General features: G+C 54.2%; 4 non-coding genes across 4 annotated transcripts; all 4 read right to left on the reverse strand.

Moving 5' to 3' along the window:
* Positions 1-7,441: 7,441 nt before the first annotated feature.
* TRNAQ-CUG (transfer RNA glutamine (anticodon CUG)) lies at positions 7,442-7,513 on the reverse strand. Its single transcript has one exon. It is a non-coding gene; the product is annotated as a tRNA-Gln (tRNA).
* A 1,621-nt stretch (positions 7,514-9,134) lies between these two features.
* On the reverse strand, positions 9,135-9,216 carry TRNAS-AGA (transfer RNA serine (anticodon AGA)). Its single transcript has one exon. It is a non-coding gene; the product is annotated as a tRNA-Ser (tRNA).
* A 16,218-nt stretch (positions 9,217-25,434) lies between these two features.
* On the reverse strand, positions 25,435-25,506 carry TRNAQ-CUG (transfer RNA glutamine (anticodon CUG)). The gene has a single exon. It is a non-coding gene; the product is annotated as a tRNA-Gln (tRNA).
* A 1,621-nt stretch (positions 25,507-27,127) lies between these two features.
* Positions 27,128-27,209, reverse strand: TRNAS-AGA (transfer RNA serine (anticodon AGA)). Its single transcript has one exon. It is a non-coding gene; the product is annotated as a tRNA-Ser (tRNA).
* Between the last annotated feature and the right edge of the window lie 24,450 nt (positions 27,210-51,659).

A 51,659-nucleotide genomic window follows, 5' to 3' on the forward strand; every position in this document is an offset into this window, starting at 1 on the left:
CCTGGCTGGTAGGGTGGGGACCAGGCCTCAAGCCCCTGCTCAGGTGAAAGCGCACCTGTTTGGTGGATACATGGTTGGAGTGGGTCATCTCGAAAGCTCCTTTCCAACACAAGCTCATTGATGAAAGCTGAGGGGAAGGACCCTTGCCCTTCCCTTGGCACTGCAGAGGCCACACCTGGATTGGCGTGCCCATTTTGGTTTGATGCAAGCTGAAGTTTCCTGGCCAACACCTCACACATACACACAAACACACAGCCCCACAAAAAGAGGAGAGCAGTGTCACACCGAAATGAGCTAGGAGTAGTGTAATGAAAAAACCAGTCACCTCCCTGTTCTTCATTTGTCTGGAAAGGGTTTCCAGGATGAGTTGCTCCTTCCCCTTTCCAGGGATCGAGGTGAGGCTGGCCAGCCTGCAGTTCCCCAGGTCCTCCTTTGCGCCCTTCTGGAAGATAGGAGTGACATTGCCTTCTTCCAAGCCTCTCAGGAACCTCTCCCAGTTGCCATCCCCTTTCAAAGACAACCCAGAGTGGCCTCTTCCAGAAGTCCTCCTTGTCTGAGTGCTTCACGAGCTGTCAGCAGGAAGGCGGCATGGGTATCTGCAAGGGAGCTCCCTGCTACCTGAGTACCTGCCTGGCCACAAGCCAGAACATGGCCTGGATGTTGACTGGGAGGTCGCGCCGGGCTCTGCAGGCTGTCTGCAGAAACACGGCTTGTACTAGGTGCTTGTGTTCCTGATAAGCAGCAGCATGCAAATGTTGGGCTATGTGCTTGTGAGTTCCCTTCTACCTCATTGCCTGCTGGGCCAGCAGCAGGCGTGTGGTTTGCATTTTGATTTTAAGGTCACTTCTCTGTCTGCAGCTGATGGGCCAGAGCAGGCTCATGGCAGCACTAGGTGCTTGTGAGGTCACTTGTGCCTGAATACCGGGTAGGAAAGAAGGAGGCACATGGCTTGGATGCTGATTGCAAGGTCACTGGTACCTGAGTAGCAGAGGGGCCAGCGAGAGGAAAATTCCAGGCAAGTGAAGAACCACAGTGTCCCAACAGCTACAGGAGGTTGTGTAAGGATGGAGCGAGACTCTCCGGAGACGTGCACTGCAAAAGGGCAAGTTCAACACTAACAAGTTGCAACAAGGGAAATGCCAGCTGTCTTTGTGGGAAAAGAAGTGAGGGGGGGCACGGTGCAGCCCCGGAAGAGCTGCCCAGGAGACAGTGGCCTCTCTGACAGTGGCAGTGTTCAGAAGTCAATGGGGCAAGACCCAGAGCTTCCTGAGGTATGCGGGAAGTTTGGTCTGCTCAGAGCAGGAGGTCGGCCCAGAGGACCTCCAGAGCTCCTTTCCAACCATCACTATCCTGAGGCGTACTGAGTCATACGAGCCCTTGAGCAGCCACCAAAAGGCAGTGCCTTGGAACACAGCAAATGCAGGAGCTTGCATAGAAGCACCTGTTGTTGCAGGAATGGTCCTAAAGTGTGTGGAGATGCCCTTGAGGACAGTGGCACTTTGGGCCTATGAGCTCTGGAATCCCTGGCACGCCCGAGATCAGGGCACCGTGTCCACTGAAGTCCACAGTACAATGACTCATGTTTGCCTGGAGCTCAGGGTTTTTCCCAACTCTTCCACATCACGATGACTCCCAGGTGCTCTGGGAGACGGATCCAATGTCCCTTTGTAGTTTGAAATGCATGGAATGGGCCTCCCCATCCCTGACCCAGGAAAAAGAGCCGTGAGCTCTTCTGGCTCCCTGCCCTGTGCCGCTCCTCCAAAGCAGGCCATCCAGGCCTCTGCCTCTGGGATGACCTTGCCGAGCAAAACAGGTCATTTTGGGTGTGGGTCTCGTCCAGGGAAGGACGCCGGCATCTCTTTGATCGCCCTCCTCTGCCTTGATTTGCTTCTTTCCAACAGGTTCTCCACTTCCCAAGCTGAGCCCAGACCCCTGGTTGGAAGGAGCGTGAGGGCCTGGTTAAGTGGTCAAGGGACATGGCTATGGAGATCCCATGGAGAGGTCACTTGAGGGAGACCTGCCTGACCCTCTGGTCTGCTCTTCATCGTTATGAATCTGCCTTTGTTCCCTGGGCTCACGGGCAGAACAAACAGGCTGTGGCAGAGCCTGATGAGCATAAGCAAGGTCCTCGTGGCCCTCACTCCTGCCTGCAGGGGGCTTCCCTCCAGCCCACAATGGTCCTTCCTTGCCGTTGAGCTTTGCCACATCCCTGGAGAGGTGCGTCTCTTCTCCTGCATGGGATTGCGCAGTCTTGACCTTCTGCCTGAACTTACCCACAGTCTCCTGTGTGTCTACAATGACCCGTGGGGACAAACGTCTCCTAGGCTTAGCTTGAGTGCCTGCACTAAAAGCACTTGAGAGCTGACGTCATAGCTGAATTTGACCGCGATTGCTGGCCATGCTCACCGTGAAGAGGGCAATGTGACAAAGGCAATCCGTATGACACAAACACAGTTGAAATATTCCTCCACATAAGCCTGAGAGATCTGAGTTAATCGACCGTCTGAATCTGGCACACAGACGAATCGTTTCGATGTTACGAAGCATCACGCTTGCCAGGCCCTGATGCTGATAGGGGCCTTCAGCCACCCGGACATCTGCTGGCAAAGCAGCACAGCGAACTGCAAGGAGTCCAGGAAACTACTGGAGTGTGTTCAGGACAACTTCCTAGTACAGGTGATGGAGAGCCCAACCAGAGGAGAGGCACTTCTGGACCTGTTGTTCACTAGTGCGGAAGAACTTATCGGAGGGGTCAAGGTTGGAGGTAGCCTGGGCTGCAGCGATCATGCCCTGGTGGAATTCTCAGTCTTGAGGGGTACAGGATGGGTAAAGAGTAGAGTCAGGACCCTAAACCTCAGAAAGGCAAACTTCCGGCTCTTTAGGGCGCTCATGTGTGGGAACCCTTGGGAAACTGTCCTCTGACATAAAGGAGTGAACGAGAGGTGGGAGATATTGAAAGACATTTTTCCTAGGGCACAAGAGCTCTCAATCCCAACGTGCCAGAAGTTGGTGAGGGGAGTCAGGAGGCCAGCTTGTCTAAGTCAAGACCTCTTAGCCAAACTAAAGCACAAAACCAAAATGCATAGGCGGTGGAGGCAGGGATACACATCCTGGCGAGATTATGGGGAAATGGGCTGGGAGTGGAAGGAGGGGATCAGGAAAGCCAAGGCACAGCTGGAGCTGAACTTGGCTAGGGACGTGAAAAATAACAAGAAGGGTTTCTTCAGGTACCTATGGCAACAAAGGAAGATGAAAGAAACTGTACCCCCCCCCGGTGAGAGAAAAGGTAGACCTGACTACAACCGACGTGGAGAAGGCTGCGGTACTCAACAACTTTTTGCCTCGGTCTTCAACGCGCAAGTGTTCTAGCCACGCCACCCAATTCACAGAATCCAAAGGCAGGGACTGGGAGAATGAAGTACCACCCACCACAGGAGACGATCAGGTTCGAGACCATCTAAAGAACCTGAACGTGCACAAGTCCACGGGACCTAGCAGATGATGCTGCTAAACTACTCTCCATCAAATTTTCAACTGGTGAAATTCCTGGTGACTGGAAAAGGGAAAACACAACCCCCATTTTTAAAAAGGGAGAAAGAGACGACCCGTGGAACTGCAGGCCGGTCAGTCTCACCTCTGTGCCCAAGCAAGATCATGGAGCAGATCCTCCTGGAAACTGTGCTAAGGCACACGGAAAAGAGAGAGGTGATTGGTGGCAGCCAACATGGCTTCACTAAGGGCAAATCATGCCTGACAAACTTAGTGGCCTTCTACGACGGGGTTACAACACTGGTGGATAAGGGAGGAGCGGCTGACGTCATCTACTTGAGCAAAGCATTTGGCACTGTTCCACATAATATCCTTGTCTCTAAAATGGAGAGACATGGATTTGACAGGTGGACCACTCGGTGGGTGAGGAACTGGCTGGATGGTTGCACTCAAAGATCTGTTGTCAACGGCTCGATGTCCGGGTGGAGGCCGGTGACGAGTGGTGTCTCTCAGGGGTCCGTAGTGGGACCAGTGTTATTTAACATTTTTGTCGGGGACATGGACGGTGGGATTGAGTGCACCCTCAGCAAGTTTGTGGATGACACCAAGCTGAGTGGTGTGGTTGATACTCTAGAGGGAAGGGATGCCATCCAGAGGGACCTTGACAGGCTAGAGAGGTGGGGCCGTGTGAACCTCCTGAAGTTCAACAAGGCCAAGTGCAAGGTCCTGCAGCTGGGTCAGGGCAATCCCAAGCATGGATACAAGCTAGGCCATGAGTGGATTGAGAGCAGCCCTGCGGAGAAGGACTTGGGTGTATTGGTGGATGAAAAGCTGGACATGAGCTGGCAATGCGCGCTCGCAGCCCAGAAAGCCAATGGTATCCTGGGCTGCATCAAAAGCAGCGTGGCTAGCAGGTCGAGGGAGGTGATTCTGCCCCTCTATTCCGATCTCCTGAGGCCCCACCTGGAGTACTGTGTTCAGCTCTAGGGCCCCCAGCAGAAGACAGACACGGACCTGCTGGAGCGGGTCCAGGGGAGGGCCACAACGATGATAGGGGCCTGGAGCACCTCCCCTATGAGGGCAGCCTGAGAGAGTTGGGGTAGTTTAGCCTAGAGAAGAGCAGGCTCCCAAGAGAGCTTCAGGAAACCTGGGGAGGGACACTTTATCAGAGAGTGTGTTGATAGGTCGGGGAGTAATGGCTTTAAACAGAAAGAGGGTAGATTTATCTAAGCTATGAGGAAGAAATTCTTTCCCATGAGGGTGGTGAGACACTGGAACAGGTCGTCCAGAGAAGTTGTGGATGCCCCCTCCCTGGAAGTGCTCAAGGCCAGGTTGGATGGGCCTTTGAGCAACCTGATCTAGTGGAATGTATCCCTGACCACGGCACGGGGGTTGGAACTAGATGATCTTTAAGGTCCCCTCCAACCCAAAACCATTCTATGACTCATTCTACGATTCTAGGTGGAATGAAGTGGGAGCAAAACATGTCAGATGAAAGAGGCAAGGGCTTAATCACCAGCGGGGACTCGGCAAGCGGCAACTGCTAGGTCTTTAGATGCATCATGAGCAAGGAATGCTTGTGGCCCCCGTGGGGCTCTGGGACACAGCATAAAAGCCTGCGCTGCTCCAGGCTCCGCATCCTCCTCTCTCCTCTCTTGCCTCCCTTTCCTCGAGGAACCAGGTAAGCCCGAGTCCGCTCCATCTCTCTCTTTGGGCTGAACTGCTGTCATGGTGGCTACTCAGGTTGATGCTTGGGCTGCCTCAGCTTGGCCCTGCAATAGGACTGTTGAAGGGCTGTCACCTCTCTCCCTTTTCATGGGGCTGGCTGGGGAGAGCAGGGAAGAGGGGGTTTCTTTCAAGCAGAAGGGGATCAATGGGGCTGAGCTGCAGGGAGGTCTGCCCACCAGAATTTCTGCCTTCGGCAGATGGTCTGTAACCAAATGGCCGCGTGCATCCAGTGCCTCCTTCAATGCAGCAATGTTTGTTCTGGGGCTGGGGTATGATCAGTCTTTCCACAGGTGCTTTGAAGCCACTCTGCTGGGCCCTATCCCAAAAGTGGGTCAGCCTTCCTGTGCTGTGCAACTCGGACAGCACGATGCTGTGGGAGCTGCAGGCACAGTGTGTGTTTTTACGAGGTGATTTCTGAGACACCTGTTCAACCCAGTTAATTACTGCTGGGATCATTTCATCCATCTTCTCCCGTGCTAATGCACCGGGAAATGCAGGAGGATGTCTTGGTGTAATAAGGATCCAGTTAGGCACATCTTTGCTCCTAGCCATTCAAAACTAGCCTTAAGGTGAGCTGTCACGCCTGTTGTGCGTGTTAGCAAGATCAGCTGCAGGCCCTTTCTGGACGTGGAGCAAGAAATGGAGATGGAGGGCAGCAAAGTGTATCTGCAGAGAGAGCTGAGGGAATGGTAGGCAGGCTGATGTTGGGGTCTGTTTTACCTCTCTGCTCTGTGTTTCAGCTTTGCCTCCCTCACCGAGAGATGTCTTGCTTCAGACCCTGTCCCCCAGGCCCCTGCGGCGCCTCTGGCCCAACCCCACTTGCAAGCAGCTGCAGTGAGCCCTGTGTCGCCCGCTGCGCTGATTCGACAGTGGCCATCCAGGCTTCCCCGGTGGTGGTGACCCTGCCGGGCCCCATCCTCACCTCCTTCCCTCAGAGCACAGCCGTGGGATCCTCTCTCTCAGCTGCTGTTGGGAGCTCCCTCAGCGCCGGCGGGGTTCCCATCTCTTCTGGGGGCTCCCTTGGTCTGGGGGGGTCAGGGCTCTGTCTGCCTCCCCCACGATGCAGTCTGAACTGCTGAAGCCAGCGGATCACGCCCATTGGAGCAGGAAGGAAGACGGGGACTCTGCAGCAGCAGGAGCATATCTATGACTCGCCCATGGGCTGGGTGTCCTCATCCCACGTGGCAGGAGGGACCTGGGCCCGCTGCTCCTCGCTGCACGGCAGGCCTCGCCGTGCCTCCTCTGGCTCTGCTTCGCTCTGAGCTCCTCGAGAAAGGGCTCGTTCTCTTCTGCTTTGCTGAACCTCCTGCTGATGGGGGGAGGGTGCGGGAGTTAGGGACTGCTCTTGGTGGGCTGGGATTGCCACCGAGTAGGGCAGAAAAGGCAAGTGCTTTGTGTGGAGCTTGTTCTTGGGAAATGGGCCATTCTCTGTGCCTCCCTGAACCCTGCAGATGTGTTTCTTGGTCTCTGTCCTGTGCCACTGTATTTCGTCCTTCTCATTAAAGACTTTGTGCAGCATAGCTGGAGACTCGTGGTGGTTTCTTCTCCTCCTCCCTCAGTTAGCCACCTGCTCTGCAAGGAAGAGGGAGATCCAGCCCTGTCCTATGGCATCAATCATACCCCCAAGCATGGGGCACTGCCAGTTGTGCGTGGAGCGCCCTGAACTGATACCAGAGGATCAAAACTAAAGAAGCAGGCAAAAGAGAGACAGAAAAGCCTCAGAGAAACAGAGAGCGCAAGAAGCAATGGACGGGGTGGAAATCCATGCAATGCCACACACAGTATCCCTGTTTTAGTGTGAGGGTTGTCAAACATGGAAAACGTTTGCCCAGGGAGTGTTGTAGAGTCTCCATCTGTGGAGATGCCCAACATCCAACCAGACAAGGCCCCAAACAGCCTCCTCTACTTGACCCTGCTTTGAGCCGGGCTTGGACTGCATGATCTCCACCTCAGCTGTTGTGTGATTTGGTGAGCCACTGCTGGACCCCCTCATCCACGAGCAGCCATTGAGACCAAGGGAGCAGAGAGGGCACAGGGGCCATTGCTCAGGAAGACTGCAGAGGTTTGTTGGGCACAGGGCAGGAGAAGGGGCCCTGATGTCAGTCCCAGGGCTGGCAGCACAGGAAAGGAAGGAAAGATGGGAGCGCATCAAACAATTGACCCAACAGCAAGGCTGTTAAGGTGTAAGCATGCTGAGGAAAGCCCCCAGAGAGCCAAAAGGTTGAGGTCCCACTGAGATTTGAACTCAGATCGCTGGATTCAGAGTCCAGAGTGCTCACCATTACACCATGGGACCTCCATGAAGTTTCCAGCAGAACCTCATCAACGTTGCACCTCACAGAGTACATTCATGGCCCAGCGATCAGTGGCTCGATGCTTGCACTTGCGGCCTCTGCTGCTGCCTCCCTTCACCCCCGTGTTGGACAGCCTGAGTAAGTTATTGCCTCTCCTGTTGCTCACCTTGTAGCTCATACTAAGCAGCCATTAACAACCAGATATCCTTATTCTTGGTTGCAGTCACAGCCGAGCTGCTGACCTTGCCGAAGGAGGGGACCAAGAGAGAGGGCAGGGGATGATATTCAACAGAGGGAAGAGCTGGCAGGAGGGCCCAAAGCAGCTTGTTATGGGTTGCACATGCTGGACTGCCTTCCTCTGCTGGGACAGTCCTGGCTGACTTCAAACCCTGGTCCTTTCTTCCAGGACACGCTGTCCCCTTCTGCCCCAAAGTGGCCTCTCCCTCAGTGAGAGTGCCCTTTTCTCTCCTGAGGCTGCTCCAGACTCAGGTACATTTCACTGTGAGGCTGAGGGAACTTTCCCTCATGCCCTGGGACCACCACACTGCCTGCCCAAGAAGGGTACATGCACACAGCGGGGAAAGCAAAGCCTGGGAGAACTTCCAGGGCTTCACTTGGATACCCACAGGGGAAAGGCACAGGGTAGATGGGCAAAAACCACCCCGCTCTCATCCCCAGTGACATTTGCAGGAAGACATAGCACTATCAGGCCCTCTTGCAGCCCCCTGGGAGACCTGGGCATTGCAGGGCTCTGGAGGGGCGCAGCATCACCGAGCCCTCCCTTCCCACCATGTAGTGACCAGGCCAGATGCTGTGCCCGGGATCCAAGCACAGGCCTGGCTCCAAACGCCTCTCCAGGGTAAAGCCAGGCAGGGCCTTGTCTTAAAACCAGGGGTCTGGTAAAGCTGGTGATGAAGACCCCGGACAAGCTGTCTCAGTCATCAGTTTTGGTTGCCTCATCTTGTCAGCATGATCTGAACAGACTAGGATGGAAAAAGGCCCCACGTCGTTTAGTCCATCTCACTGCTCCACCCTGAAGTAGCACCAGCCTTGTCCTCCGCCACACCTGCAGAGTCCTGGACATCCTTGCTTGTGGCATTGAAGTTGGGAATTGAGCTGCCTGATGGGAAGGGAGAGATACCTTTGGCCCCAGGACACCCACTGCCTTGTGGATGGACGTCTGTGCTGTGCTCTGCCTGCTATGCATGAGGTGTCCTCCCTTCATCTTTAGCAATGAGGGCCATGTTGTGCAAGCTCTCTTTGGAGATGAGCTGCTGTAGCTTCAGGTGTAGGGAGGAGAGCTGGTGGGGCTGTGCTGCTTGGGATGTCAGGTGAGATCAGGCTCTTAACTTCTGCTCAACAACCAACAACAGTGGACCTCTTTTCATGGCTCATTCTCAGCACTGGTCCATTCTCTTCCCCCAACTTGCCTACCTTGTCAATGGGAGCAGGATTTCCCATCCATCCATCCAAGAATTTCAAGGGGTGGGACGGGGACGGGCGAGGCCAAGTGCTGTAGGCAAGTGGGTTTTACTGTCTCCCTGGGCACCAGGTACAGTGTGGAGCAGAGTCTCATGGCTGCAGCGGGGTTAACTGCAGGCAGCCCAAAAGGGGACTGCGCCCCGTAGTTGGCAGGATTCGAACCTGCGCGGGGAAACCCCAATGGATTTCTAGTCCATCGCCTTCACCACTCGGCCACAACTACCTGCTCCAACCCTCTCTGCCCTGCTGATTACATGCCCTCTGCAATGACAGCTGCAAGTTTCAAGGCAATGTTCCACTGGAAACCTTGCAGTTGGAACCTCCACTGAGCATGACAAGTACCAGGCTTCCAAAGGTCTTGAGGGGCGTAACCCCAGGCTATAGCTGCAGCTCCCAGCGCCTTGCCCTCAGCCAGGTATCTGGGATATCCTGCCACAGGGGATGCTTTCACTCCCCAGCTGGTCGTGACTGCTTCCAGGGAAGAAGGGAAGGCAGCTGCGTGGAGACAACCAGGGATGGTGGTAGTTGTGAGGTCTGTTGTGGGGTAGTTGTGGGGTATGGTTCTGTTGAGCAGAACTTAAGAGCCTGATCTCACCTGGTATTTGCTTCTCAAATTTATCTGAGGGGAGCTCCAAGCCTGTTGTGAGTGCTAGGGTGGGAACACTCCTGCAGGGGAGATGGTGACCTCTCGGCAGGATGTCCAGCCTCTTGGGGACGTCGGGTGGTGTCAACCCTTGAAAAAAGACCATGACTGCCATGCAGGTTGTTGTTGTGCAAGGGGAATGGCTTGTAAGATTGAGAGAGATTCATGGAAATGGAAAGGTGGAGCCTGGGTGTTGGCAAGTGTGGAGTGGAAAGGGAGAGGAAATGGGAGGTGACTTGGAGTGAGATAGGAGAGACGTAGTTTTGGTTGGAGTATTCTTGTCTGAATCTTTTTGCCAGCACTTGCACGAGATGTGCAATGCCTGAGCAGGGACCAGAAAGCGAAACAATCTGCAAAAGTGATCATTTCCATCACTAGATGAAAGTAGCTCTGATTCCGTTTTACCTCTGTAGCAGGAATATTTGGAAAATGGTGTTAATGCGCCAGTGTGGAGGTGGTGCATCTGGCAGTGTCTGTCTGCCTGCACTGCAAGTGAGGAAGGTGCTCACAGTTGAGGGGGTGAGCATGAGGAGCAGGTTGAGGAAGCGTGCGTGCTAGGGGCTGGAAGGAGGAGGCCGGCCGGTTTGTGAAATGAAGGAGCAAGAACGAGGCCAGGCTCTACACTGGAAGTGGAAGAGGCAATACACAGCCGGGTGCATTGGTGGAATAGCGGTGAGCATAGCTGCCTTCCAAGCAGCTGATCCCGGGTTTCATTTCTGGCCAATGCAGAGAAGCTTTTCTTTAGCTTGGCTCCAGGGTGCCTTGTATCTCCTGCAGGCAGCTTCTCCTGCCCAAAAACCTCCCAGCTTCCCGCAGCAACTTCAGTTCCCCTGGGGGGTTCAACCTACCCTGTCGCCTCCCTGCAGCACTGGGAACAACTGAGACCGGTGCTTTCTGCCAGCTTGTGTTTCCAGGCTGGGATCTGCACTGCAGTGCTGGTACAGGGGCCAGGAGAGAGGCAGTTTTGGCCTGGCACAGAGCTGGTCTTGCTGCTGCTGCGGCTGGTTGCACCTGGCAAGAAAAGCACGCTGCTAAGGCAGGGAACAGATGAAGACTGAGAATGCCTAGGTGGTGGTCAGGGGACAGACTGTGCTTCATGAGGCCAGCTATGCAATTTTGGAGTGTGGTGGGAGGAGGCCTGTTCTTTATGGAATGGCTCAAAGGCCTGTCTGTCTGATCTGAAGTCACCCTGGAGATGCTACACCTACCCCGTCCAGGCTGCAGCATTGCAGAGGCACCCTGAAGTTTACTGGAACTGGATGTAATGATGTTGCTGGTAACTAAGAACTGAGACACCCTCATTTCTCTTGCAGCTTATGGCCTGTGGGCCAAGGGAAACGCAAGGAGCCTCTCTCACCTAGACTCTCTACCTGAAGTGGGTGAAGCTTCTCAAGGCTCTCCTTCCAGGGCTGCTTAAATCAAAAAAAAGCAATGTTCTTTGCTGTGCTGACAGTTCAAAAACCATTCTGGGCGGTGGGGTTGTATGGAAGGTTTGGGTTGGCAGAGTATTTACAGACTCCCACTCTGTCAATAGCAGTGCTATAAGTTGGTGGAGTTACAAAGCGGGGGATTGTGTTTGTGCATGGACTCTTCCCCACTGAAAGGCCCACCCTAACCCCATCTTGCAGTCACACTGCCTACGTCCAGACCTGAAAACCAGCACTTTCCTCCTTTCCGCTGCATACCCATCCCCTGGACTTTATTCCCACAACACTAATGAAAGAGAGAAGTGCCATTGAGTGTTTTTCATATGAAATTTCTGAAGAAAATTTGAGAGGACTGAGAAGTTAATTCAAAAGGTTTGTATTAACATTCACGTCCAAATAACTGGCTGAACAACCTCCCTGGGAAACTGGTTCCCATCTTTGACCACCCTCGCGGTGAAACAGGGTTACTGTGTGTGACATTACTTGTATTGCCACCTGTGTCCATTGCTTCTTGAGCTCTCACTAAGCACTAGAGACAAGAGGATGGCTCTCTCTCCTTTCATCCACCTGTCCGCCCTCCAGCACTCTCAGCCTTCCCTTCCCCAATCTAACCAACCCCAGCTCTCCCAGCCTGTCCTTGTAAGACAGAGGAGCCAAGACCATAATCACCTCAGTGTCCCTTTGGCAGGGCTGACAGAGCCCCTAGCTGTGCAGAAATGGGAAGCAGCCACACGATGACACCCGTGGAGTCCCTGTAAGGACACTTGGCATGCAGATGTCCAGGTCTCCTGCAGAGGAAGGACACCTTGCAGAAGGCTTTCCACTTGCTGCGGGGAACAGATCAGACCAAGGGAGAAAGCAGAAGCAACAGCATTCACTCAGGGGGAGACGTGCGCCTGCCCCAAAGCTCATGCACCTGGAGCAGCAATGACTGCTGAGAGCTTTTGGTGGTGCAGCATTGAGGAGAGAAACGCATCATCTGGGAGACTAAACAGCAACACTGGATATTCCTTTGCGCTTGGCTGCATGCTTGCATGTGGGAGGCCTCGGTTTACTGCTGAGCAGCTCAGGTGCTTATTTCCTCCAAAACACCTGTGAGTAGCAAGGTGCATCACCAAAAGGAAAGGAGGCATAAACCTGACTTCCAAATGCCAGGACTCTGGCTGAGATTCAGGCTCAGAAAGGCAACTTGTCCCTGCCTTTTATGGAACGTGCCCTCGACAACTCAGCTGAGCACGCATTTCCATTTTTTGGCTGCCACCTCATTAATCCTGAGCACAGACTACACATTTTGCATCATTCTCAAAAGATGCCACGTTACCAAGTCTCCTGGTGTGTTCCTTTACACCCTGTACAACCCACCTCTCCCCATCCCACCCCTGCACAGCAGTACAGCAAACAGCTGTAGCCATGTTTGCCTGCAAATGGTGAAAGGGCTCCAACCTCCTCTCCTGCAGCATGACAACAGGCACCCTGGGGGGCTTCAAACCCATGGAAGAGTGTTGTCATCTCAGCCCAGTTCATAAGCGTTCTTCAGTCTTCTGCCAGGAAGTACTCAAGGCAGGCCCTGAAAAGTCAGTGAAAAGTCACTGCTTCCTGAGCATTCATGCAAGGCCTTCTGGGTACAGTGGCAGAAGAAATGAGGTCAGCTCTCAAGTGCTTTCAGTGGTAGGGCTCAAGGCTGACCATGAGAGACATTACGGGGATGTCATGATGTCCTGGTTTCGGTTGGGATAGAGCTAATTTTCTTCCTAGTAGCTGGTACAGTGCTGTGTTTTGGATTTAGAATGAGGATAATGTTGATAACACACTGATGTTTTAGTTGTTGCTGAGCAGTGCTTACACTAGTCAAGGACTTTCAGCTTCTCATACTGCCCTGCCAGCGAGGAGGCTGGAGGTGCACAAGTAGCTGGGAAGGGACACAGCCAGGACAGCTGACCCAAACTGGCCAAAGGGATATTCCATACCATATGACGTAATGCTGAACAAAAAACTGGGGAGGTTGGCCGGGGGGGTGTGGCCGCTGCTCGGGAACGGGCTGGGCATCAGTCAGTGGGTGGTGAGCAACTGCATTGTGCATCATTTGTTTTTTATATTCTTTTATCACTATAACACTTTCCCCTTCCTTTTCTATCCTATTAAAATATCTTTATCTCAACCCAGGAATTTTACCTTTTTTCCGATTCTCTCCCCCATCCCACTTTTGGAGGAGTGAGTGAATGGCTGTGCGGTGTTTAGCTGCCTGCCAGCTTAGACCACGACAGATGACCAGCTGTAATGCTCCATTTCTCTGAGGCTTTTCAGTATTTCTCTTGCCTGCTTGCTTATTTTTGGTGCTCTGGTATCAGTTCAGGGAGCTTCACTGATAACTGGCAGTGCCCAACGCTAGGGGACACAATCAGTGCCAAGGGAGAGAGCAGGACCACCCTTCTCCATTTCAAGTAGCAAGCGGTAGGCTCAGAAGAAAGGCCAGTGCTCTTCTTGCAGAGCAGGTGGCTAACTGAGGGAGGAGGAGAAGAAACCACCACGAGTCTCCAGCTATGCTGCACAAAGTCTTTAATGAGAAGGACGAAATACAGTGGCACAGGACAGAGACCAAGAAACACATCTGCAGGATTCGGGGAGGCACAGAGAATGGCCCATTTCCCAAGAACAAGCTCCACACAAAGCACTTGCCTTTTCCCATTCTGCCCTACTCGGTGGCAATCCCAGACCACCAAGAGCAGTCCCTAACTCCCGCACCCTCCCCCCATCAGCAGGAGGTTCAGCAAAGCAGAAGAGAATGAGCCCTTTCTCGAGGAGCTCAGAGCGAAGCAGAGCCAGAGGAGGCACGGCGAGGCCTGCCGTGCAGCGAGGAGCAGCGGGCCCAGGTCCCTCCTGCCACGTGGGATGAGGACACCCAGCCCATGGGCGAGTCATAGATATGCTCCTGCTGCTGCAGGGTCCCCGTCTTCCTTCCTGCTCCAATGGGCGTGATCCTCTGGCTTCAGCAGTTCAGACTGCATCGTGGGGGAGGCAGACAGAGCCCTGACCCCCCCAGACCAAGGGAGCCCCCAGAAGAGATGGGAACCCCGCCGGCGCTGAGGGAGCTCCCAACAGCAGCTGAGAGAGAGGATCCCACGGCTGTGCTCTGAGGGAAGGAGGTGAGGATGGGGCCCGGCAGGGTCACCACCACCGGGGAAGCCTGGATGGCCACTGTCGAGTCAGCGCAGCGGGCGACACAGGGCTCACTGCAGCTGCTTGCAAGTGGGGTTGGGCCAGAGGCGCCGCAGGGGTCTGGGAGACAGGGTCTGAAGCAAGACATCTCTCGGTGAGGGAGGCAAAGCTGAAACACAGAGCAGAGAGGTAAAACAGACCCCAACATCAGCCTGCCTACCATTCCCTCAGCTCTCTCTGCAGATACACTTTGCTGCCCTCCATCTCCATTTCTTGCTCCACGTCCAGAAAGGGCCTGCAGCTGATCTTGCTAACACGCACAACAGGCATGACAGCTCACCTTAAGGCTAGTTTTGAATGACTAGGAGCAAAGATGTGCCTAACTGGATCCTTATTACACCAAGACATCCTCCTGCATTTCCCGGTGCATTAGCACGGCTGAAGATGGATGAAATGATCCCCGCAGTAATTAACTGGGTTGAACAGGTGTCTCAGAAATCACCTCGTAAAAACACACACTGTGCCTGCAGCTCCCACAGCATCGTGCTGTCCGAGTTGCACAGCACAGGAAGGCTGACCCACTTTTGGGATAGGGCCCAGCAGAGTGGCTTCAAAGCACCTGTGGAAAGACTGATCATACCCCAGCCCCAGAACAAACATTGCTGCATTGAAGGAGGCACTGGATGCACGCGGCCATTTGGTTACAGACCATCTGCCGAAGGCAGAAATTCTGGTGGGCAGACCTCCCTGCAGCTCAGCCCCATTGATCCCCTTCTGCTTGAAAGAAACCCCCTCTTCCCTGCTCTCCCCAGCCAGCCCCATGAAAAGGGAGAGAGGTGACAGCCCTTCAACAGTCCTATTGCAGGGCCAAGCTGAGGCAGCCCAAGCATCAACCTGAGTAGCCACCATGACAGCAGTTCAGCCCAAAGAAAGAGATGGAGCGGACTCGGGCTTACCTGGTTCCTCGAGGAAAGGGAGGCGAGAGAGGAGAGAGGAGGATGCGGAGCCTGGAGCAGCGCAGGCTTTTATGCTGTGTCCCAGAGCCCCACGGGGGCCACAAGCATTCCTTGCTCATGATGCATCTAAAGACCTAGCAGTTGCCGCTTGCCGAGTCCCCGCTGGTGATTAAGCCCTTGCCTCTTTCATCTGACATGTTTTGCTCCCACTTCATTCCACCTAGAATCGTAGAATGAGTCATAGAATGGTTTTGGGTTGGAGGGGACCTTAAAGATCATCTAGTTCCAACTCCCGTGCCGTGGTCAGGGATACATTCCACTAGATCAGGTTGCTCAAAGGCCCATCCAACCTGGCCTTGAGCACTTCCAGGGAGGGGGCATCCACAACTTCTCTGGACGACCTGTTCCAGTGTCTCACCACCCTCATGGGAAAGAATTTCTTCCTCATAGCTTAGATAAATCTACCCTCTTTCTGTTTAAAGCCATTACTCCCCGACCTATCAACACACTCTCTGATAAAGTGTCCCTCCCCAGGTTTCCCGAAGCTCTCTTGGGAGCCTGCTCTTCTCTAGGCTAAACTACCCCAACTCTCTCAGGCTGCCCTCATAGGGGAGGTGCTCCAGGCCCCTATCATCGTTGTGGCCCTCCCCTGGACCCGCTCCAGCAGGTCCGTGTCTGTCTTCTGCTGGGGGCCCTAGAGCTGAACACAGTACTCCAGGTGGGGCCTCAGGAGATCGGAATAGAGGGGCAGAATCACCTCCCTCGACCTGCTAGCCACGCTGCTTTTGATGCAGCCCAGGATACCATTGGCTTTCTGGGCTGCGAGCGCGCATTGCCAGCTCATGTCCAGCTTTTCATCCACCAATACACCCAAGTCCTTCTCCGCAGGGCTGCTCTCAATCCACTCATGGCCTAGCTTGTATCCATGCTTGGGATTGCCCTGACCCAGCTGCAGGACCTTGCACTTGGCCTTGTTGAACTTCAGGAGGTTCACACGGCCCCACCTCTCTAGCCTGTCAAGGTCCCTCTGGATGGCATCCCTTCCCTCTAGAGTATCAACCACACCACTCAGCTTGGTGTCATCCACAAACTTGCTGAGGGTGCACTCAATCCCACCGTCCATGTCCCCGACAAAAATGTTAAATAACACTGGTCCCACTACGGACCCCTGAGAGACACCACTCGTCACCGGCCTCCACCCGGACATCGAGCCGTTGACAACAGCTCTTTGAGTGCAACCATCCAGCCAGTTCCTCACCCACCGAGTGGTCCACCTGTCAAATCCATGTCTCTCCATTTTAGAGACAAGGATATTATGTGGAACAGTGTCAAATGCTTTGCTCAAGTAGATGACGTCAGCCGCTCCTCCCTTATCCACCAGTGTTGTAACCCCGTCGTAGAAGGCCACTAAGTTTGTCAGGCATGATTTGCCCTTAGTGAAGCCATGTTGGCTGCCACCAATCACCTCTCTCTTTTCCATGTGCCTTAGCACAGTTTCCAGGAGGATCTGCTCCATGATCTTGCTTGGGCACAGAGGTGAGACTGACCGGCCTGCAGTTCCACGGGTCGTCTCTTTTTCCCTTTTTAAAAATGGGGGTTGTGTTTCCCCTTTTCCAGTCACCAGGAATTTCACCAGTTGAAAATTTGATGGAGAGTAGTTTAGCAGCATCATCTGCTAGGTCCCGTGGACTTGTGCACGTTCAGGTTCTTTAGATGGTCTCGAACCTGATCGTCTCCTGTGGTGGGTGGTACTTCATTCTCCCAGTCCCTGCCTTTGGATTCTGTGAATTGGGTGGCGTGGCTAGAACACTTGCGCGTTGAAGACCGAGGCAAAAAGTTGTTGAGTACCGCAGCCTTCTCCACGTCGGTTGTAGTCAGGTCTACCTTTTCTCTCACCGGGGGGGGGTACAGTTTCTTTCATCTTCCTTTGTTGCCATAGGTACCTGAAGAAACCCTTCTTGTTATTTTTCACGTCCCTAGCCAAGTTCAGCTCCAGCTGTGCCTTGGCTTTCCTGATCCCCTCCTTCCACTCCCAGCCCATTTCCCCATAATCTCGCCAGGATGTGTATCCCTGCCTCCACCGCCTATGCATTTTGGTTTTGTGCTTTAGTTTGGCTAAGAGGTCTTGACTTAGACAAGCTGGCCTCCTGACTCCCCTCACCAACTTCTGGCACGTTGGGATTGAGAGCTCTTGTGCCCTAGGAAAAATGTCTTTCAATATCTCCCACCTCTCGTTCACTCCTTTATGTCAGAGGACAGTTTCCCAAGGGTTCCCACACATGAGCGCCCTAAAGAGCCGGAAGTTTGCCTTTCTGAGGTTTAGGGTCCTGACTCTACTCTTTACCCATCCTGTACCCCTCAAGACTGAGAATTCCACCAGGGCATGATCGCTGCAGCCCAGGCTACCTCCAACCTTGACCCCTCCGATAAGTTCTTCCGCACTAGTGAACAACAGGTCCAGAAGTGCCTCTCCTCTGGTTGGGCTCTCCATCACCTGTACTAGGAAGTTGTCCTGAACACACTCCAGTAGTTTCCTGGACTCCTTGCAGTTCGCTGTGCTGCTTTGCCAGCAGATGTCCGGGTGGCTGAAGGCCCCTATCAGCATCAGGGCCTGGCAAGCGTGATGCTTCGTAACATCGAAACGATTCGTCTGTGTGCCAGATTCAGACGGTCGATTAACTCAGATCTCTCAGGCTTATGTGGAGGAATATTTCAACTGTGTTTGTGTCATACGGATTGCCTTTGTCACATTGCCCTCTTCACGGTGAGCATGGCCAGCAATCGCGGTCAAATTCAGCTATGACGTCAGCTCTCAAGTGCTTTTAGTGCAGGCACTCAAGCTAAGCCTAGGAGACGTTTGTCCCCACGGGTCATTGTAGACACACAGGAGACTGTGGGTAAGTTCAGGCAGAAGGTCAAGACTGCGCAATCCCATGCAGGAGAAGAGACGCACCTCTCCAGGGATGTGGCAAAGCTCAACGGCAAGGAAGGACCATTGTGGGCTGGAGGGAAGCCCCCTGCAGGCAGGAGTGAGGGCCACGAGGACCTTGCTTATGCTCATCAGGCTCTGCCACAGCCTGTTTGTTCTGCCCGCGAGCCCAGGGAACAAAGGCAGATTCATAACGATGAAGAGCAGACCAGAGGGTCAGGCAGGTCTCCCTCAAGTGACCTCTCCATGGGATCTCCATAGCCATGTCCCTTGACCACTTAACCAGGCCCTCACGCTCCTTCCAACCAGGGGTCTGGGCTCAGCTTGGGAAGTGGAGAACCTGTTGGAAAGAAGCAAATCAAGGCAGAGGAGGGCGATCAAAGAGATGCCGGCGTCCTTCCCTGGACGAGACCCACACCCAAAATGACCTGTTTTGCTCAGCCAGTTCATCCCAGAGGCAGAGGCCTGGATGGCCTGCTTTGGAGGAGCGGCACAGGGCAGGGAGCCCTGCTCACGTGAGCTTCTGCTCACGGCTCTTTTTCCTGGGTCAGGGATGGGGAGGCCCATTCCATGCATTTCAGACTACAAAGGGACATTGGATCCGTCTCCCAGAGCACCTGGGAGTCATCGTGATGTGGAAGAGTTGGGAAAAACCCTGAGCTCCAGGCAAACATGAGTCATTGTACTGTGGACTTCAGTGGACACGGTGCCCTGATCTCGGGCGTGCCAGGGATTCCAGAGCTCATAGGCCCAAAGTGCCACTGTCCTCAAGGGCATCTCCACACACTTTAGGACCATTCCTGCAACAACAGGTGCTTCTATGCAAGCTCCTGCATTTGCTGTGTTCCAAGGCACTGCCTTTTGGTGGCTGCTCAAGGGCTCGTATGACTCAGTACGCCTCAGGATAGTGATGGTTGGAAAGGAGCTCTGGAGGTCCTCTGGGCCGACCTCCTGCTCTGAGCAGACCAAACTTCCCGCATACCTCAGGAAGCTCTGGGTCTTGCCCCATTGACTTCTGAACACTGCCACTGTCAGAGAGGCCACTGTCTCCTGGGCAGCTCTTCCGGGGCTGCACCGTGCCCCCCCTCACTTCTTTTCCCACAAAGACAGCTGGCATTTCCCTTGTTGCAACTTGTTAGTGTTGAACTTGCCCTTTTGCAGTGCACGTCTCCGGAGAGTCTCGCTCCATCCTTACACAACCTCCTGTAGCTGTTGGGACACTGTGGTTCTTCACTTGCCTGGAATTTTCCTCTCGCTGGCCCCTCTGCTACTCAGGTACCAGTGACCTTGCAATCAGCATCCAAGCCATGTGCCTCCTTCTTTCCTACCCGGTATTCAGGCACAAGTGACCTCACAAGCACCTAGTGCTGCCATGAGCCTGCTCTGGCCCATCAGCTGCAGACAGAGAAGTGACCTTAAAATCAAAATGCAAACCACACGCCTGCTGCTGGCCCAGCAGGCAATGAGGTAGAAGGGAACTCACAAGCACATAGCCCAACATTTGCATGCTGCTGCTTATCAGGAACACAAGCACCTAGTACAAGCCGTGTTTCTGCAGACAGCCTGCAGAGCCCGGCGCGACCTCCCAGTCAACATCCAGGCCATGTTCTGGCTTGTGGCCAGGCAGGTACTCAGGTAGCAGGGAGCTCCCTTGCAGATACCCATGCCGCCTTCCTGCTGACAGCTCGTGAAGCACTCAGACAAGGAGGACTTCTGGAAGAGGCCACTCTGGGTTGTCTTTGAAAGGGGATGGCAACTGGGAGAGGTTCCTGAGAGGCTTGGAAGAAGGCAATGTCACTCCTATCTTCCAGAAGGGCGCAAAGGAGGACCTGGGGAACTGCAGGCTGGCCAGCCTCACCTCGATCCCTGGAAAGGGGAAGGAGCAACTCATCCTGGAAACCCTTTCCAGACAAATGAAGAACAGGGAGGTGACTGGTTTTTTCATTACACTACTCCTAGCTCATTTCGGTGTGACACTGCTCTCCTCTTTTTGTGGGGCTGTGTGTTTGTGTGTATGTGTGAGGTGTTGGCCAGGAAACTTCAGCTTGCATCAAACCAAAATGGGCACGCCAATCCAGGTGTGGCCTCTGCAGTGCCAAGGGAAGGGCAAGGGTCCTTCCCCTCAGCTTTCATCAATGAGCTTGTGTTGGAAAGGAGCTTTCGAGATGACCCACTCCAACCATGTATCCACCAAACAGGTGCGCTTTCACCTGAGCAGGGGCTTGAGGCCTGGTCCCCACCCTACCAGCCAGGGGCTCTCACAGCTGAGCCTCCCAGGCCCACAAGTGGGCCACCAGGAGATGACCGTGAGGGTGCCAGCACTGGTGAGAAGATCCCAGGGTCATGGGGGAAGGTCTGGAGATGGATGTGAGTAAATACCAGGATTAGGAGTGAAGGCTCCCCCCGGGATTTGCAGTGGAAGCTGTGCTGGGACACAGACAGATGGAGCCAGACTCTCTGGAGAGGTGCACTGCAAAAGGGCAAGAGGCAACAATCACAAGCTGCAACAAGGGAAATACCATCTGTCTTTGTGGGAAAAGAAGTGACAGGGGGCGCAGTGCAGCCCTGGAAGAGCTGCTCAAGAGATGGTGACCTCTCTGACGGTGGCAGTGTTCAGAAGTTGACGGGAGCCTTCTGAGGCAACTGGGAAGCTTGGTCTGCTCGGAGCAGGAGGTTGGCCCAGAGAACCTCCAGAAGTACCATCCAGCCCACATTATTCTGGGGTGCACTGAGTCTCACGGGCCCCCGAGCAGCCACCAAAAGGCAATGCCTTGGAAGGCAGCAGCGGCACGAGATTGCACAGAAGCACCAGTTGTTTCGGGAATGGTGCTAAGACCTGAGGAAATGCCCTTGAGGTCAGTGGCACTTTGGGCCTATGAGCTCTGGAATCCCTGGCACGCCTGAGAACAGGGCACCATGTCCGCTGAATTCCACAGCAGGGTGACTCATGTTTGCCTGGAGCTCAGGGTTTTTCCCAACTCTTCCACATCACGATGACTCCCAGGTGCTCTGGGAGACGGATCCAATGTCCCTTTGTAGTCTGAAATGCATGGAATGGGCCTCCCCATCCCTGACCCAGGAAAAAGGGACGTGAGCTTTTGGCTCCCTGCCCTGAGCTTCTCCTCAAAAGCAGGCCATCCAGGCCTCTGGCCTCTGGGATGCCCTCGCTGAGCAAAACAGGTCAATTTGGGTGTGGGTCTTTTTCAGGGAAGAACACAGGCATCTCTCTGATCACAAAACCAGGCCGTGGTAGAGCCTGATGAGCATAAGCAAGGTCCTTGTGGCCCTCACTCCTGCCTGCAGGGGGCTTCCCTCCAGCCCACAATGGACTTTCCTTGATGTTGAGCTTTGCCGCATCCCTGGAGAGGCGAGTCTCTTCTCCCGTATGGGACTGTGCAGTCTTGACCTTCTGCCTGAACTTACCCGCTGTCTCCTGTGTATCTAGAATGACCCGCTGGGACAAATGTCTCTCAGGGTTAGCCTGAGTGCCTGCACTGAAAGCACTTGAGAGCTGACTTGAGGTGCCCTTCGTGGTTGAATTTCACCATGATTTGTGGACAAGCTCACCATGAAGAGGGCAAAGTGACCAAGGCAATCCGTATAGAACCATAGAATCGTAGAATCATAGAACCGTTTTGGTTGGAAAAGACCTTTAAGATCATTGAGTCCAATCGTTAACCTAACACTGCCAAGTCCACCACTGAACCATGTCCCTAAGCACCACATCTACGTGACTTTTAAATACCTCTAGGGGTGGCGACTCCACCACTTCCCTGGGCAGCCTGTTCCAATGCCTGACCACCCTTTTGGTGAAGAAACTTTTCCTAATATCCAATCCAAACCTCCCCTGGCGCAACTTGAGGCCATTTCCTCTTGTCCTATCGCTTGTTACTTGGGAGAAGAGACCGACCCCCCCCCCTCGCTACAACCTCCCTTCAGGTAGTTGTAGAGAATGATAGGGTCTCCCCTCAGCCTCCTTTTCTCCAGGCTAGACAGTCCCAGTTCCCTCAGCCGCTCCTCATAAGACTGGTGCTCTAGACCCTTCACCAGCTTCGTTGCCCTTCTCTGGACACGCTCCAGCACCTCGACGTCCTTCTTGTAGTGAGGGGCCCAAAACTGAACACACTATTCGAGGTGCGGCCTCACCAGTGCCGAGTACAGGGGCACGATCACTTCCCTAGTCCTGCTGGCCACACTGTTTCTCATACAAGCCAGGATGCCATTGGCCTTCTTGGCCACCTGGGCGCACTGCTGGCTCATATTCAGCTGGCTGTCGACCAACACCCCCAGGTCCTTTTCCGCCAGGCAGCTTTCCAGACACTCTTCCCCAAGCCTGTAGCGTTGCATGGGGCTGTTATGACCCAAGTGCAGGACCCGGCACTTGGCCTTGTTGAACCTCATAGAATTGGCCTCGGCCCATCGATCCAGCCTGTCCAGGTCCCTCTGTAGAACCTTCCTACCCTCAAGCAGATCAACACTCCCACCCAGCTTGGCGTTGTCTGCAAGCTTACTGAGGCTGCACTCAATCCCCTTGTCCAGATCATTGATAAAGATATTAAAGAGAACTGGCCCCAATACTGGGCCCTGAGGAGCACCACTTGTGACCAGCTGCCAACTGGATTGAACTCCATTCACCACAGCTCTCTGGGCCCAGCCATCCAGCCAGCTTTTTACCCAGCAAAGTGTACGCCCGTCCAAGCCATGAGCAGCCATTTCCTCCAGGAGAATGCTGTGGGAAACGGCGTCAAAGGCTTTACTAAAGTCTAGGTAGACTACATCCACAGCCTTTTCCTCATCCTAATCCAGGAGTTACTTGGCTGGGAGACAGATGAATCTTTTCAGTGTTCGATGACATAAAATGGGAGTACAGCATTTCGGATGAAAGAGGCAAGGGCTTAATCACCAGCGAGGCCTCGGCAAGCGGCACTGCTAGGTCTTTTGATGCATCATGAGCAAGGAATGCTTGTGGCCCCGTGGGGCTCTGGGACACAGCATAAAAGCCTGCGCTGCTCCAGGCTCCGCATCCTCCTCTCTTGCCTCCCTTTCCTCGAGGAACGAGGTAAGCCCGAGTCCGCTCCATCTCTTTCTTTGGGCTGAACTGCTGTCATGGTGGCTACTCAGGTTGATGCTTGGGCTGCCTCAGCTTGGCCCTGCAATAGGACTGTTGAAGGGCTGTCACCTCTCTCCCTTTTCATGGGGCTGGCTGGGGAGAGCTGGGAAGAGGGGCTTTCTTTCAAGCAGAAGGGGATCAGTGGGGCTGAGCTGCAGGGAGGTCTGCCCACCAGAATTTCTGCCTTCGGCAGATGGTCTGTAACCAAATGGCCGCGTGCATCCAGTGCCTCCTTCAATGCAGCAATGTTTGTTCTGGGGCTGGGGTATGATCAGTCTTTCCACAGGTGCTTTGAAGCCACTCTGCTGGGCCCTATCCCAAAAGTGGGTCAGCCTTCCTGTGCTGTGCAACTCGGACAGCACGATGCTGTGGGAGCTGCAGGCACAGTGTGTGTTTTTACGAGGTGATTTCTGAGACACCTGTTCAACCCAGTTAATTACTGCTGGGATCATTTCATCCATCTTCTCCCGTGCTAATGCACCGGGAAATGCAGGAGGATGTCTTGGTGTAATAAGGATCCAGTTAGGCACATCTTTGCTCCTAGTCATTCAAATCTAGCCTTAAGGTGAGCTGTCACGCCTGTTGTGCATGTTAGCAAGATCAGCTGCAGGCCCTTTCTGGACGTGGAGCAAGAAATGGAGATGGAGGGCAGCAAAGTGTATCTGCAGAGAGAGCTGAGGGAATGGTAGGCAGGCTGATGTTGGGGTCTGTTTTACCTCTCTGCTCTGTGTTTCAGCTTTGCCTCCCTCACCGAGAGATGTCTTGCTTCAGACCCTGTCCCCCAGGCCCCTGCGGCGCCTCTGGCCCAACCCCACTTGCAAGCAGCTGCAGTGAGCCCTGTGTCGCCCGCTGCGCTGATTCGACAGTGGCCATCCAGGCTTCCCCGGTGGTGGTGACCCTGCCGGGCCCCATCCTCACCTCCTTCCCTCAGAGCACAGCCGTGGGATCCTCTCTCTCCGCTGCTGTTGGGAGCTCCCTCAGCGCCGGCGGGGTTCCCATCTCTTCTGGGGGCTCCCTTGGTCTGGGGGGGTCAGGGCTCTGTCTGCCTCCCCCACGATGCAGTCTGAACTGCTGAAGCCAGCGGATCACGCCCATTGGAGCAGGAAGGAAGACGGGGACTCTGCAGCAGCAGGAGCATATCTATGACTCGCCCATGGGCTGGGTGTCCTCATCCCACGTGGCAGGAGGGACCTGGGCCCGCTGCTCCTCGCTGCACGGCAGGCCTCGCCGTGCCTCCTCTGGCTCTGCTTCGCTCTGAGCTCCTCGAGAAAGGGCTTGTTCTCTTCTGCTTTGCTGAACCTCCTGCTGATGGGGGGAGGGTGCGGGAGTTAGGGACTGCTCTTGGTGGTCTGGGATTGCCACCGAGTAGGGCAGAAAAGGCAAGTGCTTTGTGTGGAGCTTGTTCTTGGGAAATGGGCCATTCTCTGTGCCTCCCTGAACCCTGCAGATGTGTTTCTTGGTCTCTGTCCTGTGCCACTGTATTTCGTCCTTCTCATTAAAGACTTTGTGCAGCATAGCTGGAGACTCGTGGTGGTTTCTTCTCCTCCTCCCTCAGTTAGCCACCTGCTCTGCAAGGAAGAGGGAGATCCAGCCCTGTCCTATGGCATCAATCATACCCCCAAGCATGGGGCACTGCCAGTTGTGCGTGGAGCGCCCTGAACTGATACCAGAGGATCAAAACTAAAGAAGCAGGCAAAAGAGAGACAGAAAAGCCTCAGAGAAACAGAGAGCGCAAGAAGCAATGGACGGGGTGGAAATCCATGCAATGCCACACACAGTATCCCTGTTTTAGTGTGAGGGTTGTCAAACATGGAAAACGTTTGCCCAGGGAGTGTTGTAGAGTCTCCATCTGTGGAGATGCCCAACATCCAACCAGACAAGGCCCCAAACAGCCTCCTCTACTTGACCCTGCTTTGAGCCGGGCTTGGACTGCATGATCTCCACCTCAGCTGTTGTGTGATTTGGTGAGCCACTGCTGGACCCCCTCATCCACGAGCAGCCATTGAGACCAAGGGAGCAGAGAGGGCACAGGGGCCATTGCTCAGGAAGACTGCAGAGGTTTGTTGGGCACAGGGCAGGAGAAGGGGCCCTGATGTCAGTCCCAGGGCTGGCAGCACAGGAAAGGAAGGAAAGATGGGAGCGCATCAAACAATTGACCCAACAGCAAGGCTGTTAAGGTGTAAGCATGCTGAGGAAAGCCCCCAGAGAGCCAAAAGGTTGAGGTCCCACTGAGATTTGAACTCAGATCGCTGGATTCAGAGTCCAGAGTGCTCACCATTACACCATGGGACCTCCATGAAGTTTCCAGCAGAACCTCATCAACGTTGCACCTCACAGAGTACATTCATGGCCCAGCGATCAGTGGCTCGATGCTTGCACTTGCGGCCTCTGCTGCTGCCTCCCTTCACCCCCGTGTTGGACAGCCTGAGTAAGTTATTGCCTCTCCTGTTGCTCACCTTGTAGCTCATACTAAGCAGCCATTAACAACCAGATATCCTTATTCTTGGTTGCAGTCGCAGCCGAGCTGCTGACCTTGCCGAAGGAGGGGACCAAGAGAGAGGGCAGGGGATGATATTCAACAGAGGGAAGAGCTGGCAGGAGGGCCCAAAGCAGCTTGTTATGGGTTGCACATGCTGGACTGCCTTCCTCTGCTGGGACAGTCCTGGCTGACTTCAAACCCTGGTCCTTTCTTCCAGGACACGCTGTCCCCTTCTGCCCCAAAGTGGCCTCTCCCTCAGTGAGAGTGCCCTTTTCTCTCCTGAGGCTGCTCCAGACTCAGGTACATTTCACTGTGAGGCTGAGGGAACTTTCCCTCATGCCCTGGGACCACCACACTGCCTGCCCAAGAAGGGTACATGCACACAGCGGGGAAAGCAAAGCCTGGGAGAACTTCCAGGGCTTCACTTGGATACCCACAGGGGAAAGGCACAGGGTAGATGGGCAAAAACCACCCCGCTCTCATCCCCAGTGACATTTGCAGGAAGACATAGCACTATCAGGCCCTCTTGCAGCCCCCTGGGAGACCTGGGCATTGCAGGGCTCTGGAGGGGCGCAGCATCACCGAGCCCTCCCTTCCCACCATGTAGTGACCAGGCCAGATGCTGTGCCCGGGATCCAAGCACAGGCCTGGCTCCAAACGCCTCTCCAGGGTAAAGCCAGGCAGGGCCTTGTCTTAAAACCAGGGGTCTGGTAAAGCTGGTGATGAAGACCCCGGACAAGCTGTCTCAGTCATCAGTTTTGGTTGCCTCATCTTGTCAGCATGATCTGAACAGACTAGGATGGAAAAAGGCCCCACGTCGTTTAGTCCATCTCACTGCTCCACCCTGAAGTAGCACCAGCCTTGTCCTCCGCCACACCTGCAGAGTCCTGGACATCCTTGCTTGTGGCATTGAAGTTGGGAATTGAGCTGCCTGATGGGAAGGGAGAGATACCTTTGGCCCCAGGACACCCACTGCCTTGTGGATGGACGTCTGTGCTGTGCTCTGCCTGCTATGCATGAGGTGTCCTCCCTTCATCTTTAGCAATGAGGGCCATGTTGTGCAAGCTCTCTTTGGAGATGAGCTGCTGTAGCTTCAGGTGTAGGGAGGAGAGCTGGTGGGGCTGTGCTGCTTGGGATGTCAGGTGAGATCAGGCTCTTAACTTCTGCTCAACAACCAACAACAGTGGACCTCTTTTCATGGCTCATTCTCAGCACTGGTCCATTCTCTTCCCCCAACTTGCCTACCTTGTCAATGGGAGCAGGATTTCCCATCCATCCATCCAAGAATTTCAAGGGGTGGGACGGGGACGGGCGAGGCCAAGTGCTGTAGGCAAGTGGGTTTTACTGTCTCCCTGGGCACCAGGTACAGTGTGGAGCAGAGTCCCACGGCTGCAGCGGGGTTAACTGCAGGCAGCCCAAAAGGGGACTGCGCCCCGTAGTTGGCAGGATTCGAACCTGCGCGGGGAAACCCCAATGGATTTCTAGTCCATCGCCTTCACCACTCGGCCACAACTACCTGCTCCAACCCTCTCTGCCCTGCTGATTACATGCCCTCTGCAATGACAGCTGCAAGTTTCAAGGCAATGTTCCACTGGAAACCTTGCAGTTGGAACCTCCACTGAGCATGACAAGTACCAGGCTTCCAAAGGTCTTGAGGGGCGTAACCCCAGGCTATAGCTGCAGCTCCCAGCGCCTTGCCCTCAGCCAGGTATCTGGGATATCCTGCCACAGGGGATGCTTTCACTCCCCAGCTGGTCGTGACTGCTTCCAGGGAAGAAGGGAAGGCAGCTGCGTGGAGACAACCAGGGATGGTGGTAGTTGTGAGGTCTGTTGTGGGGTAGTTGTGGGGTATGGTTCTGTTGAGCAGAACTTAAGAGCCTGATCTCACCTGGTATTTGCTTCTCAAATTTATCTGAGGGGAGCTCCAAGCCTGTTGTGAGTGCTAGGGTGGGAACACTCCTGCAGGGGAGATGGTGACCTCTCGGCAGGATGTCCAGCCTCTTGGGGACGTCGGGTGGTGTCAACCCTTGAAAAAAGACCATGACTGCCATGCAGGTTGTTGTTGTGCAAGGGGAATGGCTTGTAAGATTGAGAGAGATTCATGGAAATGGAAAGGTGGAGCCTGGGTGTTGGCAAGTGTGGAGTGGAAAGGGAGAGGAAATGGGAGGTGACTTGGAGTGAGATAGGAGAGACGTAGTTTTGGTTGGAGTATTCTTGTCTGAATCTTTTTGCCAGCACTTGCACGAGATGTGCAATGCCTGAGCAGGGACCAGAAAGCGAAACAATCTGCAAAAGTGATCATTTCCATCACTAGATGAAAGTAGCTCTGATTCCGTTTTACCTCTGTAGCAGGAATATTTGGAAAATGGTGTTAATGCGCCAGTGTGGAGGTGGTGCATCTGGCAGTGTCTGTCTGCCTGCACTGCAAGTGAGGAAGGTGCTCACAGTTGAGGGGGTGAGCATGAGGAGCAGGTTGAGGAAGCGTGCGTGCTAGGGGCTGGAAGGAGGAGGCCGGCCGGTTTGTGAAATGAAGGAGCAAGAACGAGGCCAGGCTCTACACTGGAAGTGGAAGAGGCAATACACAGCCGGGTGCATTGGTGGAATAGCGGTGAGCATAGCTGCCTTCCAAGCAGCTGATCCCGGGTTTCATTTCTGGCCAATGCAGAGAAGCTTTTCTTTAGCTTGGCTCCAGGGTGCCTTGTATCTCCTGCAGGCAGCTTCTCCTGCCCAAAAACCTCCCAGCTTCCCGCAGCAACTTCAGTTCCCCTGGGGGGTTCAACCTACCCTGTCGCCTCCCTGCAGCACTGGGAACAACTGAGACCGGTGCTTTCTGCCAGCTTGTGTTTCCAGGCTGGGATCTGCACTGCAGTGCTGGTACAGGGGCCAGGAGAGAGGCAGTTTTGGCCTGGCACAGAGCTGGTCTTGCTGCTGCTGCGGCTGGTTGCACCTGGCAAGAAAAGCACGCTGCTAAGGCAGGGAACAGATGAAGACTGAGAATGCCTAGGTGGTGGTCAGGGGACAGACTGTGCTTCATGAGGCCAGCTATGCAATTTTGGAGTGTGGTGGGAGGAGGCCTGTTCTTTATGGAATGGCTCAAAGGCCTGTCTGTCTGATCTGAAGTCACCCTGGAGATGCTACACCTACCCCGTCCAGGCTGCGGCATTGCAGAGGCACCCTGAAGTTTACTGGAACTGGATGTAATGATGTTGCTGGTAACTAAGAACTGAGACACCCTCATTTCTCTTGCAGCTTATGGCCTGTGGGCCAAGGGAAACGCAAGGAGCCTCTCTCACCTAGACTCTCTACCTGAAGTGGGTGAAGCTTCTCAAGGCTCTCCTTCCAGGGCTGCTTAAATCAAAAAAAAGCAATGTTCTTTGCTGTGCTGACAGTTCAAAAACCATTCTGGGCGGTGGGGTTGTATGGAAGGTTTGGGTTGGCAGAGTATTTACAGACTCCCACTCTGTCAATAGCAGTGCTATAAGTTGGTGGAGTTACAAAGCGGGGGATTGTGTTTGTGCATGGACTCTTCCCCACTGAAAGGCCCACCCTAACCCCATCTTGCAGTCACACTGCCTACGTCCAGACCTGAAAACCAGCACTTTCCTCCTTTCCGCTGCATACCCATCCCCTGGACTTTATTCCCACAACACTAATGAAAGAGAGAAGTGCCATTGAGTGTTTTTCATATGAAATTTCTGAAGAAAATTTGAGAGGACTGAGAAGTTAATTCAAAAGGTTTGTATTAACATTCACGTCCAAATAACTGGCTGAACAACCTCCCTGGGAAACTGGTTCCCATCTTTGACCACCCTCGCGGTGAAACAGGGTTACTGTGTGTGACATTACTTGTATTGCCACCTGTGTCCATTGCTTCTTGAGCTCTCACTAAGCACTAGAGACAAGAGGATGGCTCTCTCTCCTTTCATCCACCTGTCCGCCCTCCAGCACTCTCAGCCTTCCCTTCCCCAATCTAACCAACCCCAGCTCTCCCAGCCTGTCCTTGTAAGACAGAGGAGCCAAGACCATAATCACCTCAGTGTCCCTTTGGCAGGGCTGACAGAGCCCCTAGCTGTGCAGAAATGGGAAGCAGCCACACGATGACACCCGTGGAGTCCCTGTAAGGACACTTGGCATGCAGATGTCCAGGTCTCCTGCAGAGGAAGGACACCTTGCAGAAGGCTTTCCACTTGCTGCGGGGAACAGATCAGACCAAGGGAGAAAGCAGAAGCAACAGCATTCACTCAGGGGGAGACGTGCGCCTGCCCCAAAGCTCATGCACCTGGAGCAGCAATGACTGCTGAGAGCTTTTGGTGGTGCAGCATTGAGGAGAGAAACGCATCATCTGGGAGACTAAACAGCAACACTGGATATTCCTTTGCGCTTGGCTGCATGCTTGCATGTGGGAGGCCTCGGTTTACTGCTGAGCAGCTCAGGTGCTTATTTCCTCCAAAACACCTGTGAGTAGCAAGGTGCATCACCAAAAGGAAAGGAGGCATAAACCTGACTTCCAAATGCCAGGACTCTGGCTGAGATTCAGGCTCAGAAAGGCAACTTGTCCCTGCCTTTTATGGAACGTGCCCTCGACAACTCAGCTGAGCACGCATTTCCATTTTTTGGCTGCCACCTCATTAATCCTGAGCACAGACTACACATTTTGCATCATTCTCAAAAGATGCCACGTTACCAAGTCTCCTGGTGTGTTCCTTTACACCCTGTACAACCCACCTCTCCCCATCCCACCCCTGCACAGCAGTACAGCAAACAGCTGTAGCCATGTTTGCCTGCAAATGGTGAAAGGGCTCCAACCTCCTCTCCTGCAGCATGACAACAGGCACCCTGGGGGGCTTCAAACCCATGGAAGAGTGTTGTCATCTCAGCCCAGTTCATAAGCGTTCTTCAGTCTTCTGCCAGGAAGTACTCAAGGCAGGCCCTGAAAAGTCAGTGAAAAGTCACTGCTTCCTGAGCATTCATGCAAGGCCTTCTGGGTACAGTGGCAGAAGAAATGAGGTCAGCTCTCAAGTGCTTTCAGTGGTAGGGCTCAAGGCTGACCATGAGAGACATTACGGGGATGTCATGATGTCCTGGTTTCGGTTGGGATAGAGCTAATTTTCTTCCTAGTAGCTGGTACAGTGCTGTGTTTTGGATTTAGAATGAGGATAATGTTGATAACACACTGATGTTTTAGTTGTTGCTGAGCAGTGCTTACACTAGTCAAGGACTTTCAGCTTCTCATACTGCCCTGCCAGCGAGGAGGCTGGAGGTGCACAAGTAGCTGGGAAGGGACACAGCCAGGACAGCTGACCCAAACTGGCCAAAGGGATATTCCATACCATATGACGTAATGCTGAACAAAAAACTGGGGAGGTTGGCCGGGGGGGTGTGGCCGCTGCTCGGGAACGGGCTGGGCATCAGTCAGTGGGTGGTAAGCAACTGCATTGTGCATCATTTGTTTTTTATATTCTTTTATCACTATAACACTTTCCCCTTCCTTTTCTATCCTATTAAAATATCTTTATCTCAACCCAGGAATTTTACCTTTTTTCCGATTCTCTCCCCCATCCCACTTTTGGAGGAGTGAGTGAATGGCTGTGCGGTGTTTAGCTGCCTGCCAGCTTAGACCACGACAGATGACCAGCTGTAATGCTCCATTTCTCTGAGGCTTTTCAGTATTTCTCTTGCCTGCTTGCTTATTTTTGGTGCTCTGGTATCAGTTCAGGGAGCTTCACTGATAACTGGCAGTGCCCAACGCTAGGGGACACAATCAGTGCCAAGGGAGAGAGCAGGACCTCCCTTCTCCATTTCAAGTAGCAAGCGGTAGGCTCAGAAGAAAGGCCAGTGCTCTTCTTGCAGAGCAGGTGGCTAACTGAGGGAGGAGGAGAAGAAACCACCACGAGTCTCCAGCTATGCTGCACAAAGTCTTTAATGAGAAGGACGAAATACAGTGGCACAGGACAGAGACCAAGAAACACATCTGCAGGATTCGGGGAGGCACAGAGAATGGCCCATTTCCCAAGAACAAGCTCCACACAAAGCACTTGCCTTTTCCCATTCTGCCCTACTCGGTGGCAATCCCAGACCACCAAGAGCAGTCCCTAACTCCCGCACCCTCCCCCCATCAGCAGGAGGTTCAGCAAAGCAGAAGAGAATGAGCCCTTTCTCGAGGAGCTCAGAGCGAAGCAGAGCCAGAGGAGGCACGGCGAGGCCTGCCGTGCAGCGAGGAGCAGCGGGCCCAGGTCCCTCCTGCCACGTGGGATGAGGACACCCAGCCCATGGGCGAGTCATAGATATGCTCCTGCTGCTGCAGGGTCCCCATCTTCCTTCCTGCTCCAATGGGCGTGATCCGCTGGCTTCAGCAGTTCAGACTGCATCGTGGGGGAGGCAGACAGAGCCCTGACCCCCCCAGACCAAGGGAGCCCCCAGAAGAGATGGGAACCCCGCCGGCGCTGAGGGAGCTCCCAACAGCAGCTGAGAGAGAGGATCCCACGGCTGTGCTCTGAGGGAAGGAGGTGAGGATGGGGCCCGGCAGGGTCACCACCACCGGGGAAGCCTGGATGGCCACTGTCGAGTCAGCGCAGCGGGCGACACAGGGCTCACTGCAGCTGCTTGCAAGTGGGGTTGGGCCAGAGGCGCCGCAGGGGTCTGGGAGACAGGGTCTGAAGCAAGACATCTCTCGGTGAGGGAGGCAAAGCTGAAACACAGAGCAGAGAGGTAAAACAGACCCCAACATCAGCCTGCCTACCATTCCCTCAGCTCTCTCTGCAGATACACTTTGCTGCCCTCCATCTCCATTTCTTGCTCCACGTCCAGAAAGGGCCTGCAGCTGATCTTGCTAACACGCACAACAGGCGTGACAGCTCACCTTAAGGCTAGTTTTGAATGACTAGGAGCAAAGATGTGCCTAACTGGATCCTTATTACACCAAGACATCCTCCTGCATTTCCCGGTGCATTAGCACGGCTGAAGATGGATGAAATGATCCCCGCAGTAATTAACTGGGTTGAACAGGTGTCTCAGAAATCACCTCGTAAAAACACACACTGTGCCTGCAGCTCCCACAGCATCGTGCTGTCCGAGTTGCACAGCACAGGAAGGCTGACCCACTTTTGGGATAGGGCCCAGCAGAGTGGCTTCAAAGCACCTGTGGAAAGACTGATCATACCCCAGCCCCAGAACAAACATTGCTGCATTGAAGGAGGCACTGGATGCACGCGGCCATTTGGTTACAGACCATCTGCCGAAGGCAGAAATTCTGGTGGGCAGACCTCCCTGCAGCTCAGCCCCATTGATCCCCTTCTGCTTGAAAGAAACCCCCTCTTCCCTGCTCTCCCCAGCCAGCCCCATGAAAAGGGAGAGAGGTGACAGCCCTTCAACAGTCCTATTGCAGGGCCAAGCTGAGGCAGCCCAAGCATCAACCTGAGTAGCCACCATGACAGCAGTTCAGCCCAAAGAAAGAGATGGAGCGGACTCGGGCTTACCTGGTTCCTCGAGGAAAGGGAGGCGAGAGAGGAGAGAGGAGGATGCGGAGCCTGGAGCAGCGCAGGCTTTTATGCTGTGTCCCAGAGCCCCACGGGGGCCACAAGCATTCCTTGCTCATGATGCATCTAAAGACCTAGCAGTTGCCGCTTGCCGAGTCCCCGCTGGTGATTAAGCCCTTGCCTCTTTCATCTGACATGTTTTGCTCCCACTTCATTCCACCTAGAATCGTAGAATGAGTCATAGAATGGTTTTGGGTTGGAGGGGACCTTAAAGATCATCTAGTTCCAACCCCCGTGCCGTGGTCAGGGATACATTCCACTAGATCAGGTTGCTCAAAGGCCCATCCAACCTGGCCTTGAGCACTTCCAGGGAGGGGGCATCCACAACTTCTCTGGACGACCTGTTCCAGTGTCTCACCACCCTCATGGGAAAGAATTTCTTCCTCATAGCTTAGATAAATCTACCCTCTTTCTGTTTAAAGCCATTACTCCCCGACCTATCAACACACTCTCTGATAAAGTGTCCCTCCCCAGGTTTCCCGAAGCTCTCTTGGGAGCCTGCTCTTCTCTAGGCTAAACTACCCCAACTCTCTCAGGCTGCCCTCATAGGGGAGGTGCTCCAGGCCCCTATCATCGTTGTGGCCCTCCCCTGGACCCGCTCCAGCAGGTCCGTGTCTGTCTTCTGCTGGGGGCCCTAGAGCTGAACACAGTACTCCAGGTGGGGCCTCAGGAGATCGGAATAGAGGGGCAGAATCACCTCCCTCGACCTGCTAGCCACGCTGCTTTTGATGCAGCCCAGGATACCATTGGCTTTCTGGGCTGCGAGCGCGCATTGCCAGCTCATGTCCAGCTTTTCATCCACCAATACACCCAAGTCCTTCTCCGCAGGGCTGCTCTCAATCCACTCATGGCCTAGCTTGTATCCATGCTTGGGATTGCCCTGACCCAGCTGCAGGACCTTGCACTTGGCCTTGTTGAACTTCAGGAGGTTCACACGGCCCCACCTCTCTAGCCTGTCAAGGTCCCTCTGGATGGCATCCCTTCCCTCTAGAGTATCAACCACACCACTCAGCTTGGTGTCATCCACAAACTTGCTGAGGGTGCACTCAATCCCACCGTCCATGTCCCCGACAAAAATGTTAAATAACACTGGTCCCACTACGGACCCCTGAGAGACACCACTCGTCACCGGCCTCCACCCGGACATCGAGCCGTTGACAACAGCTCTTTGAGTGCAACCATCCAGCCAGTTCCTCACCCACCGAGTGGTCCACCTGTCAAATCCATGTCTCTCCATTTTAGAGACAAGGATATTATGTGGAACAGTGTCAAATGCTTTGCTCAAGTAGATGACGTCAGCCGCTCCTCCCTTATCCACCAGTGTTGTAACCCCGTCGTAGAAGGCCACTAAGTTTGTCAGGCATGATTTGCCCTTAGTGAAGCCATGTTGGCTGCCACCAATCACCTCTCTCTTTTCCATGTGCCTTAGCACAGTTTCCAGGAGGATCTGCTCCATGATCTTGCTTGGGCACAGAGGTGAGACTGACCGGCCTGCAGTTCCACGGGTCGTCTCTTTTTCCCTTTTTAAAAATGGGGGTTGTGTTTCCCCTTTTCCAGTCACCAGGAATTTCACCAGTTGAAAATTTGATGGAGAGTAGTTTAGCAGCATCATCTGCTAGGTCCCGTGGACTTGTGCACGTTCAGGTTCTTTAGATGGTCTCGAACCTGATCGTCTCCTGTGGTGGGTGGTACTTCATTCTCCCAGTCCCTGCCTTTGGATTCTGTGAATTGGGTGGCGTGGCTAGAACACTTGCGCGTTGAAGACCGAGGCAAAAAGTTGTTGAGTACCGCAGCCTTCTCCACGTCGGTTGTAGTCAGGTCTACCTTTTCTCTCACCGGGGGGGGGTACAGTTTCTTTCATCTTCCTTTGTTGCCATAGGTACCTGAAGAAACCCTTCTTGTTATTTTTCACGTCCCTAGCCAAGTTCAGCTCCAGCTGTGCCTTGGCTTTCCTGATCCCCTCCTTCCACTCCCAGCCCATTTCCCCATAATCTCGCCAGGATGTGTATCCCTGCCTCCACCGCCTATGCATTTTGGTTTTGTGCTTTAGTTTGGCTAAGAGGTCTTGACTTAGACAAGCTGGCCTCCTGACTCCCCTCACCAACTTCTGGCACGTTGGGATTGAGAGCTCTTGTGCCCTAGGAAAAATGTCTTTCAATATCTCCCACCTCTCGTTCACTCCTTTATGTCAGAGGACAGTTTCCCAAGGGTTCCCACACATGAGCGCCCTAAAGAGCCGGAAGTTTGCCTTTCTGAGGTTTAGGGTCCTGACTCTACTCTTTACCCATCCTGTACCCCTCAAGACTGAGAATTCCACCAGGGCATGATCGCTGCAGCCCAGGCTACCTCCAACCTTGACCCCTCCGATAAGTTCTTCCGCACTAGTGAACAACAGGTCCAGAAGTGCCTCTCCTCTGGTTGGGCTCTCCATCACCTGTACTAGGAAGTTGTCCTGAACACACTCCAGTAGTTTCCTGGACTCCTTGCAGTTCGCTGTGCTGCTTTGCCAGCAGATGTCCGGGTGGCTGAAGGCCCCTATCAGCATCAGGGCCTGGCAAGCGTGATGCTTCGTAACATCGAAACGATTCGTCTGTGTGCCAGATTCAGACGGTCGATTAACTCAGATCTCTCAGGCTTATGTGGAGGAATATTTCAACTGTGTTTGTGTCATACGGATTGCCTTTGTCACATTGCCCTCTTCACGGTGAGCATGGCCAGCAATCGCGGTCAAATTCAGCTATGACGTCAGCTCTCAAGTGCTTTTAGTGCAGGCACTCAAGCTAAGCCTAGGAGACGTTTGTCCCCACGGGTCATTGTAGACACACAGGAGACTGTGGGTAAGTTCAGGCAGAAGGTCAAGACTGCGCAATCCCATGCAGGAGAAGAGACGCACCTCTCCAGGGATGTGGCAAAGCTCAACGGCAAGGAAGGACCATTGTGGGCTGGAGGGAAGCCCCCTGCAGGCAGGAGTGAGGGCCACGAGGACCTTGCTTATGCTCATCAGGCTCTGCCACAGCCTGTTTGTTCTGCCCGCGAGCCCAGGGAACAAAGGCAGATTCATAACGATGAAGAGCAGACCAGAGGGTCAGGCAGGTCTCCCTCAAGTGACCTCTCCATGGGATCTCCATAGCCATGTCCCTTGACCACTTAACCAGGCCCTCACGCTCCTTCCAACCAGGGGTCTGGGCTCAGCTTGGGAAGTGGAGAACCTGTTGGAAAGAAGCAAATCAAGGCAGAGGAGGGCGATCAAAGAGATGCCGGCGTCCTTCCCTGGACGAGACCCACACCCAAAATGACCTGTTTTGCTCGGCAAGGTCATCCCAGAGGCAGAGGCCTGGATGGTCTGCTTTGGAGGAGCGGCACAGGGCAGGGAGCCAGAAGAGCTCACGGCTCTTTTTCCTGGGTCAGGGATGGGGAGGCCCATTCCATGCATTTCAAACTACAAAGGGACATTGGATCCGTCTCCCAGAGCACCTGGGAGTCATCGTGATGTGGAAGAGTTGGGAAAAACCCTGAGCTCCAGGCAAACATGAGTCATTGTACTGTGGACTTCAGTGGACACGGTGCCCTGATCTCGGGCGTGCCAGGGATTCCAGAGCTCATAGGCCCAAAGTGCCACTGTCCTCAAGGGCATCTCCACACACTTTAGGACCATTCCTGCAACAACAGGTGCTTCTATGCAAGCTCCTGCATTTGCTGTGTTCCAAGGCACTGCCTTTTGGTGGCTGCTCAAGGGCTCGTATGACTCAGTACGCCTCAGGATAGTGATGGTTGGAAAGGAGCTCTGGAGGTCCTCTGGGCCGACCTCCTGCTCTGAGCAGACCAAACTTCCCGCATACCTCAGGAAGCTCTGGGTCTTGCCCCATTGACTTCTGAACACTGCCACTGTCAGAGAGGCCACTGTCTCCTGGGCAGCTCTTCCGGGGCTGCACCGTGCCCCCCCTCACTTCTTTTCCCACAAAGACAGCTGGCATTTCCCTTGTTGCAACTTGTTAGTGTTGAACTTGCCCTTTTGCAGTGCACGTCTCCGGAGAGTCTCGCTCCATCCTTACACAACCTCCTGTAGCTGTTGGGACACTGTGGTTCTTCACTTGCCTGGAATTTTCCTCTCGCTGGCCCCTCTGCTACTCAGGTACCAGTGACCTTGCAATCAGCATCCAAGCCATGTGCCTCCTTCTTTCCTACCCGGTATTCAGGCACAAGTGACCTCACAAGCACCTAGTGCTGCCATGAGCCTGCTCTGGCCCATCAGCTGCAGACAGAGAAGTGACCTTAAAATCAAAATGCAAACCACACGCCTGCTGCTGGCCCAGCAGGCAATGAGGTAGAAGGGAACTCACAAGCACATAGCCCAACATTTGCATGCTGCTGCTTATCAGGAACACAAGCACCTAGTACAAGCCGTGTTTCTGCAGACAGCCTGCAGAGCCCGGCGCGACCTCCCAGTCAACATCCAGGCCATGTTCTGGCTTGTGGCCAGGCAGGTACTCAGGTAGCAGGGAGCTCCCTTGCAGATACCCATGCCGCCTTCCTGCTGACAGCTCGTGAAGCACTCAGACAAGGAGGACTTCTGGAAGAGGCCACTCTGGGTTGTCTTTGAAAGGGGATGGCAACTGGGAGAGGTTCCTGAGAGGCTTGGAAGAAGGCAATGTCACTCCTATCTTCCAGAAGGGCGCAAAGGAGGACCTGGGGAACTGCAGGCTGGCCAGCCTCACCTCGATCCCTGGAAAGGGGAAGGAGCAACTCATCCTGGAAACCCTTTCCAGACAAATGAAGAACAGGGAGGTGACTGGTTTTTTCATTACACTACTCCTAGCTCATTTCGGTGTGACACTGCTCTCCTCTTTTTGTGGGGCTGTGTGTTTGTGTGTATGTGTGAGGTGTTGGCCAGGAAACTTCAGCTTGCATCAAACCAAAATGGGCACGCCAATCCAGGTGTGGCCTCTGCAGTGCCAAGGGAAGGGCAAGGGTCCTTCCCCTCAGCTTTCATCAATGAGCTTGTGTTGGAAAGGAGCTTTCGAGATGACCCACTCCAACCATGTATCCACCAAACAGGTGCGCTTTCACCTGAGCAGGGGCTTGAGGCCTGGTCCCCACCCTACCAGCCAGGGGCTCTCACAGCTGAGCCTCCCAGGCCCACAAGTGGGCCACCAGGAGATGACCGTGAGGGTGCCAGCACTGGTGAGAAGATCCCAGGGTCATGGGGGAAGGTCTGGAGATGGATGTGAGTAAATACCAGGATTAGGAGTGAAGGCTCCCCCCGGGATTTGCAGTGGAAGCTGTGCTGGGACACAGACAGATGGAGCCAGACTCTCTGGAGAGGTGCACTGCAAAAGGGCAAGAGGCAACAATCACAAGCTGCAACAAGGGAAATACCATCTGTCTTTGTGGGAAAAGAAGTGACAGGGGGCGCAGTGCAGCCCTGGAAGAGCTGCTCAAGAGATGGTGACCTCTCTGACGGTGGCAGTGTTCAGAAGTTGACGGGAGCCTTCTGAGGCAACTGGGAAGCTTGGTCTGCTCGGAGCAGGAGGTTGGCCCAGAGAACCTCCAGAAGTACCATCCAGCCCACATTATTCTGGGGTGCACTGAGTCTCACGGGCCCCCGAGCAGCCACCAAAAGGCAATGCCTTGGAAGGCAGCAGCGGCACGAGATTGCACAGAAGCACCAGTTGTTTCGGGAATGGTGCTAAGACCTGAGGAAATGCCCTTGAGGTCAGTGGCACTTTGGGCCTATGAGCTCTGGAATCCCTGGCACGCCTGAGAACAGGGCACCATGTCCGCTGAATTCCACAGCAGGGTGACTCATGTTTGCCTGGAGCTCAGGGTTTTTCCCAACTCTTCCACATCACGATGACTCCCAGGTGCTCTGGGAGACGGATCCAATGTCCCTTTGTAGTCTGAAATGCATGGAATGGGCCTCCCCATCCCTGACCCAGGAAAAAGGGACGTGAGCTTTTGGCTCCCTGCCCTGAGCTTCTCCTCAAAAGCAGGCCATCCAGGCCTCTGGCCTCTGGGATGCCCTCGCTGAGCAAAACAGGTCAATTTGGGTGTGGGTCTTTTTCAGGGAAGAACACAGGCATCTCTCTGATCACAAAACCAGGCCGTGGTAGAGCCTGATGAGCATAAGCAAGGTCCTTGTGGCCCTCACTCCTGCCTGCAGGGGGCTTCCCTCCAGCCCACAATGGACTTTCCTTGATGTTGAGCTTTGCCGCATCCCTGGAGAGGCGAGTCTCTTCTCCCGTATGGGACTGTGCAGTCTTGACCTTCTGCCTGAACTTACCCGCTGTCTCCTGTGTATCTAGAATGACCCGCTGGGACAAATGTCTCTCAGGGTTAGCCTGAGTGCCTGCACTGAAAGCACTTGAGAGCTGACTTGAGGTGCCCTTCGTGGTTGAATTTCACCATGATTTGTGGACAAGCTCACCATGAAGAGGGCAAAGTGACCAAGGCAATCCGTATAGAACCATAGAATCGTAGAATCATAGAACCGTTTTGGTTGGAAAAGACCTTTAAGATCATTGAGTCCAATCGTTAACCTAACACTGCCAAGTCCACCACTGAACCATGTCCCTAAGCACCACATCTACGTGACTTTTAAATACCTCTAGGGGTGGCGACTCCACCACTTCCCTGGGCAGCCTGTTCCAATGCCTGACCACCCTTTTGGTGAAGAAACTTTTCCTAATATCCAATCCAAACCTCCCCTGGCGCAACTTGAGGCCATTTCCTCTTGTCCTATCGCTTGTTACTTGGGAGAAGAGACCGACCCCCCCCCCTCGCTACAACCTCCCTTCAGGTAGTTGTAGAGAATGATAGGGTCTCCCCTCAGCCTCCTTTTCTCCAGGCTAGACAGTCCCAGTTCCCTCAGCCGCTCCTCATAAGACTGGTGCTCTAGACCCTTCACCAGCTTCGTTGCCCTTCTCTGGACACGCTCCAGCACCTCGACGTCCTTCTTGTAGTGAGGGGCCCAAAACTGAACACACTATTCGAGGTGCGGCCTCACCAGTGCCGAGTACAGGGGCACGATCACTTCCCTAGTCCTGCTGGCCACACTGTTTCTCATACAAGCCAGGATGCCATTGGCCTTCTTGGCCACCTGGGCGCACTGCTGGCTCATATTCAGCTGGCTGTCGACCAACACCCCCAGGTCCTTTTCCGCCAGGCAGCTTTCCAGACACTCTTCCCCAAGCCTGTAGCGTTGCATGGGGCTGTTATGACCCAAGTGCAGGACCCGGCACTTGGCCTTGTTGAACCTCATAGAATTGGCCTCGGCCCATCGATCCAGCCTGTCCAGGTCCCTCTGTAGAACCTTCCTACCCTCAAGCAGATCAACACTCCCACCCAGCTTGGCGTTGTCTGCAAGCTTACTGAGGCTGCACTCAATCCCCTTGTCCAGATCATTGATAAAGATATTAAAGAGAACTGGCCCCAATACTGGGCCCTGAGGAGCACCACTTGTGACCAGCTGCCAACTGGATTGAACTCCATTCACCACAGCTCTCTGGGCCCAGCCATCCAGCCAGCTTTTTACCCAGCAAAGTGTACGCCCGTCCAAGCCATGAGCAGCCATTTCCTCCAGGAGAATGCTGTGGGAAACGGCGTCAAAGGCTTTACTAAAGTCTAGGTAGACTACATCCACAGCCTTTTCCTCATCCTAATCCAGGAGTTACTTGGCTGGGAGACAGATGAATCTTTTCAGTGTTCGATGACATAAAATGGGAGTACAGCATTTCGGATGAAAGAGGCAAGGGCTTAATCACCAGCGAGGCCTCGGCAAGCGGCACTGCTAGGTCTTTTGATGCATCATGAGCAAGGAATGCTTGTGGCCCCGTGGGGCTCTGGGACACAGCATAAAAGCCTGCGCTGCTCCAGGCTCCGCATCCTCCTCTCTTGCCTCCCTTTCCTCGAGGAACGAGGTAAGCCCGAGTCCGCTCCATCTCTCTCTTTGGGCTGAACTGCTGTCATGGTGGCTACTCAGGTTGATGCTTGGGCTGCCTCAGCTTGGCCCTGCAATAGGACTGTTGAAGGGCTGTCACCTCTCTCCCTTTTCATGGGGCTGGCTGGGGAGAGCTGGGAAGAGGGGGTTTCTTTCAAGCAGAAGGGGATCAATGGGGCTGAGCTGCAGGGAGGTCTGCCCACCAGAATTTCTGCCTTCGGCAGATGGTCTGTAACCAAATGGCCGCGTGCATCCAGTGCCTCCTTCAATGCAGCAATGTTTGTTCTGGGGCTGGGGTATGATCAGTCTTTCCACAGGTGCTTTGAAGCCACTCTGCTGGGCCCTATCCCAAAAGTGGGTCAGCCTTCCTGTGCTGTGCAACTCGGACAGCACGATGCTGTGGGAGCTGCAGGCACAGTGTGTGTTTTTACGAGGTGATTTCTGAGACACCTGTTCAACCCAGTTAATTACTGCTGGGATCATTTCATCCATCTTCTCCCGTGCTAATGCACCGGGAAATGCAGGAGGATGTCTTGGTGTAATAAGGATCCAGTTAGGCACATCTTTGCTCCTAGTCATTCAAAACTAGCCTTAAGGTGAGCTGTCACGCCTGTTGTGCGTGTTAGCAAGATCAGCTGCAGGCCCTTTCTGGACGTGGAGCAAGAAATGGAGATGGAGGGCAGCAAAGTGTATCTGCAGAGAGAGCTGAGGGAATGGTAGGCAGGCTGATGTTGGGGTCTGCTTTACCTCTCTGCTCTGTGTTTCAGCTTTGCCTCCCTCACCGAGAGATGTCTTGCTTCAGACCCTGTCCCCCAGGCCCCTGCGGCGCCTCTGGCCCAATCCCACTTGCAAGCAGCTGCAGTGAGCCCTGTGTCGCCCGCTGCGCTGACTCGACAGTGGCCATCCAGGCTTCCCCAGTGGTGGTGACCCTGCCGGGCCCCATCCTCACCTCCTTCCCTCAGAGCACAGCCGTGGGATCCTCTCTCTCAGCTGCTGTTGGGAGCTCCCTCAGCGCCGGCGGGGTTCCCATCTCTTCTGGGGGCTCCCTTGGTCTGGGGGGGTCAGGGCTCTGTCTGCCTCCCCCACGATGCAGTCTGAACTGCTGAAGCCAGCGGATCATGCCCATTGGAGCAGGAAGGAAGACGGGGACCCTGCAGCAGCAGGAGCATATCTATGACTCGCCCATGGGCTGGGTGTCCTCATCCCACGTGGCAGGAGGGACCTGGGCCCGCTGCTCCTCGCTGCACGGCAGGCCTCGCCGTGCCTCCTCTGGCTCTGCTTTGCTCTGAGCTCCTCGAGAAAGGGCTCGTTCTCTTCTGCTTTGCTGAACCTCCTGCTGATGGGGGGAGGGTGCGGGAGTTAGGGACTGCTCTTGGTGGGCTGCGATTGCCACCGAGTAGGGCAGAATGGGAAAAGGCAAGTGCTTTGTGTGGAGCTTGTTCTTGGGAAATGGGCCATTCTCTGTGCCTCCCCGAATCCTGCAGATGTGTTTCTTGGTCTCTGTCCTGTGCCACTGTATTTCGTCCTTCTCATTAAAGACTTTGTGCAGCATAGCTGGAGACTCGTCGTGGTTTCTTCTCCTCCTCCCTCAGTTAGCCACCTGCTCTGCAAGAAGAGCACTGGCCTTTCTTCTGAGCCTACCGCTTGCTACTTGAAATGGAGAAGGGAGGTCCTGCTCTCTCCCTTGGCACTGATTGTGTCCCCTAGCGTTGGGCACTGCCAGTTATCAGTGAAGCTCCCTGAACTGATACCAGAGCACCAAAAATAAGCAAGCAGGCAAGAGAAATACTGAAAAGCCTCAGAGAAATGGAGCATTACAGCTGGTCATCTGTCGTGGTCTAAGCTGGCAGGCAGCTAAACACCGCACAGCCATTCACTCACTCCTCCAAAAGTGGGATGGGGGAGAGAATCGGAAAAAAGGTAAAATTCCTGGGTTGAGATAAAGATATTTTAATAGGATAGAAAAGGAAGGGGAAAGTGTTATAGTGATAAAAGAATATAAAAAACAAATGATGCACAATGCAGTTGCTCACCACCCACTGACTGATGCCCAGCCCGTTCCCGAGCAGCGGCCACACCCCCCCGGCCAACCTCCCCAGTTTTTTGTTCAGCATTACGTCATATGGTATGGAATATCCCTTTGGCCAGTTTGGGTCAGCTGTCCTGGCTGTGTCCCTTCCCAGCTACTTGTGCACCTCCAGCCTCCTCGCTGGCAGGGCAGTATGAGAAGCTGAAAGTCCTTGACTAGTGTAAGCACTGCTCAGCAACAACTAAAACATCAGTGTGTTATCAACATTATCCTCATTCTAAATCCAAAACACAGCACTGTACCAGCTACTAGGAAGAAAATTAGCTCTATCCCAACCGAAACCAGGACATCATGACATCCCCGTAATGTCTCTCATGGTCAGCCTTGAGCCCTACCACTGAAAGCACTTGAGAGCTGACCTCATTTCTTCTGCCACTGTACCCAGAAGGCCTTGCATGAATGCTCAGGAAGCAGTGACTTTTCACTGACTTTTCAGGGCCTGCCTTGAGTACTTCCTGGCAGAAGACTGAAGAACGCTTATGAACTGGGCTGAGATGACAACACTCTTCCATGGGTTTGAAGCCCCCCAGGGTGCCTGTTGTCATGCTGCAGGAGAGGAGGTTGGAGCCCTTTCACCATTTGCAGGCAAACATGGCTACAGCTGTTTGCTGTACTGCTGTGCAGGGGTGGGATGGGGAGAGGTGGGTTGTACAGGGTGTAAAGGAACACACCAGGAGACTTGGTAACGTGGCATCTTTTGAGAATGATGCAAAATGTGTAGTCTGTGCTCAGGATTAATGAGGTGGCAGCCAAAAAATGGAAATGCGTGCTCAGCTGAGTTGTCGAGGGCACGTTCCATAAAAGGCAGGGACAAGTTGCCTTTCTGAGCCTGAATCTCAGCCAGAGTCCTGGCATTTGGAAGTCAGGTTTATGCCTCCTTTCCTTTTGGTGATGCACCTTGCTACTCACAGGTGTTTTGGAGGAAAAAAGCACCTGAGCTGCTCAGCAGTAAACTGAGGCCTCCCACATGCAAGCATGCAGCCAAGCACAAAGGAATATCCAGTGTCCCCTTGACACCTCAGTGTCCCTTTGGCAGGGCTGACAGAGCCCCTAGCTGTGCAGAAATGGGAAGCAGCCACACGATGACACCCGTGGAGTCCCTGTAAGGACACTTGGCATGCAGATGTCCAGGTCTCCTGCAGAGGAAGGACACCTTGCAGAAGGCTTTCCACTTGCTGCAGGGAGATCAGACCAAGAAAGCAGAAGCAACAGCATTCACTCAGGGGGAGACGTGCACCTGCCCCAAAGCTCATGCACCTGGAGCAGCAATGACTGCTGAGAGCTTTTGGTGGTGCAGCATTGAGGAGAGAAACGCATCATCTGGGAGACTAAACAGCAACACTGGATATTCCTTTGCGCTTGGCTGCATGCTTGCATGTGGGAGGCCTCGGTTTACTGCTGAGCAGCTCAGGTGCTTATTTCCTCCAAAACACCTGTGAGTAGCAAGGTGCATCACCAAAAGGAAAGGAGGCATAAACCTGCCTTCCAAATGCCAGGATCCTGCCTGAGATTCAGGCTCAGGAAGGCAACTTGTCCCTGCCTGTTTCTGAAGGGGGCCTCCACAACTCAGCTGGGCACACGTGCCCATTTTTTCCTGCCACCTCAGCAAGTGTTGCCATCTCAGCCCAGTTCATAAGCCTGCTTCTGTCCTCTGGCCTGGGGTACTCAGGGCAGGCAGCAAAAAGTCACTGCTTCCTGAGCATACATGCAAGACACAGTGGGTACGCTGGCAGAAGAAATGAGATCAGCTCTTGAATGCGGGAAGAAGCTCCTGAAGAAGCGGGACTCAAGGCTGACCACGAGAGATACCACAGGGTTGTGATCACAAGGCTACAGACGCATGCTCCATTTCTCTGAGGCTTTTCAGTATTTCTCTTGCCTGCTTGCTTATTTTTGGTGCTCTGGTATCAGTTCAGGGAGCGCTTTGCACAACTGGTGGTAAGCTCAGGACAAAGGCCACTGCTCTTCCTTGCAGAGCAGGTGGCTAACTGAGGGAGGAGGAGAACAATCAACCACAAGTCTCCAGCTATGCTGCACAAAGTCTTTAATGAGAAGGACGAAATACAGTGGCACAGGACAGAGACCAAGAAACACATCTGCAGGGTTCAGGGAGGCACAGAGAATGGCCCATTTCCCAACAACAAGCTCCACACAAAGCACTTGCCATTCCCCATTCTGCCCTACCTGGTGGCAATCCCAGACCACCAAGAGCAGTCCCTAACTCCGGCACCCTCCCCCCATCAGCAGGAGGTTCAGCAAAGCAGAAGAGAACAAGCCCTTTCTCGAGGAGCTCAGAGCAAAGCAGAGCCAGAGGAGGCACGGCGAGGCCTGCCGTGCAGCGAGGAGCAGCGGGCCCAGGTCCCTCCTGCCACGTGGGATGAGGACACCCAGCCCGTCTGCAAGCCGTGGCCACGCTCCTCCTGCGCGGTCCCCGTCTTCCTTCCTGCTCCAAAGGGGATGATCCGCCGGCTTCAGCAGTTCAGACTGCATCGTGGGGGAGGCAGACAGAGCCCTGACCCCCCCAGACCAAGGGAGCCCCCAGAAGAGATGGGAACCCCGCCGGCGCTGAGGGAGCTCCCAACAGCAGCTGAGAGAGAGGATCCCACGGCTGTGCTCTGAGGGAAGGAGGTGAGGATGGGGCCCGGCAGGGTCACCACCACCGGGGAGGCCTCAATGACCACCGTCGAGTCAGCGCAGCGGGCGACACAGGGCTCATTGCAGCTGCTTGCAAGTGGGGTTGGGCCAGAGGCACCGCAGGGGCCTGGGAGACAGGGTCTGAAGCAAGACATCTCTTGGTGAGGGAGGCAAAGCTGAAACACAGAGCAGGCAGGGAGCTCAAACCTCAATATCAGTCTGTCTTTCTTTTCCTCAGCTCTCTGCGTGGACACTATTTGTTTTAAAAACACACAGTGTGCCTACAGCTCCCACGGCCCTCGTCGCACCCTCCGAGTTGCACAGCACAGGAAGGCTGACCCACTTTTGGGATAGGGCCCAGCAGAGTGGCTTCAAAGCACCTGTGGAAAGACTGATCATACCCCAGCCCCAGAACAAACATTGCTGCATTGAAGGAGGCACTGGATGCACGCGGCCATTTGGTTACAGACCATCTGCCGAAGGCAGAAATTCTGGTGGGCAGACCTCCCTGCAGCTCAGCCCCACTGATCCCCTTCTGCTTGAAAGAAACCCCCTCTTCCCAGCTCTCCCCAGCCAGCCCCATGAAAAGGGAGAGAGGTGACAGCCCTTCAACAGTCCTATTGCAGGGCCAAGCTGAGGCAGCCCAAGCATCAACGTGAATAACCCCCGTGACAGCAGTTCAGCCCACAGGGAGAGATGGAGCGGACTCGGGCTTACCTGGTTCCTCAAGGAAAGGGAGGCAAGAGAGGAGGATGCGGAGCCTGGAGCAGCGCAGGCTTTTATGCTGTGTCCCAGAGCCCCACGGGGGCCACAAGCACTCCTTGCTCATGATGCATCTAAACACCTAGCCGTTGCCGCTTGCCGAGGCCTCGCTGGTGATTAAGCCCTTGCCTCTTTCATCTGAAATGTTTTGCTCCTGCTTCATACCACCAAACATCGAAACAATTCGTCTGTGTCCCAGCTTCACAAAGCCAGTTAGCTTCGAGGTCTCAGGCTAGTGTGCAGGGAGATTTTAAGTGGGTTTGCATCATATGGAATGCCTTTGTCACATTGCTCTCTTCACAGTGAGCATGCCCACCAGTCATGTTGAAATTCAACCATGAAGGGCACCTCAAGTCAGCTCTCAAGTGCTTTCAGTGCAGGCACTCAGGCTAACCCTGAGAGACATTTGTCCCAGCGGGTCATTCTAGACACACAGGAGACAGCGGGTAAGTTCAGGCAGGAGGTCAAGACTGCACAGTCCCATACGGGAGAAGAGACTCACCTCTCCAGGGATGTGGCAAAGCTCAACATCAAGGAAAGACCATTGTGGGCTGGAGGGAAGCCCCCTGCAGGCAGGAGTGAGGGCCACGAGGACCTTTCTTACACTCATCAGGCTCTACCACGGCCTGGTTTTGTGATCAGAGAGATGCCTACGTCCTTCCCTGAAGGACACCCACACCCAGGTTGACCTATTTTGCTCAACAAGGTCACCCCGGAGGCTAAAGGCCTGGATGGCCTGCTTTTGAGGAGAGGCGCAGGGCAGGGAGCCAAAAGCTCACGTCCCTTTTTCCTGGGTCAGGGATGGGGAGGCCCATTCCATCGTTTGAGACTACAAAGGGAGATTGGATCCGTCTCCCAGAGCACCTGGGAGTCATCGTGATGTGGAAGCGTTGGGAAAAACCCTGAGCTCCAGGCAAACATGAGTCACCCTGCTGTGGAATCCAGTGGACACGGTGTCCCGGCCTCAGGCATGCTAGGGGTAGCAGAGCTCATAGCCTCATTCCTCCAAAAGTGCCGCTTTCCTCTAGGCTGTTTCCGCACATTTTAGCACCATTCCTGAAACAACTGGTGCTTCTGTGCAATCTCGTGCCACCTCTGCCTTCCAAGGCATTGCCTTTTGGTGGCTGCTCGGGGGCCCGTTGGACTCAGTGCACCCCAGAATAATGTGGGCTGGATGGTACTTCTGGAGGTTCTCTGGGCCAACCTCCTGCTCCGAGCAGACCAAGCTTCCCAGTTGCCTCAGAAGGCTCCCGTCAACTTCTGAACACTGCCACCGTCAGAGAGGTCACCATCTCTTGAGCAGCTCTTCCAGGGCTGCACTGCGCCCCCTGTCACTTCTTTTCCCACAAAGACAGATGGTATTTCCCTTGTTGCAGCTTGTGATTGTTGCCTCTTGCCCTTTTGCAGTGCACCTCTCAGGAGGGTCTGGCTCCATCCTTTCCATAACCTCCTGTAGCCGGTGGGAGATGCAATTCCATCCCCTCCTCCCCACCTTGCTTCCTCTCTGCCAGGCTCCACAAACGTAGTGCCCTCGGCTTGAGGCCCTAGGCCCTACTAGCCCACCCTACTGGCCAGGGGCTCTCATAGCCGAGCCTGTCAGGCCCACAAGTGGGCCACCAGGAGATGACCGTGAGGGTGCCAGCACTGGTGAGCGGATCCCAGGGTTATGGGCTGAGGTCTGGGAATTGATGGGAGGTAAATACCAGGGTTAGGAGTGAAGGCTCCCGCTGGGACTTGCAGTGAAGGCTGTGCTGGGACAGACTTTCCCTCCTCCTTCCAGCCCAGAAAGGTCTATAGTCACTGAAAGTGAAATGCAGAGTAGTTGGTGTTCCCTGCACAAACCCAGCCCTTCTGCTCTCCGTGGAACCATGGAGCCCATGGCTCATGCAGATCAAACCTAGAACTAGGTGGGGTTTAGAAGTGGGATGAAACAACCAGGCTGAGAATGAGATAGAGAAGTGGGCGTCATGGAGGTGCCATTATACAGATCACATGAAAACTTTTATTCAACCCGATTAACAAGGATGCCAAGAATAAAGGCATTGCTGAAAAGGCCCTTTACTGCACACCGCCCGTGTGTGCACCCCACGACAGTGACTTGAGATTGTCGCATGAGCAGGAAACCTACCCACAACAGCCCTGTCTCCTACGGATAACCCCCACCCACCAAAAAGCACACACAAAGAGAACATTAGGTGTCGGGCTCTAATTTTGATTTGTGTGGAGAGTGGAGAAGGGGCATCCCCAGGGGCTCCGTGTCTGCGTTTCCATTCTAGGCCAAAAAGGATCAAAAATGATCAGGGTTTTATTTAAAACAGCAACAGCTGCAAAGAATGATGCAGTCCTAGGAAACATCGGTTGGAAGGCAACTTGCAGGTGTGTAGACCATCGTCCAGCTCAGTGCAGGGCTAACTGCAAAGACAGTGGAGGATCCTTGGCGCCTTGTCCACCTGATTTTGTCCCGGAAGGGACTGCCTCTGCCTTCTTTACAAACCGTGCTTCGCACAGCGGAAGCCTGCAGTCAGTTGCCCCCTCACCTTCTCTTCTCCAGGCTGAACAAACCAAGCTCCCTCAGCATCTCCCTCAGTCACCACATGCTTTGGCACGCTCCGATCCCACCCTGTGCATGACCCCTCTTCCTGATAGACGTGTGCACAGGAAGACCTCTTCTGTGGGTCATACTTCCTGGCCACGGTCTGTCTGAATAATGCCACCAGTGCTCGTGCAGCCTGCAGTGGGATGGCGTGGGGTTTCTCTGTCCTGGCAGGGGAGTTGGAGAGAAATGCCCCAGAGCCTGAGCTGGATGTGTGCATGGCCTGCCACCTGCTCTGCATTTCAATTTCATGCCAGTTACTAGAAACCCCTTCCAGGCAGGAGGGCTGGAAGGAGGAGGGAAAGCCTGTCACAGCAGAGTTTTCACTGCAAATCCCGGAGGGGAGCCTTCACTCCTAATCCTGGTATTTACTCACATCCATCTCCAGACCTTACCCCATAACCCTGGGATCTTCTCACCAGTGCTGGCACCCTCACGGTCATCTCCTGGTGGCCCACTTGTGGGCCTGGGAGGCTCAGCTGTGAGAGCCCCTGGCTGGTAGGGTGGGGACCAGGCCTCAAGCCCCTGCTCAGGTGAAAGCGCACCTGTTTGGAGGATACATGGTTGGAGTGGGTCATCTCGAAAGCTCCTTTCCAACACAAGCTCATTGATGAAAGCTGAGGCCATCTGCAGAAACACGGCTTGTACTAGGTGCTTGTGTTCCTGATAAGCAGCAGCATGCAAATGTTGGGCTATGTGCTTGTGAGTTCCCTTCTACCTCATTGCCTGCTGGGCCAGCAGCAGGCGTGTGGTTTGCATTTTGATTTTAAGGTCACTTCTCTGTCTGCAGCTGATGGGCCAGAGCAGGCTCATGGCAGCACTAGGTGCTTGTGAGGTCACTTGTGCCTGAATACCGGGTAGGAAAGAAGGAGGCACATGGCTTGGATGCTGATTGCAAGGTCACTGGTACCTGAGTAGCAGAGGGGCCAGCGAGAGGAAAATTCCAGGCAAGTGAAGAACCACAGTGTCCCAACAGCTACAGGAGGTTGTGTAAGGATGGAGCGAGACTCTCCGGAGACGTGCACTGCAAAAGGGCAAGTTCAACACTAACAAGTTGCAACAAGGGAAATGCCAGCTGTCTTTGTGGGAAAAGAAGTGAGGGGGGGCACGGTGCAGCCCCGGAAGAGCTGCCCAGGAGACAGTGGCCTCTCTGACAGTGGCAGTGTTCAGAAGTCAATGGGGCAAGACCCAGAGCTTCCTGAGGTATGCGGGAAGTTTGGTCTGCTCAGAGCAGGAGGTCGGCCCAGAGGACCTCCAGAGCTCCTTTCCAACCATCACTATCCTGAGGCGTACTGAGTCATACGAGCCCTTGAGCAGCCACCAAAAGGCAGTGCCTTGGAACACAGCAAATGCAGGAGCTTGCATAGAAGCACCTGTTGTTGCAGGAATGGTCCTAAAGTGTGTGGAGATGCCCTTGAGGACAGTGGCACTTTGGGCCTATGAGCTCTGGAATCCCTGGCACGCCCGAGATCAGGGCACCGTGTCCACTGAAGTCCACAGTACAATGACTCATGTTTGCCTGGAGCTCAGGGTTTTTCCCAACTCTTCCACATCACGATGACTCCCAGGTGCTCTGGGAGACGGATCCAATGTCCCTTTGTAGTCTGAAATGCATGGAATGGGCCTCCCCATCCCTGACCCAGGAAAAAGAGCCGTGAGCAGAAGCTCACGTGAGCAGGGCTCCCTGCCCTGTGCCGCTCCTCCAAAGCAGGCCATCCAGGCCTCTGCCTCTGGGATGAACTGGCTGAGCAAAACAGGTCATTTTGGGTGTGGGTCTCGTCCAGGGAAGGACGCCGGCATCTCTTTGATCGCCCTCCTCTGCCTTGATTTGCTTCTTTCCAACAGGTTCTCCACTTCCCAAGCTGAGCCCAGACCCCTGGTTGGAAGGAGCGTGAGGGCCTGGTTAAGTGGTCAAGGGACATGGCTATGGAGATCCCATGGAGAGGTCACTTGAGGGAGACCTGCCTGACCCTCTGGTCTGCTCTTCATCGTTATGAATCTGCCTTTGTTCCCTGGGCTCGCGGGCAGAACAAACAGGCTGTGGCAGAGCCTGATGAGCATAAGCAAGGTCCTCGTGGCCCTCACTCCTGCCTGCAGGGGGCTTCCCTCCAGCCCACAATGGTCCTTCCTTGCCGTTGAGCTTTGCCACATCCCTGGAGAGGTGCGTCTCTTCTCCTGCATGGGATTGCGCAGTCTTGACCTTCTGCCTGAACTTACCCACAGTCTCCTGTGTGTCTAGAATGACCCGCTGGGACAAATGTCTCTCAGGGTTAGCCTGAGTGCCTGCACTGAAAGCACTTGAGAGCTGACTTGAGGTGCCCTTCGTGGTTGAATTTCACCATGATTTGTGGACAAGCTCACCATGAAGAGGGCAAAGTGACCAAGGCAATCCGTATAGAACCATAGAATCGTAGAAT

This window comes from Aptenodytes patagonicus, chromosome 10 (assembly GCF_965638725.1).
Source record: "Aptenodytes patagonicus chromosome 10, bAptPat1.pri.cur, whole genome shotgun sequence".
NCBI classification, from domain to species: Eukaryota; Metazoa; Chordata; class Aves; order Sphenisciformes; family Spheniscidae; genus Aptenodytes; species Aptenodytes patagonicus.